Genomic DNA, 70,291 nt, shown 5'->3' with positions numbered 1-70,291 from the left:
CCCATGAGTGGAATGCAGTAAGGAAAACCGTCTCAACTGACTAATCACTTAAGATAAAGAAGCTTCTTCCTTCCTTGTGCTCCTGAGCCTGAACCCTCACCTGGACCCCGGTGCCGCTTTTCCATCCAGATATAACAGTTGCTCTGGGCTACTCCAGTCTGTGAGTCCAAGAAAGGAAGGCGCACACTGCGCTCAGCACAGAGGCGGGCATTATAATTGTGGCACTGCTCCATGGCATCTTTGTAGTACTGCTCCCCAAGGCTGCAGGAGAGACAAACATCAGGTGTGTGTATGTTGGGGCAGGGTGGAGCACAGGGTGCTGAGCTACCCCTTTCCCTTGCCATCTGCTTCTTTGGAAGGCTCAAGGGACCGGGAGACTGTGGCTTTGGTCTTATTTGCCTCCATTTCTGCCTCATGGGACACTGTGCTCCTTTACTAAGTCATTATGAGAAATGGAACTTTATAAATAAATTACCTTCAGGAACATGATCTCTCATGTGTCTACTCAAACTTAAGCCTAACCCACAAAGAGGGAGAGAGAAACTAATGTTCATTCTGTGCCTCTTGAGTCCAGCCCTGTGCTAGTCAAGATGCTGTTTCTCTTAACCCTCATGACTCTAAGAAGCAGAGGTTAGTTTTATCACAAATAAGTAAGAGTTCAAGTTCTGGGGGTGGGGATGGGGGGGGCTTTCTAAAATATACTTAATAAACTAGAGCACATCTTTACACAATGAAATTGTTTAGCCATTAAAAAAAGAAGGAAGCTCTTCATGTGCAGACATAAAACAATTTCCAAGGTGACTAGGGGAAAAAAAGGAAGGTACAAGGCTGAGAAGTGTATTAGGATGCTACCATTTATGTAACAAGAGGCGAAAAGAAACTGTAGGCCTCTAGAAAGGAAAACGGGGCGAATGGGGGGAATTTTTCCTATATGCTATTTTATGTCTTTTGAATTTTAAACTAGGTACAGGTTTCTCCCACTATCTGACATATTTACTTACCTGACATATTTACTTTATGTCACTTCGCTTTTACAAAAGACCTACATTAGTATCTGTTTTCACTAACCAAAAAGATCCAGAGAGGATTTTCACTTTTATTTTTTTAAAGGTTTTTATTTATTTATTCATGAGAAACAGAGGGAGAGAGAGGCAGAGACACAGGCAGAGGGAGAAGCAGGCTCCACGCAGGGAGCCTGATGCTGGACTTGATCCCGGGTCTCCAGGATCATGCCCTGGGCTGAAGGTGGTGCTAAACACCTGAGCCACTGGGGCTGCCCGATTGTCACTTTTAAGAAGCGGTAATTGTTTCTTTGCTTTATGCCATGTTGGCTTATAAACAGCTTCATATGAACACTACTTGTTTGGAAGTGGGGGGAAACTTGTATTTAGCCAACTAATTAATTCTTTTTTTTTTCTAATTAATTCTATATGCTAAATTAAAAAATTTTTTTTTCTATATGTTAATTTTATTTATTTATTTTTTCTATATGTTAATTTTAAAGTCAATGGAAAACATCTGAAAATACCTGAACTTCCTTGAAGCCTACTTTTTCACTGAGTACTATCACAGTGATGTAAACCCTGTTTGCTCAGAGAGGCCCATCCTAGGCCCTTTTCCATTCTCACACTATCAAATTATTATTATTTTTTAAGATTTTTATTTATTTATTTGACACACACACACACACCCACAAGAGAACACAAGCAGGGCAAGTGGCAGGGAGCAGGGAGCCCGACTCAGGGCTCCAACCCAGGACCCTGGGATCATGATCTGGGCTAAAGGCAGATGCTTAACCAACTGAGCCACCCAAGTGCCCCTCACACCATCAAATTACAAAGGAAAGAACCTTCTTATACTCAAAAGACTCACTTTGAAATCTAAATCAAGGGCAAACCTTTAAGTGCTTCAAAAAGCTGGAAAACTACAGTGTCAGGAGTTAACCTGGTTCTACGAAGCATGTATATAGAAGCAATCTCATCCTCAGGGTTTAACAAGCATGTTAATATTGGAACTTTAACTACAGTGATTCGTATTTACATATACAATCAATCTTAAATAAACTTAGGGCAGAGGTGGTTTCTTACCCATGGTTTCCCCAGCACCCATGAAGGTGTCTGGGACATCTTGACTTGGGAGTAAAAAGACCTTGCATGGCCGCAAGTCACACAAATGTGGACATTTAGCCCACATGCAGCTCAAGTTCCTCTGCTAGACTAGATAAGCTCTAACATATTCTACATGAGGGAGACCCCTAGCATGAGAAGCTGGGCAGAGTGAGTCTCTGTTGCTTATGTCCGCAATTCAAGATACACCGACAAACCATGCTCTGGAATCCGAGGGGGGCTTCCCAGAGCAGTCACAATATAGTACTTAGGCACAGCTTAATATGTTCCCAAGCAACTGAAAAAGACACACATCACACACAAGGCGATGACAACACAAGACGGCCTGGCTTGATTCAATGAGCAGTAATGCCTATAATTTGAGGTAAGCATGAATTTTGTGTTGGAGAGTGAAGAGAAGGGAACAGGCTCACATTAGCTGGCCTTTAGGAGGCAGCCATGTCCTCACCACACAGAGGAAAATTGGATAAACAGGCCGAGTGCAGCAGCTCCTTTGTTTCTGCTGATGGGAATGGATACTGACACTGGAAGTCAAATGGAAGGACGGAGAGACAGGCTGAGGGCTGCAAAGTCACAGCACGGAGGCCAGAATTGGTTTTTTTGGGGAACAATGAGAGATGGTCTATCAAAGCACTTGTGAGTTAAGTGGGATTTCAGAAGGTGGTGCAAACTGTCTTGTGAGTAAGAGAACTGGGAATGAAACGCCTAAGTTGGGGGGAAGAGAGAATCTGATGAGGAGAAACTAAGAGAGAGTGAGAGAATTTATAAATAAGAAAATTCTCTCAGAACAAGATGCAAGCCACAGAAGATGAGCTAGTAGTGCTGACCTCAATGTATAACCTCAGCTGTTCAAAAAACAAGCACACCACGATCAAGAGAAGCTCCAGAAAAGTATCTCTCTCCTGGGTGAGAATAGTACAGGAAGACTGGAAACCCCTTCTCAAAGGGCAAGTTTTGTAAGGAAATGTATTAATTGCAGTCTCTAGTCCTCTGCAGCTAGAACTGAGGAGAAAGTTGGTTTCTCGTTACTAGTACTCAGGAACTAGTGGCTGGTGCCCCTCACAATCTCTGTAGTTCCTTTAATAGAAATAAGTCATGCTCTGTTGAAATGGGCAACTCCTCCCTTCTAGTACTACATGAAAGGGTTGACAACTCTATTCCCCTGAAGAAAGTCTTTCAACATAAAGTCCCATTACCCATGAACTCTCAAAACCTAGGCAAGTCTTACATTCCCCCAGTACAGTAAATTTCCAAGGTAGGAGCTCTGATTCTTTTCTGGGAAGCATGAAACCTGTGTAAAACCTCCCTTTACAATGGGATTGGGGTGGAGGGTAATCAACAAAGAGAAACGCAGGGAAACAAAGAACAGGAGTCAGGAAGGATAACTATATAAATGGTAGATAAACAGCGACATTTCTAAATTGAGGGAAATGTCAGCCTGAAGAAAGAGCTGGGGGAAACTGGAGTGGGCAGATCAGAAGAAAGATAATAGTGTTGGGAGGAGGGGTAGCTGAAAAGAGGCCGCAGGATGGAGCTGAAAGCAAGTTTAAAAAAAAACCCACAAGAGAAGAAGGCACTTAGCTTAATGGAAGTGGGAATGCATTCTCAAAGAAAAGGCTCCAGGCGGGGAGGGGTGGGGGTGGGGGGATGTGGGCAAAGCAACGGTACTCTTTATAAAGACTCTTGGGAAGAGTGGGGGCTCAGCCTACCACAAAGGCAGCTGAGAAGCTGTGAGTCCCTCAGAATAGTTCCAAATCTTTACCTTGTCATCCAGTCAAAATCCACAAGCCCTGCCTGGACAACTAGTCACCTCTCAATTTTCCTACCTCTGCACCAAGCCCAATTTACCCATTAAAAAGAGTTTGCTCTATTCGTCCACCAGGTATGAACCCATTTCAATCTTCTTCAGGGAGGAGGCTGGGTTAAATCAAGTCCCAAAGCATTTTTAACTCACGGCCAACAGACCACACTCCATTTTCCCAACAACCATTAACTTTAACTTTGCTCGAAACCTGCCCAGCACCAGGGGACTGCACAGCGCGCAGCACGCCGACCTAGATGCCCCTCTAGGCTGCAGTGGCGTCCTGGACCGCTTCCGTCCACTTCCCGTTTTTCGGTGGCAGGACTGGCCGGCGCAAAGGCCCTCAAGTTCTTTCCTTGCTGCATCCGCACCTCAACAAATTCTTCCCAATGATGTTTTTGGTCTCGGGTATCAGATACCCAAGACCCCCACCCCCCACCCCCGAACGTCACAGGGCTGTTAAAACAGCCCCGCCATGCTTAACCACGCAAGGGCTGCTGAGCCTGTTGCTCCAGGAACTGCTGCGGGCAGCGGGCCGGGAAGGGTGGGCGCCGGGCTTCGCGGGGACGCGGGTGGGTCCCGGGTCCGCCCTCGGCCCGGCCCCTCGGTACCGAGGCGTCTGGTCTCGGGAGCGCACTCAGACCGTGTTTCTCGTATGCAACGTGGGCGCCATACTCAGGACACCGCGAGCCCGAAGGACCGCTCAGCCCGCACAGCCCCGCAGGGAGGCTGCCCGTAAGGGGCTCCCTCCCGTGTGCCCCCCTCAGGGCCTCCACAAGTTTCCAAAGAAGCGCAACGTCTTCTTGTGAGTCTCCTGTTGCCCTCCCGACTAGGAGTCGCAACAAGGCTTTCTCGGGCACGTCCTTCCCTCCGCCTAGTCCCCTGCCGCACCGCACCCTACTCCCAGGCCCATTACAAGACCTCCTGGCCTAGGAGAGAAAGAAACCACTACTCACAGCTTCACTACATTTTCTACCACAGCCGCCATCTTCCCTGTTCCTCTCCCTCAGGCCGGGAGGCCCGGAGCCCTCAGCGCGCAGGCGCCGGGACCGCACCGGGGAACCGGTTTCCTCGTTCCTCTGCGCAGGCGCCGCCCGAGCACGCGCGCCCGAGAGCAGCTTCGTGACTGTCCACAGGGGCGGGGGAGCCGAGGGAGCCCAATGCGCAGGCGCGACGGGAACGGGGGCGGGGAGCGCGCGCGCCCCGAGGCTCTTGCCGGAGCCTGGGGTCTTCCACCGTGAGGACGGGGCCGGGGAGGGAGCGTCTGGGGTGGTACAGAAAGGAGAGGATTGATGAAATGATGACATGAAGCTGGTGAAAACTGGAGGCCCAGAGTTAGGCTAGATGGAGCATATGCGTACTGCTGCCTCACCGACCTTTAACCTTGTGGTTAACCCTTTGTCCTCACTCACGGGCGCGGGGAGGGGGTGTTGGTGGATAACAGAAGACGAGTGGTGCACCATCCGCTCCAGTCGTGTGCCCGTTCAGGGAGAGGAAAATTAACGTCCCGAACTGAGCAGTTATTGGCAAAAATTACCTCCCCTTCCTTCCACAAAACCCTGCCACCAACTTCAGTGATACCCACCTCCCTTGCTTCCTACTTCTGTCCCTCCAATTAGGCTCCAAGAACTTCCCTCCTGCAATTATCCCTGTACCATTCATTTCTCCTTCACCGTTGAATCGCAAATTCGTGTACAAACATGGCTTAACATCTTTAATTTTTTTTTTTTTTTATGATAGTCACACAGAGAGAGAGAGAGAGAGAGAGGCAGAAGGAGAAGCAGGCTCCATGCACCGAGAGCCCGACGTGGGACTCGATCGCGCCCTGGGCCAAAGGCAAGCGCTAAACCGCTGCGCCACCCAGGGATCCCGGCTTAACATCTTTAAAAATCAGAGCCCTGGGCAGCCCCGGTGGCTCAGCGGTTTAGGTGGCTCCAGTGGTTTAGCGCTGCCTTCAGCCCAGGGCCTGATCCTGGAGACCCAGGGTTGATGCACCCTGCATGGAGCCTGCTTCTCCTGCCTGTGTCTCTGCCTCTCTCTCCCTCCCTCTCTCTGTGTGTGTCTCTCATGAATAAATAAATAATACAACAAAAATTAAAAATTTAAAAAATAAAATCAGAGCCCTTCCTGCAGCCCATGGTGACCTTGGATTATCGTCCCATTTTTTTCCATCCTTTCAAGGCAAAGTTTCTGTTTATACTCCGTATCTCTGCTGACTTATTTCCAAGGCCCCTTCTGCCCAGTTTAATGGTGATTTTGTTCCTACTGGTTCGTTGAAACACAGACACCATGACACCACTGACCATTCCCTCCTTTTTCCTTTTTAAAGATTTATTTATTTAAGAAAGAGAGCCTGTGCAAGGAGGGGGTGAGAAGAAGAGGGAGAGGGATAGCTGAGCAAGAAGCCCGATGGGGGTGGTGGTGCTTGATCCCATGACTCTGAGATCATGACCTAAGCCAAAATCAAGAGTCCAGCGTTCAACCCTCATTCCCCCCACATTCCCTCCTTTTTCAAGCTCTTTTCAGGGTCTCTGAGACCAGCATTCTCCTAGATGTGCTCTAAGCACACTGAAGTTCCTTTACCTCTTTTGTTAAGTCTGTGCTTTGTTCCACTTGTAAATGTCACAGTCCTCAGGCCATGGTCTTCCGTCTTTGCCATATACCTCATTCCATAAATTCCGAGATGCGTATATTTCTTGCCCCCATCCCCTATTTTAATATTTCAGAACCAGGTGACATCTTACCATCACTGTGCCTTAAAATAATTTTTGGCAGATGAGAGTTGCAGGGTGTTTGTCACTGCCTACCCTGCACTCAACTTGCAGAATAGGTGCCAGCAGCTTGGGAAAAAAAAAACAGAAACAATACTGGTCCACTCTTTTACCCCTAGGAACTAAATGATTGTGGGAACAAAGAGTATCAGAGGTGACTCCAAAGCAGGAGTGAAAAGTACAGTATATGTTGTGGCTTGAATGTTTGTGCTCCCCTTCTTCATATGTTGAAGTGCTAACCCCCAACATGATGGTATTTGGGAGGTGAGCTGTTTGAAAGTGATCAGGTTTATTTTTTTTTTAATTATTATTTATTTATGATAGTCACAGAGAGAGAGAGAGAGAGAGAGAGAGGCAGAGACAGAAGCAGGCTCCATGCACCGGCAGCCCGATGTGGGATTCGATCCAGGGTCTCCAGGATTGCACCCTGGGCCAAAGGCAGGCACCAAACCGCTGCGCCACCCAGGGATCCCCGGAAGTGATCAGGTTTAGATGAAGTCATGAAGGTGGGGACCTCATGATGCAATTAGTGCCCTTATAAGAAGAGGAAGACAGAGATCTCTCTCCCTGTTAAAGGCCACGTAACGTCACAGCAAGAAGTCAGATGTCTACAAGCCAGGAATCGGGTTCTCACCGGCCACCAAATCTGCTGGCACCTTGATCTTGGATTTCCCAGCCTCCAGAATGGTGAGAAATAAATGTCTGTTGTTTAAGCCACCCAGTCTATAATATTTTGTTATAGTAGCCCAAGCTGACTAAGACAGTTTTATCACTAACGCTGAACACACAGAGATACTATGACCCAGCAACTTCACTTGTGGATATATACACCAAAAAGCATGTGCAAGTATGTACACCACAGTATTAATTGTAGTAGCTTGAAGCCTGAAAGAAAAAAAAACAACAACAATGCCCATAACAGTAGAATGAATTAAACAAGATGGAAAGAACAAATTATTTTTCTACAACAACATGAGCGAATCTCAAAAACTTAATATTGAGTGAAAGAAGCCAGTTTCAAAAGAAAACATGGCGTATGATTCCGCTTATAAAAACTTACACAGACACTCTAATCTCTGGGGTGAAAACTCAAGAGTACTTCTCTTCAGAGGATAGTGACAAGAAGCACCATGAGGTGGCTACTGAAAGGTGCTAGTTGGGGAGGAGGGCGGGAGGTGGGGGTGAATGGGTGACAGGCAGTGAGGGGGGCACTTGATGGGATGAGCACTGGGTGTTATTCTGTATGTTGGCAAATTGAACACCAATAAAAAATAAATTTATTATTTAAAAAAATGAAAGGTGCTAGTTATGCTCTTTTTCATCTGGTAGTGGGTACAATAGATTTGTTCACTTTGTAAAATTTTATTGAACCACACAAAATCTGGGCACTTCACAGCATGTATATTTCAATAAGAAATTTAAAATGAGGGCAGCCCTGGTGGCGCAGCGGTTTGGCGCCGCCTGCAGCCCAGGGTGTGATCCTGGAGACCGGGGATCGAGTCCCACATCGGGCTTCCTGCATGGAGCCTGCTTCTCCCTCTGCCTGTGTCTCTGCCTCTCTCTCTCTCTCTCTGAATGAATAAATAAATAGATCTTTAAAAAAAAAAAAGAAAAAGAAAAAAAAAGAAATTTAAAATGAAAAACATTAGAAATAATATGTAGGCCATTTCCGTATAACCAGAAAGGGAGTTTAAGGGCCCAGAACCAATGTCTTTCAGTTCTTTTAGTATTCTTTTAAGACATGCCACATCACTGAACAACAGATGCTCTGAACCAGTGACCTGCATATACAGTGTTTCTCTTACAGGGAGGAACAAAGGAATGGAAGTGGGATGCAGTCTCTCCCAGTCTCAACTAATGACTTGCAAAATGTTTCCTATTCCTGCGCCTCTGGGTTCAGCCTGAGCCAAGGGAGGAATGCTTCCACCAGGGGGCACAACAATGATTCCTTTGAATTAGGAACTAAGACTGCCAATTGGCTATTTTTTTGTTCAGCTTGCCACTGAGCAAAAAAGTAAAAAGGAAGTACTACTATTGGCTGGGGTGATTGATTCTTATTGTCAAGGTGAAATAGGATTTTTACTAACCAGTGGGGGCACGGAGAAATATAAATGAAACTCGGCATCTCCCTAAAATTACATTTGGGTAGTTAATGAGAGACAAGCTCCTAGTTAGGTATTTAATTCCAATCTTACCAACTGAACAAACTATAAAACAGGAAATGAAAAAAAAAAAAGAACTTTTAAAGGTATTGAAAAGCTAATGATGTGAAGAATAACTGGACTGATATTTAGGAAACTAAAACCCAAAGAGGTGAGCTCAGAATTCGAAGCAATTTTTGTCCTGGGGACATTTACTAATCTGGAGGATATAACTGAGGTGAAACTGAGGTGTTGGTTGGTGGTTTTTGGTGGGGAGGGTTAAAAATCAAAATCCAAAGCCTGCCGAAGGGAGGAAGATGGACACCCCTCCACAGACGGACAACTTTAAGATGGGATCCCAACTTGTATGGACTTGCAGCCCAGAATTATATCTGGGTGGTTCAGAGAAGCTTAAGCCTTGAATTTGGATTAAAATAGACCCATCCTTATCCTGCCGCAGGTCACCTCGAAGAAACATGCATATTGGTATGGAGTAATAGGTTTTATGAAGGAATGCACTGTTTATCCTGGTCCTCAAATTATTTTTTTAGCTTTTTCAGATATGACATCCAGCCTGTAATCAAAGATACCCAGGCAAACAGAGAGGATAAACCTGGCACAAGAAACAATACAAAAAATATAAGACAGAAATTGACCCAAAGATTGAACATACTGGAATTATCTTATATTGACCATAAAATAACATTGCTTACTATGTTTAGAGGAGTTAAAAATGAGCAGAAAAACATCTTTTGGGGACAAGTACTTATTAAGAAGTGCCACAAAAGAATTTTAAAAGAACAACATGGAACTTCTCAAACTGAACAATAAGATAACCAAAATTAAGAACACAGTGAATGAATCCTTTAAGCAGATTTCTCATAGCTGAAGAAGGAACATAGAAACTAGAAGCTAGGTAGGCAGAAATTGTCCTTAATACTGCATAGAAAAACAAAAGAACAAAAAATACAGAAGTAGAGCAGAAACAGATATATTGGGAGATCTACTGTATATTTAAAATTTTTTATTTTATTAAGTAGGCTCCATACTCAGTGTGGAGCCCAACACAGGTCTTGAATTCATGACCCTGAGATCAAGACCCGAGTTGAAACTAACAGCCAGATGCTTAACCAACTAAGCCACTCAGGTGCCCCCTAAAACACATTAATTGTAATTGGAATGCCAGAGGGTAATTGTAATTGGAATGTCAGAGGGTAAGGAGAGAGAAAGGAGCAGGAGCAACGTTGAAAAAGAAAATGATAATTTTCCAAAAATGTGAAAGATGTGAATCTATAGATTGAAGAAGCCAAATAAAACTAAAGCAAGCTAAATAAAGACTTCATGGGAATAAAGGCTAGAGTATTTGGGATGAAGGGTAACAGTGTCCACAACTTATTTTCAAAAGGTTAGGAAAAAAGTTTTTATAGGCAAAGAGATAAGGCAAACGAGGCCAAATGGTAAAAATGAGCAAATCTAGATGAAGGTATGTGGATGTACATTGTGCTAGTCTTTCAGTATTTCTGTAGGTTTGACATGTTTCAAAGTGTTTTGGGGAAAAAGTCAATTCTATACAGAGAGATCCACCGAGGACTCGGGTTCTTTAAAAATAGAAGTTTAACTCTTGATCTCAGGGTTATGGATTCAATCCCTATGTTGGGGGTAGAGTTACTTAAAAAATTTTTTTTAAATAGGGACGCCTGGTGGCTCAGTCGGTTAAGTGTCTGCCTTTGGCTCAGGTCATGATCCCAGGGTTCTGGGATTGAGCCCTGCATTTCCTGGGATAGAGCCCCACATTGGGCTCCCTGCTCAGCAGAGAAACTGCTTCTCCCTCTCCTTCTGCCTGTTCTCTCTGCTTGTACTCTCTCTCGGTCAAATAAAATCTTTTTTTAAAAAATCCCTAAAAAAAAAAAAAAAAAGTAAAAGAAAATCTTTGAAGGCAAAGGGAATACAAACTGGATAGTGAAGGAAGGGAAGTTATTCATACCAGCTACAGTTCCATTGTAGAAAAAGTCTGTAGCTTTTTTTTTTTTTTAAGATTTTATTTATTTATTCATGAGAGACAGAGAGAGAGAGAGAGGGGCAGAGACACAGGCAGAGAGAGAAGCAGGCTCCATGCAGGGACCCCGATGTGGGGACTCTGTCCCGGGACTCTAGGATCACACCCTGAGCCGAAGGCAGACGTTCAACCACTGAGCCACCCAGGCGTCCCAAAGTTTGTAGCTTCTACAGATACTTCTCTTCTTGCTGTGTCAAGTATATTTTTACATATTTTAATTTTCCCATTCTTCTCTCCTTTCCACTTTCAAATATAGGATGTATTGGAGGTAACTAACTTTACAGCATGGTTCATAGTTTGCAAAACATTGTGATGGGTTGGTAAAAAAAAAAAAAATTCAAAAAAACCCCCCAAACAAACAAAACACCTGGGAATCCTGGACTTGTAAGTGGATATGATCGTTGACAAGATTTTGAGTTGTCTTCCTTTGGAAGAAGAGTGAATATATACATATATGTGTGTGAATATATTTTTGACAGAAAGAGTAGATGCATTATACTAGGGAGGCTTATATTATCTTATGTTTATAGTAAGTACTGCATGGATGTTGGGCATTTAAAACAGTAGACTATAGGGGCATCAGTCATTTTTTTGGCCACCCCACAGCTTCTGTTCCTATTTTTGGGGATTCCTTTTTGTGGGTGGTGTTTGTAGGGCATGGTGCCCGGGTAGTACTGTACAAACTGAAGGGGAAAGATCCTTCTGTTCATCCATGGCTACTTTGGTGCAAGCAAGTATTCCTAGTTTTTTAATTTTAAAAAAGATTTTATTTGTTTATTCATGAGAAACACAGAGAGAGGCAGATACATAGGCAGAGGGAGAAGCAGGCTCCCTGCAGGTCGCCTGATGCAGAACTCCACCCCAGGACCCTGGGATCACGACCTGAGCCAAAGGCAGATGCTCAACCACTGAGCCACCCAGGTGTCTCACAAGTATTCCTAATTTAGTTCATCTGACGCTTCAGGTCCCCTGCCTAGGCCCCTTTTTCCAGCTTGACACAGCAGCCCTGAGTGGTTTCCCAGGGCCCTTGGGTCCCTGATGCAGGGTGGGTGAGGAACGGTTCCAGGGGAACCAAGACAGGCATGGCTACCCTGACCTCAGCTCAGGTCCAGGGTGAAGGTGTGGTCTTCCAGCTGGGTAGAGCTCTAAGGAGGGTTTCCTTTTTTCTTGTCTCCCCTTTCCAAGGCAGAAGGGACAAGCCTTTTAAGCACAGAGAGGGAGCCTGCAGGCAAGGAGCTGCTGGGCTTTGGCTCCTCTTGTTTTGCCCTCACACTTTCCCAGGGGCTAAGGTGGAACCCCTGTTGGAGGAGGGGGTTGCAGTCAGGTAGAGGCACAGGCCTGGGTTAAAATCCCACTACTGGGACACCTGGGTAGCTCAGCAGTTGAGCGTCTGCCTTCAGCTCAGGGTGTGATCCCGGGTCCAGGGATGGAGTCAGGGATCGAGTCTTGCATGGGACTCCCTGTGAGGAGTCTGCTTTTCCCTCTGTCTATGTCTCTGCCTCTCTCTGTGTGTCTCTCATAGATAAATAAAATCTTTAAAAAAATAAAATAAAATCCCACTACTGATAGTGAAACCCCTAATATCTAAGTGATGGCAAAATTTTCAGATTAAAAAGACAAAGTTTGGTGGGGATATAACATGATGAAGCTTCTATGGAAAATGGTATGGTGGTTCCTCAAGAAATTAAATATAGAATGACACAGTATGTCATACCATAGTATGATCCAGCAATTCCACTTCTGCGTATATATTCAAAAGAATTAAAAGCAAGGACTCAAACAGATATTTGTACACTCATGTTCATAGCAGCTTTGTTCACAATAGCCTCAAGGTAGAAGCAACCAGGTGTCTATTGATGGATGAGTAGATAAACAGAAGGTGGTAAAGGTAGATAATAGAATATTATTCAGCCTTTAAAAGAAGGAATTTCCAACACACATTGCAGGGTGGATGAACCTTGAAGACGTCAGGCTAAATGAAATAAGCCAGTCACCAAAGGACAGATACTATGTGACTCCACTTATATCAGGTCTCCAGAGTAGTCGGGTTCATAGAGACAGGAGGTAGATGGTGGTTGCCAGGGGCTGGGGGGAAGGAAAGGTGAAATTAGTGTTTCATGGGTATGGAGTTTCACTTTGGGAAGATAAAAAAAGTTCTGGAATGGTTGGTGGTGATGGTTGCAAAATATGTACTTTATGGCACTGAATCATACACTTAAAACATGGTTAAAATGATAAATTTCATATTATATATATTTTAACACACACATTCATAGCTCTGTGGCCAACAAAATGCCTCCTGGTCAAATTCAAATTCCCCACTATGACATCCGACAGAGGCTGGAGGCAGGAAAGACTGGGGGCAAGGTGGGAGGCTTGGATTCGCAGGGTCAGAAGGATGGAGAAGAATTAGCAGAGAATGGAAGAAGGGGAGACCAAGACTTGAACTTGCCTCTGGCCCCCCTCCGTGGTCTGTACCAATCAGACACAACCCCCACCTTAACACTGTCTCGTCCTCTGTCCCTGTCCCGTCCAGGCCTCCACATCCTGCAATGGCTTCCTCCTTTCTGACCTATGGTCCATCATCCATTGGCCTGGGTGGTGATCCTTCTAGAACCTGGATCTGACCACATGCTTCTCCTGCTAAAATCCTTCTAGCTCCCCATTTTCTCCTTAGCTTTGCAAGCAAAGCTATTCCCACCAGACGCCAACCTGCTTTTCCAGCTTCACACTCCTGCCTTTCCCAAGCCCTTCATGTCCACAGCCACTTTTGAATACCTTCCATGTGGCAATTCGTAAACGTTGTCCCTAATTTTTCCCACAACCCTGCAAGGTAGGTACCATTGACTCTGTTTTAGAGATGGAAAAACGGAGTTTCATACAGATTAGATCACTCCGAGATCTATGCTCTTTTCACCACATGGAGGCTCCTCTGTCATTCATTCTGGTGCCTCAGGGCCTTTGCTTATGCACAAGCATATCTTAGCCTTCAGGCTTGGCTCAGAGTCACACCTGACCATCCTAATGAGCCCTGATACCAGCTACACCTCCACCCCAGGAATTCCTGATCTCATTATCTTTATGGTGTTCAACAAAATTGGAAATCATCTTACTTGCTTACAAATTGAACATCTTTTCCTACTAGAATATAAGCTACAGGAGAGCAGGGATTGAGTCTGCCTGATATCCCCAGCACCTGGAACATCCTTGAGTGCCCTGTAAATGCTCACTAAGTAGTGCTGATGAGAGCTGTTGGATCCCTCTCAGCCCCGAGCTGGGGTCCTCCCTCCTGTGTGCTCCTAGTCCTCTGAAGCTGGAGAAGCTGCTGGTCCCTTGCACTAGGCCTTGGGGTTATTCTTTCATGCTCGGGTCTCCCCCAATAGACCCCAGCAGCCTGGGGACGGCACCTGACTTACACCAGCTCTCAGCCACCTCTTGTAAACCAGAAGCAATGTTGTAATTGCCCCAGTTGCCATTTGGGTTGTTCCTGCTCCATTTTCACTATGGGCTTGGAATCAGGTAGAAGATTTCAAAGGGCACGAAGACTTCTGAGGTTGGGGTCTTTCCCAGGGTGAGCCCAGGTCATAGAGATGGGTCTGTTTTCAGGAGGGAACCTAGGTTAAGGGTGTGGGGTGTGCTACCAGCAGCAGCAGCAGCAAGTTTTATTGCCACCAGAATTCCTGACATGTGAGAGGGTGGGGCAGAGGGACATTCGGTCACTGATGCCATGTTCCTAGTCCAGAACAAGGAGCCAAAGGTCTGGCTAGCTGTGCCCTGCTTCCCCTGCCTCCAAACTCCCATGGGGCTGAGGCAGAAGTCAGGTAGGAAGAGGAGTCCACCTTGACAGCACCTTCATCCAAGGGATGTGAGGGCAGGAGGAGGAGCAGTTGGCATTGGGGGTCCAGCTGGCCCAAGATGCTCAGAGCACTTTGGGCTGACTTCTGCAGGTGTCCTCAGGGGGTTTTAGGGGAAAGCAGTAAGGCACACGGCCCCGGGGGAGAGGCTGGGAGGCAGGGAAACAAAGGCTCAAAGAAAGAAATCACTGGCCAGAGACCACACAGTGGGACTTCGGGATCCCAACATCTAGGCCAGGGCTGCAGCCACCCTCTGCCTTCTAACATTCACTCCATCCTGATGTTCTGGCCTGGCCAGCCTTGGTCCTACGTGGGGATCTGCATGTGGCCCAGGTCCTGGTCCATGATCTGGAGGACGTCGTCCAGGATAGAAGGCCCCAGATCCACGTGCAGGGAGAGCAGGGAGCTGGCATGGGACAGGAAGGGCTCATCGGCCCCCAACTCAGGGGTCAGCCCATTGTGCACAGAGCCAGCCTCTGGAATCCTCCAGATGTCCACACTCCCTGCCTCCTGTGGGGAAGGCTGCGGGGAAGGTTGTGGGATCTCCAGGTGCAGGCGCGGGGGTTTGGGTGGGGCCTGGGTGGTGGGCAGGGTGAGGGCCTGGGGCCCTCCAATGACAGGGAGGGAGATGGCATTCTTGAGCAGAGGGGATGGCCCGTCGGGCAGCTCACGCCCACACAGCGTGCCAGTGCGGGTGAACTGGAAGGGGAGGTCCAAGGAGCCATCCTCCTCAGGTCCCTCGACCACCGTCCCCGGCAGGAGGTGGAACTTGCCCTGCAGGAAGGAGATGTCGCCGAACATGTCACTGCCACCGCCACTGCCAATGTGAATGGTGTGTCGGAAGTCCCCCAGCGGCGGGCTGATCATGTCTGAAGACAGCAGGTCCCGCAGCTTCTCCTTCTTGCCCTTGCGGCTGCCGCGCTTCAGATAGATGGGCACCTTGGTGGACATGGTGACCTTGGTGCCCCGGCCTGGCTGCTGGGGCTGGGGACAGTGCACCCGTGGGGACAGAAGCCTCCTGCTGCCTCCTCTTACCACCTCAGCCAGAGACACCCTGAGCGTGGTTTCCTGACACAGAAACCTACCAAAGGACTAAGACTATGGTGTGGAATGTGATCGAAGTTGGCCCAAGGAATGAGAAAAAGAAAGATTAATAGTCAATGAAGTCAGAAGGTTGAGACAAAAAAAATCACTTTCTCCCAAAAGGGTTGAAATGGATCTGGAAAGTCAGCAGCAGAAAGGTGGAGCTCTCGTATACAGTGATGCTCTCAGGTCTTGTTCTCGTAGGTGTCTTCCTGGGGGCTGAAGAGCTGAAACACCAAAGGTATTAAAGTCAGAGACAGAAGGACAAAAGGCAGAAGCATCCGTGTCATCTCCGGGCCCCCTGCATCAGCCGCCCCAGGGGAGTCCAAGTGGGGTCACTCTCCCTCGATGAGCCATGCTGGAGGAAGCAGGTGTTTGCTTACAGGCTCCCTGCACCTTACAGCCTGATTGCTAGAATCGAGCCCCTCTCCTGACCAGTGGCGAACCTGAGTCCTGGGAGCCTGAGTCTCTTGCCCTGGGGCTTCCGGCTCTGCTCATCACCATTGTCTGGGTACTCACCACCTACTGCACATTGACTGTGCCCCAAGACATAGCAAGTGCCAAGTTTGTGGGGTTCTCACAGACTTATCCCAATCCCCGGCTTGACCAAGGAGAGAGATCTCGTAACCTCTGTCTCTCCTACCTGTCTGTGCCAGGCCTGGACACATGGTATGTGTTCAGCAAACAGGACTGAATGACAGATCCCTTCTGTTTGACCCAATCTCAGTCCCATCCGGAAGTGAGGTCACCTCACAGCTCCTCTTTTATCATCCAGGTTTGCAGTTCCTTGCTCTGGGACTGAGTCTAACCATAGTTACCATCCCTCTGCCCTGCCCTGCACCTGAGGGGAAGATGGAGTGGAGGGTACACATATTTTGGGGGACTCTGCTCTGTGCCTGGTATTTTGCTGAGTTCTTTGCAAACGCGTCTCATTTCATCATTGCAACCACCCTCCTCTCATCCCCATTTAAAAATTGGAGCCAGAAAACATTTTGGAGGGATTTGCACAAGGCATTGCTGAGGGATAGAGCAAAATGCAAAAGAGTAGTATGGAAGACGCCATTTCTGAGGTGCCTGGGTGGCTCAGTTGGTTAAGCATCCGACTCTTGGTTTTGGCTCAGGTCACAATCTCGGGGTCAATGGATTTAGCCCCAAAACAGGTTCTGCACTCGGTGGCGAGTCTGCTTGAGATTCTCTCTCTCCCTCTGCCTCTACCCTACTTGAGCACTCGCATTCTCTAAAATAAAATAAATAGGGGATCCCTGGGTGGCTCGGTGGTTTGGCACCTGCCTTCAGCCCAGGGCAGAATCCTAGAGTCCCGGGATCGGGTCCCACATCGGGCTCCCTGCATGGAGCCTGCTTCTCCCTCTGCCTGTGTCTCTGTCTCTTTCTCTCTCTGTGTGTCTCTCATGAATAAATGAATAAAATCCTTTAAATAAATAAATAAATAAAATCTTAAAAAAAGATTCCATTTCTTTTTTTTAAAAAGATTTTATTTATTTATTCATAGAGATACAGAGAGAGAGAGAGAGAGACAGAGACAGAAGGAGAAGCAGGCTCCATGCAGAGAGCCTGACGTGAGACTTGATCCTGGGTCTCCAGGATCACGCCCTGGACCAAAGGTGGCGCTAAACCGCTAAGCCACCCAGATTGCCCAAAGATTCCATTTCTGATAGCAGTGACCAACTCCCCTCCTCTCTGTCCCTTTCTGTGAATGCACGTGTACCTACAGATACAGGTACAAATAGGATAATATCCTATATAAAAAGAGAAGAGGGGGCACCGGGGTGGCTCAGTGATTGAACATCTGCCTTTGGCTCAGGTTGTGATCCCAGGGTCCTGAAATAGAGTCCCACATTGGGCTCCCCACAGGGAGCCTGCTTCTCCCTCTGCCTAATTCTCTGCTTCTCTGTGTCTCTCATAAATAAATAAATAAATAAATAAATAAATAAATAAATAAATAATCTATCTTTAGGGAAGAGAGAGAAGAATCTGGAAGACCAGCACTGGGTTATATGGGCTGTGTAGACTGGGGTGGGGGACAGGGAAGGAGGGGTGGGGTCAGTGCCAAGGGAGGAAAAGTGTCCTCGATAAAAATTATCTGTGATATTTGCTGGGAAAGCAAGCTGAGGTAACCAAAGGATACATTATAAAGTAAAACATTTCTCTTGGAAAAAAAAAATTCCCTGCGATATTTAGTACTGTTATTCTAAAATGATGTATGTAACTGTGAAAAGGATGGTTGCCAAAATGTTGGTGATGGGTCTTTCATCTTTCAGGTGGCAGATTTCAGATGACTTTGCCTTTCTTCTTCATACTTTTATAAGCTCAGTTCTTAATAATAAGCATGTATTATTTATTTAGGTGCACATAGTATTTACGTAATCAGAAAGAATAAAGCTATTTTTATTGTGGAGAAAATAAGAGCACTCTAGTGGGGTGTCATAGTGGCTTAATAGAAAAAGGAAGGGTTGCAAGCCCTTGTTGGCGTTCCCACGGTGGGGGATTGGCCCCTGTACATGGATCCGAGAACCCAGATGGAGGATCAGAGCACAAAAAGCAAAGAAAGAAACGTGTCCAAGGTCATCCAGAGGGTAGCCAGATGAGCACCCCTCCTCCACGGCCCCCTCCCCAGGCGGCCAGGAGCTGAGCAGGTGGGAAATAGGCCAGAGAGGGGTGGAGAAACAGCTGGGAGGCCTGGCCGGTCCAATTCTCTACCCTGGGCAAGGAGAAGGGAGAATGAGGGGGCTGGTAGGAGGGAGCAGGAAGGAGGATGCAGGAGAGGCAGAGTCCCAACTCCCAGCCCAGGCCCTCACTCAGGAAACCCCACCCCAGGACCGGACACCCCAGGTCAGCCACACTGAGCCACAGAGACCGGACATCTTGCCCCTCCCTGAGCACCTGCCGCTTAACAGGAAACAAAGGAATGAGTCTCCAATGGCAGAATTCCAGCTAAGCTTGAAAGGATCTGGAGGGAGAGTGGGGGAGGCAGTGGGTACCTCGAGGTCCTGGGATCTTATCCCTCACTCATTGAACAGACATTTACCTGTGCCTACCATGCCAGACCAGGGGGCATGCCCATACACATCCTACCTGTCTCCTTGGTAGGCGAGCAGTCCTGGGGCAGCTTTTCCTTCCTTTCCACTCATAAGGAGTGGGGCAGACTGGTGGGATTTGTCATCCCCCCTCCAATTATACAGGGCGCCAAGACAGCCTGAGTGTTTCCACAACAAATCAGGCGTCCCTGACAGCTGTCTCACTCTGAGCCAGATGTACCCGCCCAATTCCAGATGTGGGGAGAACTGGCGCTGGGGGGGGGGGGGGAGGGTTGGGCCAGCGTCAGCCACCCAGGGGAGAGCTGGGAATTGCAATCATCAAGCCCCAAGTATTCTGATTTGGCAAGTGTGAGACCCCAGGCTCCAGCTGCCCTTGCATAGTTCCCATTTTAAAGCTCCCAGGCACAGCACGGTGGGTGTCACCACTGCCTTTTACAGAGGCAGAAGCTGAACCTCACAGACCTGAATGTTGATGAGGTCACCCAGCTGGTAAGAGGACAAGTGAGTATCAGCACGCACCAGGTCCCTGTGGCTCAGTCCCTGTGGCTCGGACCCAACTTCTGAAAACAGGAGCAGGACAGGTTCCCAGCTAGGCTGGGGTCACTTGGTCCCCAACTTGCAAGGATCCAGAGATATGAGAATGAGCTCTCCACCAGGACAAGGCTGTGGGGGGCCTCAGAGGGGCAGCTTCCCCCAGCAGTGGGAGGAGCAGACGGGAGCTTGCTCTGGGCAGGAGCCCTGGGCCTCCTTCAGAGAAAATGACTTCCGGGAGGCACAGCCCCTTCTGTCGCTTGAGGAGTACTAGGCCACTCTCCACTAATGATGTTCAAAGAGCAGCCCCCTGATGTTGAAATCAGCAGCCGGACCTTGAATCCATGTCCATCTGGGACTCCCTCTGTGACCCTCAGCTTTTTGGTCCTCACTTTCCCCATCTATAAAATGGGCTGACAAAGCCATCAACAGAGGGCTACTAGAAGACGCTGCCGCCACAGTGCAAGTGAGAGCAGATGTACAACAGACAGGGTCACTGTCAGTCCTGTCAATTCATTCCGCAAATAGCCGTAGGGCCTTCCTCGAGCATTTTGATTATCCAAGGACAGTGCTCCAAGCGACCGCCTTCTGCCTGCCTGCGCTGGGGGCGGAGGGCGCAGGCTCGCTTGCTGGCCGCGGAGTCTCCCGGGGTCCCTGCGCGGGGCGGCGCTCGGCTCCGCGGCCGCTAGGTGGCGCGCGCTCTGTCGCCCCGCTTCTCAGAGGAGTCCCGGCGCGCATTAGGGTCTCCAGCGCGCTTGGGGTTCCAGACAGGGGCCCTCCAAGGGGCCGCACGTTCACGTACCAGAGACTGATTGTCCGAGGGATCTTCTTGTCTCGGAGCGTTCTGGTCTCACAACCAGACAGTAGGGGGGAGAGGGGATGCTGGGGACCTTGCCAGGGTCTCCAAGCTCTGGGAGGAGCCTCCCCCGTGCTTTCCGGCCTGGGCGATGTCCGAGTGTCCGCTCGGCGCAGGGCCAGAGCTCGGGCGTGCAGGCCCCCACCCCTGGCTCCCGCGGGTCCGGTTCCCCAGCCGCAGCTCGGGTTCCCGCGCCGACCCCTCCCCGCCCTCTGCCCGAGCGCCCAGCCCGGATCCGTTTCAGGACACTCGCGGCCCCGGCTAAAGATAGGAGGACACCTCATCATAGACTAAAAATACGACCCCCAGCCCGGGCGGGGACGCAGGGCGGCGGGAGGGCGCTCCGCGTCCAGGCTGTGGGGAGGGGGCGAAGGCGCAGAGTGAAGGGCGGGCCCACGAGTTCGGGTGCGGGAGGAGCAGCGCCTCGCAGGCGGAGGAGGCGCGGGCGTGGCCGCCTGGACCGAGGCGCGGGCGGGAAACACCGTGTAGCCCGAGGCTCCGGGGAAAGGACCTGTGCGGTAGTGACACAGGAGCAGGGACCCCACGGGGGTAGCCTCTCGGGGGGCCCCTGGGAGTCGCAGACGGGCTGCAGAGTCCCGGGCCGACCTTACCTTGAGGCGCGCAGGCGGTGAACCCGCGGGCTACGACAGCTCGAGAGCTGGACGGAGCGGCTCTGGGACACGATCCCGGCTGTGAACTCACGGAGAGGTCCCCGGCCCCCGAAGCCCCGCCCCCGACCCGCGGAGCCAATGCCCGGGCCGCCCCAGCCGGGCCCCGCCCACACCCCGCCCTCTGCGGGCCCCGCCCGTGCTCCCCCGCCCGTGGCGCGGCGCCGGCGAGCAGCAGGCGCTCGGGAGCGCGGGTTCCAGCGCGGGCTCGGCGGCTGCGGGCGGGGAGGTGTGGGGCCGGGGCTGACTCCGCGGACTCCCGCTGCGCCTGCCGGGGGCCCAAACTCTCGGCGTTCGGAGGGCTAAGGGGGCGGCAGCCGGAAGACCGAATTACAGGTCTTCAGGATTCACCGAGTGCCTCTGGACCCTTCCCTTCCTGGGGGCTGGGCCCGGGGAGGGGCCGGCGCAAGTGTATTCAGTGGGGGCTAAGGGAATGAATGAGGCCTTGGAGGCCCCCGGGTTAAAATATTACACACTTGGTGAGAGCTTTAAGGAGTTTACTGCCCTTTTGAAGAGAGGGCACGGAGGGTGTGTGGGCAGTGACCTGGGTACGCCGGTGTGCCATCAGTCTACGTGGCTTCCGGGGCGAGGGTGGAATCCATACTTAGACTCCTTCCAACTGTTTCATTCATTCATTCATTCATTCATTCATTCATTCACTCACTCACTCACTCACTCAGTACTATAAATATTTATTGAAGAGCAGGCCCTTTGCAGGGCGCTGGAGACAGGTGGAAGGAAACTGCCCTTCCTCCATTCAGTGATTCAACAGAGACTTGCGCATCTACTAGGTGACAGGTGCTATTCTTGTCGCTGGGGATTCAGCGCCCTAGGAAAGATGGAAAACTGAAGCTCAGGGCCCTGATGGTGATCTGCTTGGCCTGAAAGTTCAAGATCTGTGGTCTTTGGGCCTTCCTCCTGTTTCAGGCTTCTCACCCAGCCACTGTCCCCTCTGTGCTGCCCTGCCTTCTGTTGCACAGCCCTGGGAGGAGACTACAGCTCTGTGCCAAGCCTTGAGGACTGCCTCTGCGCCATGGACGTGGGTTCTGGGCTGGCTCTGCTGTCCTCTTGCTCTGTGGCCACAGGCAAAGGACAGTCTCTGAGCCTCTCTGCCTGTAAAAAGAGAGTTATATGAATCCCAAACAAAATAAGAAAGTGTGTGTTTTGTGGATGGGAACACAGGCCCCACAGATGACACTTTCATGCATACATGCTAACAGTCTCTTTGGGGGACAGCAGGTGGGCCACATGAAACTGGGAACCAGTTCCAGAACTCTTTGGAGAGGCTGAGGGGGTGGGCAATGGGGAGCACTGGGGGATTAGCAGAGAACAGCCGATTTGGCTCCCTCAGCCTGGCCCTAGCCCCTGCTACCTCCTTCAGGGACTAGTTAGAAACCTCTCTAGCATGGCTGCTAGGCCAGGACTCCTAAGCAAGGTTCAGAGCATAGGGATCACCGTCTGTGCTCTGGGGACTGTTTAAATCTGCCTGGACATGACAAGCTTCCACCTAAGTGCTATCTCCCCATGGTGCTCAGTATACTCCTGCCATCAGCCAGAGCTCAGGGCCCACCCGCACGAAGCCTACATCCAAGGCATGATTTGGGCCTGGTGGTGGGTTCTGTGCTTTACAAGCACTCAGGTGAGCAGTTCATTCTCTCCATGCGCAGATGAGTTTATGTCACTAGGCTGTGGCTGGAGGAATCCCTAAGGAGCCTGCTGACAGCTCCTCTCCTCAAGGTTTTGCTGAATAGGCAGGATTTTTGCATACACACCCAGCTGCTGTGGAAGCCCTGCAATTAATGCACATTTATGAAACAGGATTTCATTTGCTAAAATTGACTTTTTTACACAACTTCTCTGGCTGTGTGTAAGGGCCTGAGTGTGGGTAGGGAGGATGGGATCCTGGGCCAGGGGATAACCAGGGTGTCCTGCATTTCTGATGCAACAGATATTCTGGACAAGTGTCCTGACCCGGCCCCTCCTGCATGCACCCCATGTTCAGGGTCTGATACCTCAGCCACAGCCTGGACTGTTCTCACTGGAAGGGCTCCTGGACACCCTGGTGATTGTGGGGGCAGGACCCTGAAGGGTGTTTGGGAGGGATTAGCTGCAGGGAAGGCTAGGATGGAGAAATGCCTGGAATGGGCTATTCAACTTTCTTTTCCGCTGGGAGCTCTCCCTGGCCCTGGGATGGGTCTTGCTGGCTTCTCCCACACCGTCCCCCACCCCCCGCCCCCACCAACAGAGCTCTGTAATCACCACACAGTGACTGACTCAGCCCTTCCTTCCCTCCCAGCCCCTTCTTCCTGGAAATCATTCACGTCAGCATCCCCAGCAGTCATGGAGAGAGTCAGAAGCCCCCTCCTCCAAGGTTGGCTGGGGAGGATGGACAGCCGGCAGGGAAGGACCCCAGGATGACACAAGCTCTCTGCAGCCTCACTTACCTGGCAATGTAGGGCCCTGGGAGGCAGGTGGGACCATAGTGACCAGGAGTCTAGGGGCAGGTCTAGGAGCAGAGGGTCACAAAGGAAGTGTAGTAAGAATCTTGGGGGGACTTCCAGGGGCCAGTAAAAAGAGATAAAGTATCTGGAAGAGGCTTTAGCACCCCCACCATGCAGGGCCACGGGGCAGCAGGGAACTGGGCAGGAGCCTCCTCCACCCCAGCCTGAGCTCAGCCGCTGGCCCATGACCTCAGCCAACCCCAGGCCTGGGTTGGATTTTTCCTTGATTGTTTCTTGTTTCCTTCCTCCCCTGGGCTCCTGCCAACTACATCCCTACCCTTGTCGCTCTTCACCCTCCTTTAGCAAACTCTGATCTACCAGGGGCTGGGATTCCAGATGAGAGTCCTCTTGGAGCTGCCCCCCAGTTTCTGCCTCTGTCTTGAACCCCTCCTGGGGAGTTGGGTGTCAGGACCTTGTGGGGGAACTTTCCTTTGGGTCAGGATTTTGGCCCCAGGCCTAGGGCCATGGCAGTTTCCAGAGTGGTGACAGCTCTGTCCTAGGAGGGACCAGCCCAGGCATTTTCCCCAGAGGCCTCTGGGAGCATCCAAGCTACATTGCTGTTCTTTGGCCTGGGGAACACAGAGTCAGCAGAGGCAGTCTTCAACACTCCCCACCTCCTCCAGACACCTTATCACTGTTGATTTTGAAAATTCATATTTGAAAAAAGAAGAAAATTCATATTTGATTCTACTTGCCTATGGTTGGGCTGGACTAGAGAAGACATAGGTGGCCAAGGCTGGTCCCCAGCCAGCAGGGAACAGATAACCTCAAATAAAACAAATAACCAATTCTAAAATTGCACATTCTGTGCCATAAAGGAGGTCATCCAGAGTAGAGGCTGGCTCTGATTCACTTCTATCTATCCCAGGCCAGCATGGATGAAGCTCCGTCAGTGTCTGTGGATTGAAAGAACTCAAAAGAACAGAAATGAGAAGGATTTGTTTTGCTAGAGGCGAAGAAGCAGATGGGAGTGCTAAGAAAACTTCAAGGTGGAGGTGATATATGAGCAGGTATTAACAGATAAGTAGGAGTTCACCAGGGAAGGAAAGGGAAGGCTTTTCCAGGGGAAGCAGGCAGAGGCAAAGGCAAGGGTCAGGAGGAGTACAGGTAGATGCGAGGTGTGATCACAAAACAAGAGTTATCCAGTTATACCATGGCATAGGAGAGGGGGAGAGTCCAAGAGGATAGTGGGTGAGCTCTGTTTTCCTTGCCCAGCATCCATCCCTCTTATTCTGGTGACCATCACTCAATGTTCCAGAGCCTCCAGTGTGACAAACCCCATCCTCAAGGCAAAATCTCCCTCTCACCTCTGTTCCCTAGGCACCCGTTCTCCTCGGGGACAACCAGCTTCATCAGCTTCTTATAAACACTTCTAGAGATACTCTTTGCCTGTGCAAGCAGAGCCCCTCTCATTATTTATTTATTTATTTATTTATTTATTTATTTATTATTTATTTATTTTTTATTTATATTTTTTAAAGATTTTATTTATTCATTCATGAGAATACACAGAGAGGAGAGAGAGAGGCAGAGACATAGGCAGAGGGAGAAGCAGGCTCCATGTAGGAAGCCCGAAGCGGGACTCAATCCCGGGTCTCCAGGATCAGGCCCTGGGCCCAAGGCAGCGCTAAACTGCTGAGCCATCCGGGATGCCCTAGTTTTTAGTTTTTCAGATTTTTAAATTTATTCATGAAAGACACAGAGAGAAACAGAGGTAGAGACACAGGCAGAGGGAGGAGCAGGCTCCATGCAGGGAGCCCAATGTGGGACTCGATCCCGGGCCTCCAGGATCATGCCCTGGGCCGAAGGCAGGCAGTAAACTGCTGAGCCATCCAATGATTGATTGATTGATTGATTGATTGATTGATTTAACTCAAATAGCAATATATAGGCAAGGAGAGCCCCCCAAGTACTGCAGGTCCTGGTGGCTTTGGGGAGAGGACAGTCTCTGCTGTCAGGCAGGGGAGGTGACTCTGCAGGGAGTCTGAGAAACCACAGCTCATAAGCTTCTGCTCTTCTCATTGTTCTGCACCTTATTTTTTTCCGGTTAACATTATATGTTTGACTACCCCATATCAGCACACAGAAAATGTCCCCAGTTTCACTTTGAGGCTGCTGTCTAGTATTCCAGGGTGTCAGAGTATACCTAGTTGGTTTCAGCCAGTGAACCTCTCGGTTTTTCCCAGCCCTCTCCTGTGACAAGCAGGGCTGCAGTGAGTCACCTTCTACGGATGTCCATTCACACACATGTGAGCACAGCTGCAGAATACTTGCTACGTGCCTAAGGGTAAAAGGGCACTTGCAGTTGTCATTTGGTCAGCTCTGTCTATTGGTCCTTCTAGGGGATATGCTGGGTACCAGGCCCCTGTGCACACTGCAGGGCCCCTTCCTCCTCAGCCTCACCAGTGCCTGGTTCTCAAGCTCTATGATCTCTGCCAGCCTGCAAGGGAAAAATTAAACCAAGCCAAAAAAACCTCAGTGGAGTTTTAGGTTGTGATTTTCTTACGCTAAGTGAGTTTGGCCATCTTTGCACTGGCTTCAGGGCCATTCCTAGTTTCTTCTCTGTGGACTGGCTGCATAGTTTTGCTTAGGAAGGTGGCTTCAGAGGGGGGATCTGGAGGGAGGCCTGATCGGAGGCAGGGGCCACTCCAGAGACAGTTGGTTCAGGAAAGAGGCAGAACTTGGCTCTGAGCTGTGGCGTAAAAGCCAGAGTTGGAGGTAATAAAATAGAAAGATTGGAATTGGGATGTCTGGGTGGCTCAGCTGTTTGGTGCCTGCCTTTGGCCCAGGGCGTGGTCCTGGAGTCCTGGAATTGAGTCCCACGTGGGGCTCCCTGCATGGAGCCTGCTTTTCTCTCTGCCTATGTCTCTGCCTCTCTCTGTATCTCTCATGAATAAATAACTAAAATCTTAAAAAAAAAAACCAAAAAGATTGGAATTTGGTGACAGACCAGCCACAGGACCCATGCAGTGAGGAGAAGGAAAGGTCGAGCCCAATCCAGGGTGATGACTCAGGGTGGAGTGGGTGAGAGAGGGAAAGGAGGTCAGTGGGGCCACCAAGGGAGGTGGAGGATTCTAAGGGTGAAGATGATATGCCACCTGCCCATTCTGCACCCACATACCCTTGTTTACACACATCCTGGCCCATGATCCTTGAGCAGGGCTTCCCCTGCCCCCTCTCCCTCTGTAGCAGGGGCAGCCGCCTTGCGCATGCCCGGTCCCTGGCCTCATCTGACCACCTCCCTAGCGCATCCTGCTGGGCTGCTGCATCTCTCCCCGAGGGAAGACTTCCGCACCCCCAGTTCATGTCAAGTCCCCTTGATACCTTTGGAGAAACTCTGGACTACCCTCTGTGCCACTGGCAACAGATTCATGTCCACCCCCCACCAGATGGTAGCCACCAGGGTCTCCCCCAGAGTGTGTGAAATGTAGCAGGTAACTGATGAGCTGAGCTAACTACTAGATCAGCGAATAAATGGCATGATGTTTGGGACAACCAGAAGGGGGCAGAGAGGAGACAGGGTTTGGGAAGTAAGAGCCTAGAGGCAAGGGCTTCTCTGTCTGTGCTCTGCCCACCTTGGTTTTCTCCACAGCATTTGCCTGCATCTCTGCCTGGTGTTTGCTTGTTTGCAGTTTCTGCACTGGACGGGAGCTCTGGGTGGAACAGACATTGTGTGTTCGGTTTACCTCTGTGTCCCGAAGCCATCCTGATGCCATCTTGACACAGAGTGGGCCTGCAGCTAGTGTTTGCAAACAGGAGCAGGTGTGGGAACTGATGGGCTCAGCTCCAGGTCCACACACCAGGGGCAGAGGCACTCCTGCTTCCTTCTCTCTAGGCACCTGTCTGGGAAGGTGGAAGGGAAGGCGTTCCTTCTGCAGGTATCTCCCGTGGGCCTATTGCCCACGATGCATTGCACAGGGATGGGACAGGCTCCCTGCTCTCAGGAAGCAGGCATCCTGATGGATTCATGGGGAGGGGGTTACCCATGGGATGGGACATGGAGAGCAGAGGAGTGGAGGGGCCAGATTGCTGTATGTGTATGTAATACACAATTAATTCTCCGAGTTCTCCTGCCCTTGACTCCTAGCCCTTCCACATCCATCCCCAGAAGCAAACCACTCTTATAGAAGTGTCCTAAGGGACAGAGCATTTGAAGAGAACAGAGTCTCGAGGGGAATGCAAGCCTTGGGAAGGACCTGTCGGGATCAGGAATGGCTATGCCTTCTAGATTCTGGCCTGGTTCTTCTCCTGCTCCTGGAGGGAGCAGTGGGGCCTGCTGACTCAACTTTTGAGGTCTTTCTTAGTATAGATGCTTTAGAGCCTGCAAAGATCTGGGAGTGATGGAGTGGGCAGAGGAGACGGGCTTGGCTGGGCCCTCAGGCAGCAGCGTGCAGGGAGCAGAGGGTCAGCAGGGTCACAGGGCAGCAGCTGTCCCAGAGACCTTCGAGGCACCCCTTGGCCCAGGCAGCTGCTGGCTCAGCTGTCAGGCAGGTTGTGGAGGGCAGGGTGGCAGGGAGCCTGGGACCCCAGGAGGGTGGGTCGAGTGGGGGGAATCTGGAACTGGCTGTGGGCCCAGGTAGAAGCAGACCGGAGGGAGCAAACAAACCTGGCTGCTCAGGGATAGGGAACCAGAATGATGGAGGCCAGGGTGACAAAGGGACCCAAAAGCCCGAGTGCAGCTGATGGAGCCCTGCCTCCATGACAGCCACCTCAGTGACCTCCAGACTGGGAGGCCAGCAGTGTCAGCTCCACTTCCAGCTCCCCGCTCCTCAGCCAGACCCTCAGTATCTCCTAGTCCTCTAGTTTTTGAGTGCGGTGAGCTTTAGGCGGGCAACTCCCAGATCAATCAGTCCAGTCCCACCCCTCACCAGAGTGCTGCTCCTGTCACCCAATAGCTCAGCCCAGTAGCCATTTGGGTGTCCACCTTAGTCCCAACCTGCCCCTAGTAGTCCCAGGCACCCCCCCCAAACAACCCTCCTTGAACTCCCCCAACTCTGCTGGGCTCCCGGGCACCTGGACTGCTACCTCCAACTCCTTTTGAGTGTGTCTTTGCTGTGTGCCAAGTTGGTCAGCATGGCAGGGCAGAGAGACAAAGCACTTGGAACTTAAATCCCAGCTCCATCACTTTTTTTTTTAAACTATTTTATTTATTTATTCATGATAGACAGAGAGAGACAGAGACAGAGACACAGGCAGAGGCAGGCGCAGGCTCCATGCAGGGAGTCTGACATGGGACTCGATCCTGGGACTCCAGGATCACTCCCTGGGCCAAAGGCAGGTGCTTAAACCGCTGAGCCACCCAGGCTGCCCTCCAACCTCTTAGCACCTGCCAGCAGGGTTTGTTGGGAGAGTTTGACATAATCTCTAAGTGCACACAGAACATCCTCAGAAATGTTAACTCCCTCACCTTCCCATCTGAACTGTGTTTTTCTCCGTTTGTCCTCTGGCAGTCATCCTAGTCCTTCTGTCCTGGATCAGGCCCTCATTGTTTTGGTTGCAAATGACAGAAAATTCAATTCCCACTAGTTTAAGAAAAAGCGGGGGTGGTATTTGTGGCTTAGATTTTGGGGGGTGGGGGCTAGCTTCATCAGAGCTCAGACAACGTGGCCTGGTGCTAACCTCTCCCTAACTCCTGGCAATGTGTCCTCTGGGTTAGTCCCTGTTCAGGATGGGTTTCCCTCATTGTGGCAAGATGGCTGCAGCAGCTCCACCTTTTGGCTGTGTCTTTTCTACCATTTCTGCAGAAGTCCTGGAGTTATTGTTTGGACTGTCTTTGGTCATGCTTATCCTTGGCCATTCACCGAGGCCAGGGAGGTGCAACGTGCTGCTTGGTTTAGACAAAGGAGGAATGTGGAGGAGGGGTGGTTGTCCACAGGGAAACTGGGGTCCTGTTTCCATGGGAACGGAGAGTGGGTACCAGGTGGCTCTGTCTTCCCATAGCTCTTAGAGTGTCTTTGGCCTCCAGCCTCTCTTAGCTCCACACTGTCCTCTGTGGCACTGCCAGGCCTTCCTAAGATGCAGGTTCCATACTGTCCTTCCATTCTACTTAGAAGCCTTCCAAAGTTCCCTGGGGTGAATCAAGTCCAAACTCCTCTCCAAGGCATTCCTTACTTCACCATCTGGCTCCAAAGCTCCATCCCAGGCAGAGCTTCATTTTGTCCCTCTCTGCCCCTCCCCTTCCTCCTCTTGTCCTCCTCCTTCCTTGCATTCCCTTCCCCCATAAACCTAAAGCCCCTTCCCTCCCATGCCAGGGTTTGTAATGAGAGCACTGAAGACGGATGTTCCGACCCTGGAGCATCATTAACAACAGCCAGAAAGGGGAAACAGCCCCAGTGTCCATTACCCAATGGGTGAGAAAAGAAAACACTATCTGTATGATGGAATATCACTCAAATGAGGGAAGAAAGAGGGCAGCCGGGGGGGCTGAGTGGTTTAGTGCCGCCTTTGGCCCAGGGCGTGATCCTGGAGACCGGGGATCGAGTCCCACGTCGGGCTCCCTGCATGGAGCCTGCTTCTCTTTCTGCCTGTGTCTCCACCTCTCTCTCTTTCTCTGTGTCTCTCATGAATAAATAAATAAAATCTTAAAAAAGCAAAAAACAAAAAAAACGAGGGAAGAAAGAAACGAACTCCTGACACCTGTGACAACGTGGATGACCCTTGAAAACATGATGCTCAGAGAAGCCAGACGCGAGCATTATGAATTGTGATTCCACTTGTGTGATGTGCCCAGAACAGACAAGTCTGTGGAGGTGGAAAGTAGGTCTCTTTTCCAGAGGATGGGGGTGACCAGGGGTGCAGAGTGCCTGCTAATGGGAGTATGGCTTTTCAGAGGTGATGGAAAGCCTCTGGAATTCAATAGTAATGATGTTTATATGACCTTGTGAATGTGCTAAAACCCACTGAATGGTACATGGTAAGATGGTAAAGTTGATGCTGGTCACATATCTCACTAATTTTTAAAATGTTTTTTAAAAAAACCCTCCCCCCTCCTCCCAGCCAGTCAAGGCCCTTCACATCTCATTAGTTAGAAGGCTCAAGTGTGGAGGAAGACGCCCTGTGTGGCCAACCAGGACTGGCTCTCGGGGGGCTCAGCCAGGGGAAAGGAAATATGTACCAAACAGAAATGAAAAATCAGCCCAGAAGGCTACTCCCAGCAACAGGGGAAGCTGCAAGACGGGCTGAGCCAGGCTGGGTGACCCCAGGTCAAGGGAAAGGAAACGCCAAGCCCAAAGTCATTGCAGAGGCAGAGCAGGATGGAGGCTCCAAGGAGCAGAGTCATGGCCCTGCCCCAGCCCTCCTCTGGGTGCCTCTGCCCCTCCAATCCCCCAGCTTCCTTCTTAGATCCCACTGGGGTCCCCCTTGGCAGCTCTCCCCTGACCTTCCTGGAGACAGAGCCTGAATCCTACAGGATGGCCATGCAAGAGTAAAGGGAGGGCAGCCTCAGGCTACCAGCACCTGTGAGTGAGGAAGAGGCAGTGGCCCTCCTCGGGCACGAGGTCTGGGACATGGAGCCAGGAAACTTGGTGAGAGCACAGGGATTTTGCTCACCATCTGCTCCACTCTTAGGCTTGTGTCTCAAGGGGACAGGCACAGCCAGGACCAGGTGACATGCCACCAAACAGAAGGGGGTTCCAAGGTAGGAGGGTCCCAGGAGCCCTGGCCCAGCCCCAGCTCCTAGGCTTTCTGCCCCCTTCCCACCGACACCCCTCCCAGAGCCTGACACCAGAGGTCGTGTGCCTGGCACAGGCAGGGGCAAGAGCCCTACTTGAGCAAGAGGGACAATGATTCAGGAAATTAGTGACCCAGCTAGAAAGGGACCTAGGGGCAGCCAGTTTGGCAGTCCTGGGTACTGACTTCCAGACAAGAGGGAAAGAGACAGTTTGGTGGTGGAGAGGCACTCCCCAACCAGAGCTGTCTGCAATCTGGGGTTTGCATCCTGCTTTCTGTTTTGAGTTTTAAATGCCTGCTCTGGCCCTCCAGGACCATTCCAACGGTCACACAACTTGTATCCAGGCAACGGGCATGCGCTTCCATTCATGCTGAGCTCCAGCTTTCTCCCCCAGAGGCTGGAGGCTGCACCCCACCTCCCTCTGCCCCACAAATGCCTCCCCACCCCATGCAGGACTTTCCTCACCCTCTGCCAGCTGCCCCACCCCACGGGGCCTCTGGATCTTGCTGTCTGTAATAAGGGGGACAGGGGGCTTTGTATCTTACCCAGTGGGGACCAAGGTGTGATGAGTCTCCACAAAGCCTCCTCAGCAGCATCATGAACGTAATTGGCAAGAGCCATGGGTCCCTAAGAGCCACGCATGGGCTCATGTGATAAGGGCTCAGAGCCTGGCTTATCGTGGCCAAGGGCCTGTTGGCTCATCTTCCCAAGCAAGGGTTTTCCAAGGTGGGGGGAAGGAGGGCAGGGTTTTGCCAACACCGAGGTTGGTGGAAACGTAAATGATATTTTTTTTAAGATTTTATTAATTAATTAATTAAGATTAATTAAGATTTTATTTATTTATTCATGAGAGACAAGGAGAGAGAGACAAGGAGAGAGAGGCAGAGACACAGGCAGAGGGCTCCATGCAGGGAGCCCGACGTAGGACTCGATCCCAGGTCTCCAGGACCATGCCCTGGGCTGTAGGCAGGCACCAAACCACTGAGCCACCCAGGCGTCCCCGTAAATGCTATTCTTGAACTGGGGGACAACTGTTGGAAGTTGTGGAAGAGGGGCCCAGCTTCCCAAAATGCTACAGAGACCCATGTAGCCCTTGGCCCCGTGGCTGGGTGCTTCCCATGCAGGGGATCTTGAGGAGGGAAAGTCAGCTCCCCAAGCTGGGGCTTGTCTCTGGTCCTTGTGTTCAGAGGAGGCGCCTATAAAATGAATGAGACAAAACCGCAGCTGCCTTGTTTTCAAAGGGAGACCAGTTTCACCCAAACCCGGTTGGATCTGCTGTGGATTCCACCTCACTGTCTGAGGTGGGAGGCAAAGGTTGAACACTGTTCAGTCATCTATTTATCTCTGACTCAGGATGTGGGCATCATATCTGCCATCCCCTTGCACACTTCTCTCAGTTCAGGAGTCCAGCTCTTCGGGCTTGGCTTCAGCACGAGAGGCAGGAGAGCCGCCAGCTTTGGGCAGAAACCCGGGCCATGTTTAGCCAGTGACAGGCTCTCCTCAAATGCCAGCACACAGGAGATGTCCAGGGACCTTAAAGGGCCCCGCCTGGCCAAGGGCTCTGGGCCGTGGGCGAGCACTGTGTGCTGAGCAGCTTGGCAGGGTAGGTACCCAGGAATCCTGCTTTGGCAGGGCTCCATGAGGCCGCCCCCTCCAGATGCAGAGGTCAGGCTGAGACCACAACACGCATGCAAGGGCTGCGCCGGGAAGGGTGAGGCGTGCAGCCAGCTGCTCACTCTGCAACCTGGCTCCGTGGCCTGGCCCAGCACCATCTCCTCGGCAGAGGCCACAGGGGCCTTGGGAGGGTCAGGGTGGTGACCGGACAGAAACCCAGGGTGACAGATGCTCTGCCTTCTCTGGGCACAGGTCAAGGAGGCACTGTTCTTTGTTTACTGCCAGGAAAGAGCAAGAGCCGAAGAATGAAACTCCGAAGTCACCCTCAGAATTGACTTTTATTTCTCCAAAAGTCATTTCTGTGTCTGATTCATGTAGAAAATCACAAAGTCGTCTTGTCTTTTCTGAGCAGGCTGCATCCACAGCCAGTTCACTCTGGACTGTGGGTCCAGGAAGAAACAACAGCTTTCTGCCAGAGCAGCTTGACTAAGAGTCAAGGCCCAGCTGCACGAGGCCTTGCCCGCTGGGTCCACGCCCCACAGCTTCTCCTCTCCAGCTGGCTGTCCTCTCTCCTCTACCTCTCGATGGCTGGGATCCCAGATGTCTGTGAGCACGGGCATCAGATCCTGACCACCTGGGCAGCAGTGCACGGACTCTGCCTCCTTTCCCCGCCCACGGCCTGCTGCCTCCTGAGGAAGAGCCGACCGAAGGTGCCCCCAACCTGCCCTTTGGTGAGGCGCCCGGGATTCACACAGACACAGCCAAGGACGTCCTGGGGAAAGCAAAGGGGCTGATGTGAGAGAGCAGGACTCATCTAACCATCAGATCCCAGAGAGAGGTTTAGAAAGTGTAAAGGAAGGCAACTAAACACATCTCGAGCCTACAAGGTGAATTTACTATTGGAAAATGCTGAATTCCTTCTGAGCCCCTGAAGCAGAATACAGAGGGGTAACAACCAGCTTCCAGACTTGAAGACAAACCTGATCTGGTTACTGTGTTCCAACATGGGAACAAATTTTTACCCCTTGAGGTTGAACTGTCTCTGGTTTGGCAAGAGGGCTACTGGTTGAGTGGATCTATTATGAGGGATCCAACTTGGGTGGCAAAGATAGGAATGACCCAAGAGCTTCTTCAAAGTTCTGATGGCTGAGGGACGCCTGGGTGGCTCAGTGGTTGAGCATTTGCCTTTGGCTCAGGTCATGATCCTGGGGTCCTGGGATCATGTCCCATATCAGGCTCTCCACAGGGAGGCTGCTTCTCCCTCTATGTCTCCACCTCTCTCTCTTTCATGAATAACTAACTAAAAATCTTTTTTTTTTTTTTTTAAGGTTTTATTTATTCACAAGGACACAGAGAGAGTGAGAAAGAGAGAGGGACAGAGGGAGAAGCAAGCTCCATGCAGGGAGCCCGATGTGGGACTCGATCCTGGAACTAACTCCAGGATCACGCCCTGGAGATCACGCCGAAGGCAGGCTCTAAACTGTTGAGCCACCCAGGTATCCCCCAGTAACTAAAAATCTTAAAAAAAAAAGTTCTCATGGCTGAGCCTCCCCTGGAGATCACACCCAAATTCAGGCAAGGGGCAGCGGAGGCAGGCAAGTGCATGTGTGTAATGTTCCCAGGTCACCCTGACACAGCCCCACGTGACAACCACCATTTGAGGGGCTTCCTACCCACCCATGGGACTCCCAGGTTAGCTGACTGAGCACCAGGGTGGGTACAAGGGAACAGGGGGTGGCTTTAACTTAAATGTGTTATTAACAGATTAGTTCTCTCTCTCTCTCTCTTTTTTATTTATTCATGACAGACAAGGGGGAGAGAGAGAGAGAGAGAGAGAGAGAGAGAGAGAGAGAGGCAGAGACATAGGCAGAGGGAGAAGCAGGCTCCATGCAGGGAGCCTGATGTGGGATTTAATCCCGGGACTCCAGGATCACGCCCTGGGCCAAAGGCAAACGCGCAACTGCTGAGCCACCCAGACATCCCTAACAGATTAGTTTTCGAGTCCTTTTCCACCTCTCCCAGAGAGAGGGCACTGTCCCTAGCATGAAGAGTGGGGACCAATGGTCTAGAAGGGAAAGTCAGACTTGGTCCTGGTGTTTCTGGGAAAAAGCAGACTTCAAACCTACCTTCACGAAGTATTTCAGCTCTGATGGAATAATGAGGATGTCTGGGGTGATGGGCAACTGTGCATAGATGTAGAAATTCTCATAGTCAATGGCCATGTCTTCCTGAGGAGGGTAGAGTGGGTAGTAGCTAGAGATGGGAGAAAAATAGTCAGCAGTGGCTGATCTGGGGCCCTCTATTCCCACATGGCTTCCCTCTAGGTCACTGGTTCCCGAGCTTTCACAGACCATCTCTCCTGTTCCTCCCTGTATTTAGGGAAGACAAGGCAGGCTTATCATCATGAGGATGGGGTTCCCTGGTAGTGGCCCAAGGAAGGTACTTCTAATCAAATCTATCAGAGCACCAGACCCTACAGCACACTTGTCCTGGCTAGTTATTCCCATGAGTGAACTTACCTCCTCTGGGTCAGGATGTGCTTAAGGATTCGGCTGAGTCTGTCTGAAGTTCCAGAAGCACTGGGGCAGGAAGAGAAGCAAGAAATGGAATGCAGAGCCTTGTTCCTCAACTCCTATTTCTCTTTGGGGAGGACTTAATAAAACAGGGAGATACTATGTGGCCAGCACACAGGGATGGAGGGTACCTCTGGGGAAATTTAAAGACCCATCCACAAGTGCTCAGTCTATTCCCACCTGAGAAGGGGAGCAGGCTCTCAGGCTGCGAGGGGAAAGAGCGGGCATCCCTCATGATCCCTCAGGCTTTTGGCCAAAGCTGTATTGTGCAAGAATGTGTATGGAGTGCACCAACGTGCAGTGAGCGTATATAGTCAGGGTGACCCTTGCACCTCAAACCTCAGCCAACAAGCACACACCCATCTCGCCTAACACACACAATGCTTCACACGATGGAGGAACTGCTAAACCTACATCAGTAGGCAAGGCTCGGTCTGATTCTCTGCAGACCCACATCCCCTGAGTAGCTCTGCAGTTCATCCTCCATGAGCAGGGACACTCACTACTGTTTAGGCCCTGAATGTGGGAGGTAAGGAAAAGGAGATGAACTTTTGTGATTATAAATGAAGCACAAAGCTGGATGGCCATGGTTCTCTGGGGTCCAACAATCAACAGGCAAGTGCTAGCAGCAACAAAAGCATCCACTTGCCCCCTCCAGGAACAGAGAAACTTGAATAGCCACAGGGTCTGCCACAAAGGGCTGCTCTAAGGATTTCCCTAGTACAGACTGCCAAGCAGCCCCTTGAGTCTCTTGGTTGAAGAAAGGCCCAGGGTCCTGAGAGCCAGCGTCCCGCCTGCTAGACTGGAACCGTGTCCCACCTACTAATCTCTTCGGCTCCCATGTGGAACAGCAGATCTGTGGATGTCAGGCCAAAGATCACTCCGTTTATGGAGAGGTTGCAGGGCTCAGACACGAAGTGCACTCGCTAAAATGAGAGGGAATGAGACAAATGTTCTTTTCTTTCTTTTTTTTTTAGAGATTTTACTTATTTATTCATGAAAGACACACAGAGGGGGGCAGAGACACAGGCAGAGAGAGAAGTAGGCTTCCTGTGGAGAGCCCGATGCAGGACTCGATCCCAGGACCCCGGGATCACAACCTGAGCCAAAGACAGATGCTCAATCACTGAGCCACCCAGGCATCCTGAGACAAATATTTGTGCACAAAAGCTAGAAACTTCTTCCTCGGGGGAGGGTATATGTCTCCTGGGGGTGGGGAGAGCATTGAAATGGGGGCCAAACTGATGCACAGTACATCACAGATACATCTGTCTGTTAAAAAAAAGAAGTTGAGGGATGCCTGGGTGGCTCAGCAGTTGAGTGTCTGTTGAAGCTCAGGGTGTGATCCCAGAGTTCTGATACTGAGTCCCACACTGGGCCCCCTGCATGGAGCCTGCTTCTCCCTCTGCCTATGTCTCTGCCTCTCTCTCTCTGTCATAAATAAATAAATAAAATCTTTAGAAAAAATAAAAATTAAAAAAGGAAGAAAAGAAGCTGAGGATTCAGGCCCTGCCCCAAAAAGGCATCTCTGCCCTCCACTGAGGGGCCAGAGGGGGTCATTGATTCTGGCTGCATGCTGGTCAGGGAGGGGATGCTGGTACCTTTCTGTCTTCTCGAGCCAGGTCGGAGTAGCTGAAAGGTGGCTGTGGATACACGGGCTCACAGTGCACATCCCTCACGGATGGGACAAAGACGAGATGGGAGCCAGAGCTGCTTTGTTGAGAAACCATCAGAAGAGGGAGAAAATGAAAGCAGCTGAGTTAGAACAGCTGGACAACAGACTGGAAATGTCAGAGCTCGAGACAAGAGCCTCCATCCAGGGAAGAGTTTCTGAACTCAATTCTAGGAGGAGATGTACTGTTCCCATGGGATGCTGTGAGCAAAAGACAATTTGTCTTGGTTTCCACACACCTACCTCAACAGGGCTCAGGTCACCCAGGACATGCCTTCTCCTGGCTCTGGGTGGGGTTCCACTGGGGAGAGGATGGGGCCATTTGGTAGGAAAGGGGGAGAAGAAATTGGGATATAGGAAATCTAGAAAGATGAGGTTTTGCCTAAAGAATCAAGAACCCTGCAGCCAGAACTGAAACCTATGTTCTGATTCTACACGCTATGCATGCAGACGTGGCTTAGCATTAATTAGTCTCCCTGATGGGGGCTCTTTCCCAGGAAGACACCAGGCAGGCTGACCTGACCCACACACTGCCTTCATGCTTAGGGATCACACTGCACCTTCCTACCAGAATACCGGGTCCCAATTACAACAACGGACAGAGGCCCCTTTAGAGGATGGGGGAAGAGAGCAACTGGGGTCTCTCCGAGCCCCTTACCTCTCGCACAGGGAGACAATGGCCCCTGTTTTTTTCGGCAGGCTATCTTGCAAAAGCAACAGGAGTATTTAACAGCAACAGTAAAAGTATAGATTTCCTTTGATGGAGGCAGGAGAATCTCTGGGGTACAACATATTAGTGAAGAAAAACCCGTAACTCTGGGACCTGTTTGTCCTCCTCAGCCACACCAAAGAGGAAAGGAAGAAAGATCCCATTTCCTTGATTCCCTCAGCTGTGCTTGGCAGAGGGGCTTATTATAAACAAGTGCAAAGTATCACTTTGAGGGCGTGTTTAAAACCCACCAACAACGATCACTGCCAGCTCCCTGTCTTGCTTAAAATGTATGGCCTTCCCAGACCCAAGTACAGCTCCACAGCTGCCTTTCCTACAGGATAAATGTACTGGTGATTTGATCACATTGGTCACTTGTCTGTGATATCTGCTCAGCGTGGGAACTGAGACTTTTGCAACAGGAAACCAAGGTCTTGAGACCATGGGTACTTTGCACATTAGTTGCAGTCCCTTTGACACGGAAAAGTACACTTATTACCCAAACAAAGCTGGGGCTGAGCTGCATGGGACTAGCTGCACTCCAGACCCCGCAGGCTCAGTCTGTGATGGACACAAAAGCCAGAGGTTCAGTCAGCCTCTGTTGGCGGGGGAGCTGCTGTTTCAGCGAAGGTGCCAGAAGAGCAATGGTTAAGGAGGAAACAGCCCTCCTGCTCATGGTTATGAAGTGGCTGCAGGGGGAGGGATCTGAAAGAAAATTTTAACTATGCTGAGCATTGCACAAGCTCGTGCCTCCCAGTGGGAGGGTCCTTGCAGCCACAGCCGCTCCCTCTGGACTCTGCAGCTTGGCTCTCTGTGGAGGGGGTGCTTCCTCTACAGTTCTGGCTTTGGCTGATAAATCAATTTTGTGCTCTGCATTTCTGGTCTCTTGGGAATAAAAAATAAGTTTCCCCAGCACGGATACTTATATACTGTTTTGGGCAGGGTGGGGCAGCTCCCCCTGCCCAGAGGGACAGACTGACTATAGATGAAAGTGCCTGGCAGCGCTGGGCACTCACCCCACAGTAACAATCCCTGGTTTGTTGTTTGTTTGTCCCACTGCTGTCACCACCACACGGAGCGAGGAATCAAAAACAGAACCCAATGTCGCACTGAGAACACCCGGCTCGCTGGGGGCCTGCTGGGGCTCTGCTATGCAGTCCCTGCCCATCCCCAGGGGACCCAGCAGAACAGGGACACAGCCCTGCTCCTGGCAGTTGGTGGGGTGGGTGGATCTCTGAGGAGCACTATGTGCTCTCCAGGTCTGATGAACTCAGCAGTGTCACAACAAATGTGGGGAGCAAAAGGGGAGCATCTGTACTACCTTCATTTGAGGGAGGGAGTGGGGAAGGGACAGACCCAGACACAACAGACTCAAGTCCCCTGGCTTCCAGCAAGTTAGGGGGTATTGCTCCCCAGTCCCCCAGGCCTGCCAGACTGGCCCTGCTGCCCATACAAGAAGGTAGTATTACGACTAACCTAATCGGTTCTGGGATCAGTTCTCACGGCCAATGGGTGGAAGATTATACATCTTGTTTTAAAAACCACCTTTGTGACAGATTTGTTCTTAAAAGCTTAGCCTCGGAATGTTTATCTTCTGTGAGCTCAGCTACTGGCAGGCAAGTCCCTGGAGGAGGAGATCTATAACCTCTACCAATTCCTTTCAAACCCTGGCCCTGGAGGAAGAGAGACAGGAAGTGAGGAGGTTAGCTTCCTGAAGAACTTCCTACTTGTAGTTCTAGACCCTTCCTGGAATAGAGCCTTTTCTCTCAAATTAGAATTGGAAATCTCTCTTGGCAGTTCCTGCTTGTCGGTCTATGGTGAAGATTCAAGGTCCTCCCCATTGCCCACCCCCCAGGCTCTACCATGGCCTGCTCTGGCCCCGGCAGTGCCCCATGAAACGTGGGGCAGCTCTGACTCCGGGGAACTTGGGCTACACCCCAAAACAATCACTCATGCAGCAAGATGTTTGGGGCCCCTAGGGATTTCGTTGGGTAACTCATCAAACACTTCTCAGAATCAGCTGGGAAGATTCCCAGGGAATAGGAATTTCTACAAAAGAGAGTAAGAAAAGGAAGGAAGTAAAGAGCAAGCCAGGGAAGAGCGAAAGTCCAAGCAGCCTTTTCCTGTCAAGTGTGTTTATCTTTGTGTTTTACAAAGATGCCTCTTAACCCGGCGTCAACACACTTGGGAGTCAAGAGGTGGATCTGATCCCTGTGGTTCAAAAGGATGAAGGGACAGAAGCTACTGTTAGTTTCCGACAGTTTAGCTTCTCACTGGGAAGCCCTGGAGAAACTGGGCAGCCTAAGATTCTGTCCAACATTCTGAATTCTGACCTTCGCGTCCCTTCAATAATTGTCCGTAGACACTGCTTGAAAATATCTTCAAATGGACTTGTGAGCAGGCAGTTCTGCAAGAGAAGGAAGGAGACCAATTCAGAGGCCAGACAGGCTTTATTCACTTGCCACTGTGCTGAGTGACCCCAGTGGCCAGCTGTTGAGCGAGGAGCTGGAGAACACATGAAGATGAAAGACCCATGGTCTCTGTCCTCAAGGAGCAGTCTCTTTGGGGGCAGGAAAGGGGATGGGGGGAGTGATTCATCTTCTAGAATGTAAGTTGAGAGAAAGACTATAAGGAAGAGTGTTCGGAAATCCTTTCTATGGAAGGTTACAATATCCTGAGACAGAGGATAGGAGGTGCCAGCTTTTGGACAGGGAGATGTCCCGGGAAGGACCTTTTTTATTTTCTCCACCAAAGGACAGCAAGACATGGGTCATGGAGCCAAGGGTAGCAGCTCAGTGAGCCACAGCCACCTGCATCTGTGTGAGCATGCTTGGGCCTTAGCACTAAGTGTCACAGGGGTACACCAGACTTACAGACTACTTCTTTCCCCCAGCTTCCAAACGGCCTTGTATCCTGGTGACATGAAGCCTTCAAATTCAGTATCTTTATAAAAACACCCTGCTACAATGTTTTTCTGATTAGCCACAGGGATTAATTTAGGTCTGTTACAAATGCAACACAAACCTCCAAATATGGAAATAGTGAGGGCTCAACTGGATACAAGTATCCGGCACTTCCCCTTCCCAGTCCCCATCACTCACCTCAACCTGTTCATGCTTGGCATCCAGGAAAGGTCCAAACTGCAAATAAGCCCGAGGGAGAAACAAAGGTATCAGAACCACACATGTCCATGAGTGCCTTCATACACCCTCTCCCTGTGGTTCTCTGCCTAGGGTCTATCTGTAGAGCTTGGGACAGGGAACAGATGGGGTGGGGCTGCCCGGCCAATATCATAGGCAAAGGCTGTGACCCTGGGTGGAGGGAGGCTGCCAGGGCCCCATAACCAGTTATACTGCCTCCTGCAACACTGGGCCTTTCTTTCCTTTTTTTAAAATACCTTTTTATTTGAGACAGAGCACATACGAGGAGGGGAGGAACAGAGTGGAGGGAAGAGAGAATCTAAAGCAGCCTCCTCACTCAGTACACAGCCCGACTTGGGACTTGATCCCACGACCCTGAGATCATGACCTGAGCTGAAACCAAGAGTCGGATGCTTAACCGACTGAGCCACCCAGGCACCCCTGGCCTTTTTCTAAGGTCTCCTTTCCAATTTTCCTGCTGGTGGCTATTCCCAGTGAAGCTGTCCCCGGAGGGCTTCCTACCAGGATACAGACATCCGGCTGATCGCGGTTGATAATGGCGATCAGATCGAGCAGAGGGTCGTACGTGATGCTGTCAGATGTGGTATATGGCCCACAGGCCACCAGGACCACGTTTTGCTCAAAATCTAAGACAGAAGGGATATAAAGTATTGATTAGAAGACAATCGGATGGTGGGAGAAAGGACAATTAGGGAAAAATACTCCAGGATCCAGTTAGTTGAGAGGCTCCTTATGTGTACAACTCTGGGAATCCACGACTTCATCCCTATCCTCAAAGAATAGGAAGTATGCAAATAACTAGAGCAGGACAGGCAGTTTGCTAGCAGTGCACGTGAGTGATGGGAAGCAGCAGCAATCAGGAGAGACCTGATCAGGGTGAGATTTGCTTATGCACTCCCTTTATTATTTTATTTTTTTTATTGTGGTAAAATACAAATAACATAAAATTCATCATTGTAATCATTTTTAAGTGTACATTTCAGTGGCATTAAATCCAGAATGCTGTCCAACTGTCACTGTCATCCATTCAGAGAACTCTTGTCAAACAAACTCTTGTCCCATTAAACACAAACTTCCCATCCCCTCGTCCAGCCCCTTGCTGCCACCATTCTATTCTGTCTCTAGGATTTTGGCTCCTCTATCTCATGTAAGTGGAACTATACACTATCTTTTTTGTGACTGGTTTACTTCACTTTGCTTATGCTTGTGAGTAGAATCTTCCAGAAGCAAGGGCAGGGCAGGGTCCTGGTGAGTGTGTGGTTTGAGTGTGCTTGGCAGGAGGAGACATCGGGTGGTCCACTGTGGCTGGAGAATGTGGTCCCATGAGGACTCCAGAAAGACGGGCAGAGTGTGAGGCATGGCATGGGATTCCTGCGTGAGGGGCACAGAGATGTGATGTGTGGCCACCTGGCTTGCACTGCCCTTTTCCTGACATTGGCTTTCCTTTGGGAGAGCCAGCCCTTTCCTCCATAAGGCAGTCCGGGGCAGGGGTGTGTGTGCTATACTGTTGTCCCCTAGCCAAGAGGCAGGCGTGTAAACAATTTAGTTATCCACTCTCCTCCCTGGTTCTGGAATCTCAAAGTGAACTATTCAAGAACAGAAAAAAGGGTGGAGCTGACCTATTCAAGCCGGAGGTAACCGGATGAGATAGTTGGGGAATTCTTGCTAGCTGGACACTAGAGTTGTGAGGTCATTATCTGCTTCTAAGTCTGCATTTCTAGCTCCCTGTCTGTCCTAGCTGTGAGCTAGCTGGATTTCCCCTAACAGATTCTCTTTCTTAAGTCAGTCTGAACCAGTTTCTTTATTTTTTTTTAAAGTTTTTTTTTAAATTTTTTAAAAAATTTATTTATGAGAGAGAGAGAGAGAGAGAGAGAGAGAGAGAGAGGCAGAGACACAGGCAGAGGGAGAAGCAGGCTCCATGCACCGGGAGCCCGATGTGGGATTCGATCCCGGGTCTCCAGGATCGTGCCCTGGGCCAAAGGCAGGCGCCAAACCGCTGCACCACCCAGGGATCCCTGAACCAGTTTCTGTAACTTATGCTAACAAAAACCAAACTCTGACTTCTTAACATGTAGTTGTATTAGTTTCCTAGGACTGCTGTGACAAATCATCACAACCTTAGTGGCTTAAAACAACACATATTTATGATGTTCTGGAGGTCAGAAGTCCTAAAATCAAGGTTTTGGCAAGGCTGCATTCCTTCTAGAGGCTCCAGTTAAGAATCTGTTTCCTTGCCTTTCCCAGCATCTAGAAGCCACCTGCATTTCTCAACTCATGACCCCTCCCCACCATCTCCACAGCCAGCAGCCTACTATTTCTATCTTTGACGTGGATCATTCTGCCCTCCCCCTTATAAAGACCCTTGTGATTACGAGCCCACGTGGACAATCTAGGATGATCCCCATCTCAAGGTTCTTAACTGAAGCATACCTGCGAAGCCCATTTTGCTATATAAAGCAACAGAGTCACACGCTCCCAGGAATAGGCTATTACTTGTCTACCAGAGCAGGAATACCAGGAAGTGAAATCAAGAGTCCATTTCATGCACTGCTGGGGCAGGGGACAAAGTTCAATTTGGTTCTGAGAAGCCCAGAGGAGATGTAAACCCTGGAGTAAAGCAAGTGCCAGCAGAAGAGGGTCCACATCTTATTCTGTGTCTCCATGAATGCCTAGCTCAGTACCTCGGTCAAAAACGTTTGCTAATAACTTACTCAACTGCTTCCCCTGGCACACAACTGCGGCTCTGGGCATCTCAGCCACATCAATTTTGTTCTATCACCTGAAGTGGACTGAATGCCATCACACTCCTCTCTTTGCCAGAAACACAGATCTTCTGATGCAATGTGCAATGTCATAAACCTAAATTTCATTCCCAATTCTAGGTCACCTCCAAGAATGACCTCACACAGTTACTGTGCAAGAAGTGTTGACATACCCTAGTGTCGGCCATCTCATCGTGAGTCCTCAACAATCTTCTGCTTTGCTTTCAAAAACACTTTGTATTATTTTGAAGCAGTCTGTTAAAAAATTTTTTTTGTCCTTTCCCATCTACATTAGTAACCAAATAACTCTAAGCTTCCTTGGAAACTTAACTTTTTAAAATTAAGATTTTATTCATTTGAGAGAGTAGCATGTGAGCGCGGGGGCAGGGGAAGTGGCAGTGCCAGAGGGAGAGGGAGAAACAGACTCCTCACTGAGCAGTGACCGCTCCCCCCCAAGATCATGACCCAAGCTGAAGTCAGATGCTTAAGCAACTGGGTCACCCAGGTGCCCCAGCAATTTGTCTGATTTTTTAATAAACTTTTTATTTTGGAATAACTTTAGAAATGTAGGAAAGTTGCAAAGATAATACCAAGTTATGCCAGTATCCTGCTTGACTAGGATGCATTTGTCAAAATGAATCCAGGGGTACCTGGGTGGCTCCATTGGTTAAGTGTCTGACTCTTGATTTCAATTCAGGTCATGATCTCAGGGTGATGAGATCAAGCCCTATGTCAGGTGTCCCCTCCCCTCCATGTGAGCATGTGCCCCCCCTAATATAAATAAATCTTTAAAAAACAAAACAAAATGAAGAAATTAATGCTGGCTCATTACTCTTAACTCTTGACTATTTGGAGGTCACTAGCTTTTCCACTAATGTCCCTTTTCTAGGATCCTGTCCAGGATACCACAGTGCATTGAAAGACACTTTTTAAAACTGTTCCTGGGATGCCTGCGGCTCAGTGGTTGAGCATCTGCCTTCTCCCTGGGTCCTGGGATCAAGTCCCACATTGGGCTCCCCACAGGGAGCCTGCTTCTACCTCTGCCTATGTTTCTACCTCTCTTTCTGTGTCTCTCATGAATAAATAGAACTTAAAAAAATAAAATAAAAAAAAAATAAAAATTATTCATATTTTTCCTTTTATAAAGGAAAAACTTCTAGACACAGATGGCATGCCTTGTGTAGCCAGAACTCGGGTGGCAACACTCACCAGGCTTGGACCCTGGCCTTCCATGAAGGGCCTGTGAAGCCACCCATTTGATGTCCACTCCCACCCCCTCCCCCGGCTCCACTGAGGTGCTCCCAGGCAGCTCTTGCAGCTTTCTCAGGGCCCAAGGAGCCTGGACCCTTATCTAACACACTTACTGATAGCAAAACAATGTTTAAACCCAAACTTACCTCCATCCTCCTCAGTGGGCTGATAAAATGGAAGCGGCAAGCCCTTGAAAACAGGAGAAAAGTTACACTGAGTTTTAACTCCAGGCACAGCCTTCAGTTAAAAAAAAGGGAGGTGCCTGAACTGGAGGTGGGGGGAGATAGCATCTGCAGGTGGGGAGGATGGTGGGGAAGGGCTGAGATACGGAAGGAAGTCTCAGCCTTTCTCCCTGGAACTAAAACCTCACAGAACCCATGGTGCCTGCCATTTTTCTATGTGGTTCAGAGTAGCAAAGAAACCCAAGTGATGGGAGGTCATGGCTAAACTCATGACACCCAGCAAAAGGTGGGAGGACACAGGTACCCGAAGTATCAGTATCACTAGGCAAGGACCAGAAAGCAGGGAATCTGCTACTTTTGCTCATGTTATTTGAAAATCTGTGGAAAACTATTGCCTGGGTAAACCTGGGCCCTATCTGGCTACTGCCTGTTTTCATAAATCAAGTTTTACTGGCACACAGCCACACTCATTGGTTTACAGGCTGCTTATGGCTCTTCTGTGCTACAATGGGAGAGCTGGGTCATTGTGACAGAGACCATATGTCTTGTAAAGCCTGAAGTTTTTACTGTAGGGCCCTTTACAGAAATGGTTTGCAAGGGGGCCTAGAGGTAGCTTCCCATTCTACAGAGAATTGAGAAGCAAATAAATAGGCTCTTCTGAGTTTCCAGGACAGACAGAACTGTACACACTGTGCCTGCAGCAAAGCAGGAGGGAGGTGGGGCAACCACTGTGGTACCTCGTAGAGTCTGGTGGCAACAAGTTTTCTACCTGTCGTGTTGATGCCTTCCATAATTACAACCTGAAGGACAAGAAGCAAGCAGAACAAGGAAGATAAAAAGTAGGCAATGAACTATTTTGATGTAGTTAAAAAGTATTAAGTACTGGGGTGCCTGGCTGGCTCAGTGGGTAGAACATGGGACTCTTGATCCTGGGGTCATGAGGTTGAGCCCCACGTGTGGGCTACTTTACTTTATTAAGGGGCACCTGGGTGGCTCTGTTGGTTAAGAGTCTGCCTTTGGTTCAGGTCATGATCTCAGGGTCCTGGGATCAAGTCATATCATTAGGCTCTATGCTCAGCAGGGAGCCTGCTTCTCCCTCTCCCTCTGCCCCTCCCTCAGCTTGTGCGAGCACTCTCTCAAAGAAATAAATTAAATCTTAAAAAAAAGTATATTAAGTACTAAGTCCATCTATGTCATTTTATAATTATAGACTTGGGGGTATTTTCCTAGAAAACAAATTAAGGGAGGGATGTATTAGTAAGAACAATTATGTGCTATATGGATGATCTAATTTTTTGTAACAATCCTATGAGGTAAGAATTATTATTCCCATTTTAGAGATGAAGACACTCTGACTTAAGAGAGGATAAGCAATGTGGCCAGAATGATACACTCCGTGGGGGTGGAGTTAAAGTCTGAACTGGGCAGCAGATCCCGGAGCTGAGGTCAGAGCACTCCAGGCAAGCTGGAATTCCTACTTGGCTGTCTGCCCTTGAGCCTGGGCTCCGGTCACACCTCATGGTACCACAGGATGAAAGTAAGAGGCAGCCAGTGATGAAATGGCTCATCCTACCCCCGCCCACCACACACAGTATAGAGTAAACAGCACACCTCATCTCACCTGTCCGGGAAATAGAGAATATTCTTTGAGCTCAGATAAATCCACTGGAATCTGGGCCCCTGAGGAATGTTCCCGGTCTCCCTCAAGAATCACTGACTTGCTATTCAGCTTCCCATTGGTATCACAGCCAATCTGGCCCAGCAGAATGACAGGCTCCTGCCGAAGGTGTGACATGAGAATGACCGTCTTTGGGATAGAAGCTCAAAATCTGGAGTCGACAGAACGAACAGCATAGCAAACCCCAAGCAGGAAAGGTTTTTTTGGTGGGGCATCGTAATGACATATTGACAAGTACCATCAGGGACTCTCAGGGCATCTGGTCTGCCTGCCCACCAGGTGCTTGAGCCTTTCTAAGTGGTCATCTAAACTTGGGCATCTCTAGTGAAGGGAAACTTGGTCCTTGTAACCCAAGGCAGCCCACTGCATCTCTGGATAGTTTTAACCATCAATAGCTCACGTCTATTGAGCTGAGTACCAAGCACTGTTCTAAAGACTTATGTGTGTTAACTTGTCTAATCTTCATAACAACAGTGAGTTGGATACTACTATTGTACCCATTTTATGAAAGAAAAATCAGCAACAGGTTACATAATTTACTTAAGGTCAGAGACTGGGTGAAGTCTGGGTTTAAAGTTTGGTTCCAGAGCCATATTCTTAACTATACGTCATATTGTCTCTTAACAGGAAGTTTTTTAAATTGAGCTGAAAGTTCTTTCCCTGTGGCTTCCTATATCCTGTTCCCAGTCCTGGGGGCAGACTGAGGAAGTCTAATCTTTTCCCACAAGACTGAACATCCCTGCCTCCCCTCCACCATTTCTTCCCAATTCCTCATAAACTTCCTTACGTGACATGGTTTTGCCTATGGTGAATCTTCTCTGAATGTAAACAATGACAGAGGTAACTTAAGGAATCTTCTAGTCTTCTAGAACACATTTCCCTTTGGATTAGAAAAATGTTTCAGGGAGAAAGCACTGGAACATATGCCAGATTAAACTACAATTAAAGATACTACTGGCAACAGTTGATCTATAAAGGACAGAAACCAAACTGGGGGAGAGACTATGAGTCACTGTTTTTGGAAACCCTACGCTTGCTGTTGTCCTCATATCCTGGTAACCAAACGCTTCTATTTATAGGGCATCTCTAGGGAGTTACCTGTCTCACCTCAGTCTCTACTATGTGCAAGACCCTAATCCAAATGCCAAGAAGGGACGCCTGGGTGGCTCAGTGGTAAAGCGTCTGCCTTTGGCTCAGGGCATGATCTTGGAGTCCCGGGATCGAGTCCCACGTTGGGCTCCCTGCATGGAGCCTGCTTCTCCCTCTGCCTAGGTCTCTGCCTCTCTCTCTCTCATGAATAAATAGAATCTTAAAAAAAATATGCAAAGAAAATGGTCATCTCTGATCACAAAACCAGAGAGCACTTCTAAGTCTTTCTTCAGAAGGATCCATTTTACAAAATTTGACCAAGATAGATATTCTAACTAGAATGCAGACAAGAAATGAAAAACGAAGCAAGGATACCTTTTTTTTTACCATCACTTTAAAAATACAAAATTAATTAGGAAGGACTATGAGAACAATTCTTACCTGAGCTGGGACCAGAACAGGAGTAAAAGCCTCAATCTTGTAATGTTCCTTGAGTTCGCTGCCAAGCTCCTCTATCTTACAGGTCAGAACTGAAAGCCCAGAGGGGAAAAAGTACTATGTTTAGAACATTTCACTTGCCAAGAGGAGAAGATACAGTGCATTGTAAAATACTGCAGTCAGTCATTTTACAGAAGCAGGAGGGTGCCCAGGACCACTTTCTAAAGCCCTAGCCAATCTCCCAATATTTGGTTGTGGGAGCTGGCTTTCCATTTGGCCATGGATCATGGGGCACAATCTCCTAGAGTCAGCACGGATGCCCACAGCCCAGCCTTCCCTTTACTCTGGTCATCAGTGAGGTTTAGGGGGAGTCAAGTCCAATCTAGAGAATCTTCCATTCTTTACAAGGAAGAAACAAAAAATGTCTTTGACTTTATTTGGCTTCTTTTACACAGTTCAAATGGTTGTCACTGGAAAAAGTTATGCGCTTTTTCTTTAGGGAAGCAAAGCGACTTGGTAGAATTACTGAGAGGGTCACCTCATGTCCTTCCACTTCTAGGGGCATCTGGAGGACATCTACCAACTTCTGTATTCAAAGGCAACCTTGGAACTTGTTCTACCAGCCTAGCTGAAGCTTTGTTACTCACTCTAGACCTTTCTAGGTAGTTTTATATTCTCCAGAGTTGCAAAAAGAAAAACAATTACCATCTCGGATATCTGGAAGTTTTTGAAACATTGATTTGTAGCTCCCAGTTAGTGATTCTGGACACCCTAGGACCTTCAGGCTGATGTTGCTGGCCCTTCCTCTTCCAGACCAAGACACTCCCTGTGCTGAGCCAAAGGAGATAACCACTTCTCCTCGGTTATTTCTTGAGCTGTATTTCTGAGAGGGAGTAGCACTGATTGGAAGCAAAACAGATAAGCATTACTGTATTCCTTTTTTTTTTTTTTTTTACTCAGTTCTTTTTTTTTTTTTTTTTAAGACTTTATTTATTTATTCACAGAGAGAGAGAGAGAGAGAGAGAGAGAGAGAGAGGCAGAAGCAAGCTCCATGCAGGGAGCCCGATGTGGGACTCGATCCCGGGACTCCAGGATCACGCCCTGGGCCAAAGGTAGGCTCTAACCCGCTGAGCCACCCAGGGATCCCGCATTACTGTATTCCTATCTAATGAGAGAGGGGAATAAAATAAGGTTACCTTTTGGAAATGGGGATTGGAGGAACGTCAAGCTGGCCTCACATTTTATAAATCTAATCAACTTAATGGGGCTGGACATACCGACCTTTAAGGAATTTCAGGAATGAGTTTAAGTTTAGAGACAGAGACATATTTTAAACGGCTTTCTCCTGGCTTACAACTAAACAAAGCAAAACCAAACCAAACTGAATGGATTAAAAAGTTTCAAGTTCTACTTTCTTTTCTTTCTTATACATTTTTTAAAGATTATTTATTTGAGAGAGAGAGAAAGAGAAAACGCGAGAGGGGGAAGGGCAGAGGGAGAGGGAGGAGCAGGCTCCCCACCAAGTAGGGAGCCTGATGCGGGGAGAGGGGCTCGATCCCAGGATCTCGGGATCATGACCTGAGTTTAAGGCAGATGCTTAACTGACTCAGCCACCCAGGCGCCTCTCTGATGATTTTTTTTTTTTTTTAACCATTTATTAGAATAACATGAGAGCCTGGCTGTGGATAAGCCCAAAGCTGCTGTGGATCTATAATACCTAACAATATAGTTCAAGGTAGACACAATAAAATGAAGTTAAGAACAATTAATCAACTTTCCCCAGTGTCTGTGGAGGTGGAGATGGAATGAATTCAGTTGGCTGGTGAACAAACATTCCCATTCTCTAAGGCTCAACTGACAAGTTCTTGTATTTCCTTGCACTGACTGGTCAATAGGGACCCCACTGGCAGTGAGGGCACCTAATTCTCTGGCTGTGGATGTCGCTTATAGAGAGGTCTCCTCCAAACAGTCTGCACTTTGTGCACTGGGAGTCTGCAGGAACGAGTTTTATGTGGGCAGTACTGCCACTGGTGCCATCACCTCTCCTGTCCACAGAGGCTGCGGAAAATGAGCTCCACTAATGATCTCCATCTCCAGCGCTGCCTCTACCTGAATAATTTAGAAGTTACTTTCATAAATTACAAAACCAGTTTCTGATGTCAGCTTTATTAGCGTGCATTAAAAAGTGCCTAGTCAGCATACTGCCGACTTCTCTGAGCTCCTCCCAAAGCAGCTCCATGGGACAGCTAAGACAGCCGGCCCTTTAGTGAAATGAAGTTTCTGGAATGGCACTGGTTCAGGTGATGAGAACCATCCTCTACCTATCCAGTTTCAAAGACGCCCTCCTATGTCTGGAAAGCTCGCTTCCAAAACCAGTCTGAAAGCTCCCCAAAGTAGCGTGGACCAAGCTAGAGAAACCCGTCCTTCTGAATCCCACGACCACTTGTATGGTATGACTGCTATCCCCTCCTTTCTACAGTGACAAAGCTGGGAAATCTAAAGCTCTGCTTCGTCTAGAAGTGGCCCACAATATAGGCAGTGACTCCTGGTAGCATATCCCTAAATGGTTAACGCTGACAGTTCCTTAGCCTCATCCTGGTGTGGCAGCACCAAACCTTTCTTCTACTCGGCAGGGCCCTCACCCATGGAATTCTCTAACAGAAGACATGTCATTTATGGATTTCAAAAAAACATCACCCGTGATCTTTGTGGATTTATGGGCAGAAGTGGCAGCAGGGGAAAAATGCCAATTAAGTCTTTGTAGATTCACAGTGACTTGCCAACTCTCAGAAACTAGTTGTAACCTGAGAGAGGGACAATAAACAGGTTACATGACATGATGAACACAGGTACGTGCTTTACTTTCTGAAAAATAGATACCGTTGGTGAAGAGGGGGAGGAAGAAGGGAAGAAACCCAACAACACCAAACTACCAGAGGCAGGCAGAAACCTATTTGTCTCTACTGGCAAGACTCCTGAGACTCCCAGACTTGTGAATAGACAGGTTGTTTTCTAGAGAAGATATCAGTTCCTGATCTAGGAAATGAACCCCAGAAAACTGGGTGGAAAATGAGTTTCCTTAACTGCTGCAAGAAATGGGGATTTTCCACACAGGAGAAGGTAGGGAGGGAGGGCAGAGAGCAAGAGGCTCTGGAGGCAGGCACCGCAGAGGCACCTGCATGGAGACTGTCACACTGCAGGGTCAGCCACCTGACCACCACAGAAAGGGGAGGGCAGGCCTGCCGTCTGGCAGCTGGATTCATGCCGATCCATACCTTGGAGAGAAACTTGAAGGCGAGAGGAGTTGATGAGGGCTCCGGGTAGACATGGTCCTTTTTGTTAGGGGTGTTTCTGGGGTGGTGATAGCTCGCTTCTGAGAACCCTAGGAACAAAACAGAAAATAAGAGCCCAGTCACTGCAGACCTGGGTTACTACCTGAGTGTACAGTCCCTGAGGAAGAAAAGCATGGGGCCCAAGGAAAGACTGGGCTGGTTTTCTTCTTTTTTTCCCCCCTCAAAGATTTTATTTATTTATTCATGAGACACAGAAAGAGAGGCAAAGACATAGGCGAGAGAGAAGCAGGCTCCATGCAGGGAGCCTGATGTGGGACTTGATCCTGGAATCCCGGGATCACACCCTGAGCCAAAGGCAGATGCTCAACCACTGAGCCACCCAGGCGTCCCAGCTGGTTCTCTTCTTAAGGCCCCATCTCTAAACATAATCCCTTCAGAAATCTTTAGTGGCTATCACCAAATCCATTGGAGTCCTGTCCTCATTTTGAGGGCAATTATGAAAAAGTATCAACATTTCCCAGAAGGCAATCCGTGCTGTCAAATTGTTCACATGGTCACTTTCTGTCTTTCTCCTTTTGCTTTTGAACAGCTGTGAGTTTTGACCTGGGCAGACATATTTTCCTGAGGAGGGATGGGATCACGTTACTACTCATTTTGGCAAAGTCCACTGCACGTTTTCAAAATTAGAGAAGGGAACGACTCCAGGCAGATGGCACAGCTGAGCTCTTGGTTTGACTATTTAGCAAACACCTCATTGATAGTCACTTCTGTTTTCTGGCTTTTGCTCATTAACAAGAATCCAAAGGTGTGCCCGGGATGGAGGATGAAGCCCACAGCTCAGAGGTCTAGTGCTTCCCATAGTCTAGGATAGCTGGCTGTGGAAGAGCCAAGATAAAATCTTTGCTGGGACCACAACCAGGAGGCCAGCTGGTGTGCAGAGGATTCCCTGCCCTTGGGCTCCCCCTGGCTGCAAACGTAAGTTCTGCCACCACAGCTGCCTGCTGGTGGTAACTGGGAACAGAAGACAAGAGAACGTGCTCCAGACCACCATCAAGTAGCCAGGATGGGTATTAGGTCTTACAAAGACCCTTATGCTATCACTCTCATAACTATTTTTAAATACTCTTTTCTAGTGTTTTTATAGTTTTCCAATTAAAAAAATATAATTTCTAATACTTACAATCTTAGTTTAAGTATAACCCTTTATTTGAATATTACATATACTGTTTTTTTCATGCTGTATTAACCATGAACACTTTCCCACATTGTCACAACCTTTGTCCTTTGTTCTTTTTTTTTAAATTTTTATTTATTTATGATAGTCACAGAGAGAGAGAGAGGGGCAGAGACACAGGCAGAGGGAGAAGCAGACTCCACGCACTGGGAGCCCGACGTGGGATTCAATCCAGGGTCTCCCGGATCGCGCCCTGGGCCAAAGGCAGGCGCCAAACTGCTGCGCTACCCAGGGATCCCAACCTTTGTCCTTTGTAGTGGCTGTAATTAAATTAATACATATAGTAGCTTACATAACTACTTCTCTACCCCCTGGATGTATGGAATGCTTGTAATTTTGGGTGATTATAGATGCCCAATCTTCACGAGGTAAAGATGAGTGAAGAAGGGCAGCCCAAGTGGCTCAGCGGTGTAGCGCCGCCTTCAGCCCGGGGCGTGATCTTGGAGACCCGGGATTGAGTCCCACGTCGGGCTCCCTGCATGGAGCCTGCTTCTCCCTCTGCCTGTGTCTCTGACTCTCTCTCTCTCTCTCTCTCCCTCTGTGTATTCTCATGAATAAATAAATAAAATCTTAAAAAAAAAAAAAAGATGAGTGAAGATGCCCATCTTCATGTGGATAGCCCCTCACATAATTTGGATTCATTCATTCTTTCTTTTTCTTCCTTTTTTTCTTTTTAGATTTTATTTATTCATGAGAGATGCAGAGAGAGAGAGAGAGAGAGAGAGAGAGAGAGGCAGAGACACAGGCAGAAGGAGAAGCAGGCTCCATACTGGGAACCGGATGTGGGACTTGATCCCGGGACTCCAGGATCACGCCCTAGGCCGAAGGCAGGTGCTAAATCGCTGAGCCACCCGGGGATCCCCTGGACTATTTCTTTAGGAGACATTCTGACTAGAGACAATTACTAGGCCAACAGATGGTTAAGATTTTATGGTTTTGACATAGTTTCTCAAACTATTTTTGTAAATGATTCTTGTAATACACAGGGGCTGTCAAATGCTAGGGCCAAGGTTGTGTGGGAGCATTCCAAGAGAAAGAAAGTCTGTCTCCCAGGACATGGCAAGAGGATGGCACTCTGGGAGATGGTGCCATTTCATTGCCCTTGACTGCAGCCCTCGCAGTGAAACCTGATAGTGTCAACAGACCAACTCCAGTTATGCTTCTCAGGGATGCACTCATTCTAACCAATCTCATGAGACTTGCTATTAGCACTACATGCCAGCCTACTCCCTTGTAGTGAGAAGTACAGCGACCGAGGGTCGCTAGTCTCATATCCCAGGGTAAGCACATTCTCATGCCACACAAAAACCCAAATTAAAGCCCAGGTTGCCAGTTTATTAATTTACTAGAAATATAATGCTGGTGGCACAGGAACCTCAAATCCGCAGGCTAGCACATTCCCTCCATGTCAGGCAGGACATGTGGAAAGCCAAATTATCACCAGGGGATTTATGGTGAGCATGGAAGCAAAAGAATAGCTGTCGACTGCACAAGTCAAATATTTAATGATGATAAGGTAAGGCCACCGGAACATTCGCCTCTATGCCACTGGCTCAGTGACCTGTCCTGAAAACCTGACGAGGGTCTGGCAGCCTTGTGCAGCACTGTTTGTGTGTCAAAGGCCAATATTTGGCAATATGACTACTTTGTCAGAGGCCACTGATGTGTGGCCTAATGATGACTGAGCAGTTTCCATGTGATAGATACTGTTCTAAGTATTTTATGTTTCTCTAGGTCAGACTCACATGGTCTCCTCTGAGCTTCAGACACGTATTTCATATTGTTTGCTCCTTTTAAACCGACTCACTTAACTGATTGCCTGGTCACCAAATGTGATCCACAACTGAGCCTCCTAAACTCCTCTGTGGCAGGAATGGGCGCCCTCAGGGTGGTATTTCCATCATCGGAAGGGCATATACTTCCACAGTAAATGAAGTCAATTTATACCTGACCTATGTGTCATTCTACTCAGAGTTAGATTACCATGAGTCTGTCCCCAGGAACATGATCGACACTGGATATACAGACAAATCACAAATTCTGGAGCTGGGAGGTTGTCAATCAGATCTACATGTGGCAGTCCCACTAGGTTCTGTGATTCTGGTTGACACTGGTTAGGGAAAAAGCAACCAGTCTTATTCAGAAGGTCTGTCCTGCAATGATTAAAGTGCCAGGCTCTGGGAAAAGAGCAGCTAGTAGAGCAACACCTGCCCTTAGGGAGCTTTCTTTCCCACAGAGTGGCAGGTTAAACAAAATAGCAAATATATAACATGTTTCATGGTACTAAGTTCCAGAGAAAAATAAAGCAAGAAAAGAAAAGAAAGGAGGGAAAGAGAAAGGGGCTTGCTCCCTTAGACAGGGGACAGATGAGTTGGATGTGTGTCTGATGTGTTTGAAGAGCAGCAAGAAAACCAGAATGAGAAGTGGGAAGTGGACAAGGGAGCAAGGCCAACTCAGACCCTCACATACCCTCAGAAGGTTGTCAGGGAAGATGGGAGAGCCAGTGGAGATGTGTGAGCAAAATCCTGGCCTGACTTGCATTTGAAAGGAGTGGGGAACCATGACTGGCTGTGGTGTGAATTGCTTAGAGGAGGACAAAGCAGAATGAAGCCAGGATAGGAAGCTATCCCACTCGTTCGGAAGGAAAAAGACAGTGCGTTCAGAAGACCTGTCATTACCAGGTCCCAGTGGACAAGGTAAGAGGGCCAGGATCCCAGGAGGGCTGACAGGACTGGTGGATGAGATGAATACAGGGTGTGAGAGAGAGGACACTCAGAGGTCTCTAAGGTTCCTGGCCTTAGCAAACCCAAGAATGGAAGCACTTTTTAGTGAGATATGGGCTCTAGGATAGGGCCAGCTCTAGGGGGAATATCAAGTGTTGACTTTTATTTTTTAAGATTTTATTTATTTATTTGAGAGAAAGACAGAACTAGTGAGAGGGAGCATGAGCAGGGTGGAGAAGGAGAAGCAGGCTCCCCATTGAGCAGGGAGCCTGATGCAGGGCTCCAAACCAGGACTCGGGGATCATGGCCTGAGCCGAAGTCAGACGCTTAATTGACTGAGCCACCCAGGCACCCTCAAGTGTTGATTTTATATCTCTTCAATTTTAAGCTAAGGAAAATTACAGTATGTCCACATAAAATGTTATATGCACCTGTTTTGTGTCAACAACTTCACAGAGCATGTTTTTGGCTTTCTTGCTCTCTATAGGCACCGAGAGCTACTTATCTTCTTTCTCACAATGTAACTTACTTTGAAAAATTAAGGCTCACTCCATGTTTATGAGTTTCTACAATTTGGAGCTTTTTGAGGGCAGAGCCTAGCTGTGCCCATTTCATTCACCACTGTTTACACAGCGCCCACCCAGGCCCCGGCACACAGCAGCTGCTCAGTAAATGAATGAAAGCATTGTGATTTTAGAGATAAGGAAATTATAGCTCAGAGAGATAAAACGACTCACCCAAGGTCACCCAGGTCTTTTGACTCAGGCTTTGGTGTCAATACTATTCCACTTCCCTATCCTACCTCTCATGTTTGGACCCAACACTACAACTGGATTATTCAGCTATAGCACCTCCACCTGATGCAACACTCTGCAACTTTTACAAAGAGTAATTATGGAGAAATTGTATTTATGAACATTTTATGATATGCTCATTGAAAAAAGCAGGATATGGTCACGAAGACTGCCATTATATAAACACAGCTATGCCCGTGATGGGAAAGGAAGGAGTGTTAAGTAGAAACACAGTAGGAACAGTATGGGTGGTTACTTTTTCCCTCAGAACTTCAAATATTGTGATAATATTCTTAGAATAAATAAAAAAGTGCTACTTGGTAGAAAGCAATCTTCAAACATATGCTCACCTTAGAGGGTGTGGCGTAAGAGTTCAAGAGGCTCTCTTCTTCTTCCTCCACTTCGATTCTACAAAGAGTGCTCAAGGAAAACAGATTTCCACCCAAAATCTAAGGTAAGGGTTGATTAAATAAGAAATCTGAATAGTAGGCACTTTTGTTATTTGTTTTTAAATTACACCAATTACAAAATACAGCAGGAAAGGATACAGCTCTTGGATGGAAACAATGTCTCTGGCTCCCGCATGCCCACCATCCTGGGGTGCTCTGGACAATTTTTTGCTCAGACACTGAGGAATAAAAAGATAATGAATATAATATTCCACAGTCAAGTAACAGAGAGGGTATTTTCCATGACCATGATGTAATAACAGGGGTTCAAATTATAATCTAACATATAAAATTCCTCCAAGGAAGAATTAAGTTACGAAGATGCATGACAGATTAAAAACTGAAGAGTTATGCTGTGACTGTCTGTAACCACTTAAATCTACCACCACCACCAATGATTTGTTGAAGCCCTACCACCTGACCTACAGTTTTTATACCTGCTCTCCCTTATTCTTACAGGAACCATAAAACAACATGGGTTATCAGAATGACTAACAGAAGAGGAAACGGAGGCTCAGGACAGATATTAAGTAGTTTGCCCAAGTGCATACTGGGATCAGAGTCCAGATCTGATTCTAAAGCCCACACTCTTTGCATGCTACATTGCCACACCTCCACTCAGGAACAGAAATGGAGAATTGCAATATTAGTTTCCTTAAATTTTGTTCTTACCTCGTGCTCAAAAGAGTTCAGTGTCTCTGAAGTAAGGCCAACTTTCTGCTTGCTGGTGCAGAAGGCTATAAGCTCAGCTACCATTCCCTCCTCGTTCTGTCCATACAGAATGCACAGCTCTACCACTGCGAGAAGGAAAACAGGGCAGGTAAGGAGTCAGTTTATTTCCTGCAGCTTTCTCCATGAGAAGTGAAAACAATCCTCGATTTCTTCAGTCAGTGTTTAGTCGGCACCCACGAGTGCCAGGCACCATTCCAGACATGAGAATGCAGCAGTGAACAGCACAGAAAAGAATCCTTGTCTCCCAAAAGCTTACTACTGGAGACAGAAAAATAAGTCGGTAAAATCTGTGGAATGTTAGATGGTTAAATGGGCTGTGTAGAAAAATAAAGCTGGGAAGGGATAAGGGGGCTGGGGGCAGGGGTTGGTAATTTTCAATACAATTAAGGAAGGTTGCACTGAGAAGGTGGAAGACTGGAAGTGAGCCATGCAGTATTTGGGGAAAGAGCTCTCAAGCAAAGATTCTGAGGCAGAGGCAAGGTCAGCAAGGCTACTATGGCTGGAACGCAATTTTTTTTTTAAATTTTTATTTATGATAGTCACAGAGAGAGAGAGAGAGAGAGGCAGAGACACAGGCAGAGGGAGAAGCAGGCTCCATGCACCGGGAGCCCAACGTGGGATTTGATCCCGGGTCTCCAGGATCGCGCCCTGGGCCAAAGGCAGGCGCTAAACTGCTGCGCCACCGAGGGATCCCTGGCTGGAACGCAATATGGAAGAAGACAGAAGATGAGTTTGAGGGGCACCTGAGTAGCTCAATGGTCGAGCATCTGCCTTTGGCTCAGGTCAAGATCCCAAGGTCCTGGAATCAAGCCCGCGCAGGGAACCTGCTTCTCCCTCTGCCTGTATTTCTGCCTCTCTCTCTGTGTCTCTCATGAATAAATAAAATCTTAAAAAAAAAAAAAAAAAGATGAGTTCAAGGATCAAGGGGGTGTAGATTTTTGGCCACTGAAACTGCCGTGGTTAGTACTCTAAAAACTTAGAAAACACTAGAGGGCTCAGGCGGAACAGTAACACGATCCAGCTTCCACCCAACAGGATCACTCCAGATGCTGTGTTAAGCACAGAACGAAGGTGATGAGGGAAGACCAAGGGACCAATTAAGAGAACCCTGGAGAAATGCAGGTGAGAAATGATGGTGGCTTGGATCAAGGTGGTGGCAGTGGAGGTGGGGAGAAGTGGTTGGATTTCAGATGGGAAGCATCCTGAGGGTAAAGGCAGCGGGATTTGCTGATGTGAAGAACGGGGGTCAAGGATGATGCTGTTTTTGGCCTGAGCACCAAGTATGAGGAGGAAGCATTGTGAGGAGAGGGAGGACACACAGGAGCTTAGCTTTTAGAACACAGAGTTCGAGGGCAGCCCCGGTGGCTCAGCGGTTTAGCACTGCCTTTGGCCCAGGGCATGATCCTGGGGACCCAGGATCAAGTCCTGAGTCGGGGTCCCTGTGTGGAGCCTGCTTCTCCCTTTGCCTGTGTCTCTGCCTTTCTCTCTGTCTCTTGTGAATAAATAGTCTTTAAAAAGGAAAAAAAAAAAAAAAAAAGAACACGGAGTTCGAGATGCCAATTCAATATCCAGCCTGCAGTTTTACAAGGGGTCCAGGTTAAGATATACACCTGGGAATTATTAGCAACACATGGGATGAAAAGCCACGAGACCAGGTGAGAGAACTAAGGAAGTGTGTGTATTTGGGACTCAGGACGAGGCTGAGAAGTGGTGACAAGCAAGACGAGAGGACAACTAGGTGTAGTGTCTGAAAAGCTAGGAGAAAGATGCGTTTCAAAGAAGATATGATAAAAAAAAAAAAGAAGATATGATGAATGGTGTCAAATGATGCTAATCCTGGATGAGGACTGAAAGTTCACCATGAGTTTAGCTAGGTTAAGGTCCTCTCCTTGAGAGGAGCGATTTCAGCGAAGTGCTGGTGCAGAAAAAGCTTACTGAAATGAGCTTAAGGGGGAACAATTTGAAGACAGTAAATACAGGCAATCCTTCTGAACAGGTCTTCTGTAATTGGGGAGGAGAAAACTGGGAGAGTGGGTTCAAGGTTCTTTTTTTTTTAATTTTTATTTATTTATGATAGTCACGCAGAGAGAGAGGCAGAGACACAGGTAGAGGGAGAAGCAGGCTCCATGCACCGGGAGCCCGACGTGGGATTCGATCCCGGGTCTCCAGGATCGCGCCCTGGGCCAAAGGCAGGCACTAAACCGCTGCGCTACCCAGGGATCCCTGAGAGAGTGGGTTCAATAGAGTATTTAATTTTTTTAAAAGATTTTATTTATTTATTTTATTTTTATTTATTTATTTACGATAGTCACACACACACACAGAGAGAGAGAGAGAGAGAGAGAGAGAGAGAGGCAGAGACATAGGCAGAGGGAGAAGCAGGCTCCATGCACCAGGAGCCTGACGTGGGATTCGATCCCGGGTCTCCAGGATCGCGCCCCGGGCCAAAGGCAGGCGTCAAACCACTGCGCCACCCAGGGATCCCTTATTTATTTATTTATTTATTCATGAGAGACACACAGAGAGGCAGAGACATAGGCAGAGGGAGAAGCAGGTTCCCTGTGGAGAGCCTGATGTGGGACTCGATCCCAGGACCCCAGGATCTCGACCTGAGCCAAAGGTAGACGCTCAACCACTGAGGCACCCAGGCATTTTAAACACGGAGCAAAAACCACATTTCTAAACTATTAGGAGAAAAACTCTTATAGCAAAAAAATAGAAAACATGTAAGAGGTTAGAATTACTGGAGTGATGTTCTTTTTTTGTTTGTTTGTTAAGATTTTTAAAATTTATTTATTCATGAGAGATACACACAGAGAGATAGAGAGAGAGAGGCAGAGACACAGGCAGAGGGAGAAGCAGGCTCCATGCAGGGAGTCTGATGCGGGACTCAAACCGGGGTCTCCAGGATCACGCCCTGGGCTGAAGGCAGGTGCTAAACCGCTGTGCCACCCGGGCTGCCCTGGAGTGATGTTCTTAAGGAGGCTTGAGAAGGAATGGGATTTAGGACTTGAGTGGAGGGTTTGGATTTTGCTAGGAATATGGAGAATTTATTCATTGTAATAGGACGGAAGAGGTAGGTGGGAAGAAGTAATGGTGGAAGTTTTCTAATAGTTTCTTGTGGAAGTTTATGGAAGTTTTCTTTCTTTTTTTTTTTTTTTAAGATTTATTTATGAGAGAGAGAGAGGCAGAGACACAGGCAGAGGGAGAAGCAGGCTCCATGCTGGGAGCCGGATGCGGAAATCCAGGTTTGCGCCCTGGGCCAAAGGCAGGCGCCAAACCGCTGAGCCACCCAGGGATCCTTATGGAAGTTTTCTAATTGTTTCTACTTTCTTGGTGAAACAAGAAGTTCATCAGCCTTGAGTGGGATAGAAGGACTTTAAAAGGAGAAGGTGGGGAATAGTCATCCAGAACATGCAGAGGGATTAGTCCAGAGAAATACAGTCTGCAGGGCAATGTTAAAAGTCCCACTGAGGTTAGTGATTACGAATTCAAAGCCTAGAGAGAATTCCAACACCACTGCCAAACTAGTTTTGTGAGATGGAAGCAACGGCATCTTGGGAAAGAATGCCCTGGGCATAAGAACCTGGAGTATTCTGGTATGTTATAATAAGTTAGTGTTTGCATTCTGGTTTTATACATTAAAAAAGAAGTTAAAAGTGTTGATGGTTAAGGCAGGTGCATATTCATCCTAATTCTAAAACTGAGAACTCTACATCTCCCAAGACACTGCTTCAAATATCTCCTGCCCCACAGCGTGACCAGTAAGAGCACTGGAGTTGAGGAAAGGAGACTGGGGTTCACCGGTAGTCTCATTTGTTTCTCCCTCTATAAACAGCTGACAAATTCCCCAAAGCTTTTACCAAAGCTAAAAATCCACCTCAAGGGTTCATATTTGCACAGGCCACCAACAGCTTTGATGAGAAGTGATGGATCAGGAGAAGCTTAAAGTGTAGACTGGAAAGGGAGTAGCCAGGACTAAAAACTGACATTTCAAAACACTCACATCTCTTGTTCTGTTAGGGAGGCTTAAATAATTTCCCAACTCTGCCACCGGGCGTAGTGAACCTGGCACGTCCCAATTCCCCCTTTCTGAAACTGCGTTGATTTAAAGTCGTGCTTCAGTATGAAGCACTCTTATTCTTGAGTTGGGATCCAAGCCGAACACTGCAAACACTTCAAAGTCCCCACATCCCAAATCTCAAAACTTGGTTTAATGCTTCATCTCTCGACCACCAAGAGGTCTGATCTAGGGGAAGGGAAACCTGGAAGCGTTCTCTTTTGGGTTCTAGGAGACTGGGAACACGGGGCGGGACGTGGACCTCGGCTAGGGTCCAGGAAGGGGGCGAGGGACTCACATTTGTCGGTCAAACCAGCCTCGCAATCGACGTCGAAGATCTGCAACTCCTCCAGCAGGCGCTGGGCCGACACGCTCATGGTGACCCAGGAGGGAGGCCGGGGGCCCGGCCCACCGAGCTCGGACCCGAATTCAAGGAACTCACGGCGTGGAGACTGATACGCAGGACCTGGTTCCTCTGATCCTTTCACCCTCGCGGAGGCCGCGACAGAAGAGGACCAACTGGCCCAAGCCCTGCGGCGGTCGGAAGGCCCTAGGCGTCGGTCACGGAGAAACCCTTCTTTTTAATGTGGGAGGAGCCCCAAACGCCCGAAGGATGGAAGCAGAAATCTCGGTAGCTCGCTCTTCTGGGGAGAACGTCCTGTTTCCTGAAAACTTCAGTTGAGCATCTCAAAGACTGCGTAGAACAGAAAGCAACCCGAAAAAACCCGCCAAATGGTTTGCAAGGCGCGCGCATGCGCGAGACGGACTCAGCCCTGCCCCCCCCCCCCCCCCCTCCGGTTCTCAGACGCCGCGCCTCCGGGCGCGTGCGCACAAACTTCAATACGGCGGCTCGCGCGCCCGGCGTCCGGGCCCCGAGGTCTGGCTGCCTTACGGCGGCTGCGCAGTTGTGCCCCGTAGGGCGCGAAAGTTGGGCTCCGGCGCGCGAAGGGCTTGGCTCCCATCACCGAAATCGCGTCTCAGGGCCTGCGGTGGTTGCCTGCATTTCGGGCACCGCCTACCGGACGAAGCTCGGTGCGTGACGAAAGTCCGTCACCCTTTTGCCCTGAGCGTAGGTGCGCAGGCGCTGGGGCAGTTATCAGCGCGCTCCCAGCCGCGGTGATAGGTCTGTTTTCTAAATGTGGGGCATGTTGGTGGAATAGAGGTGGGAAGGTGAGAAATGCCTTAATTTGGGACACGTTAGGTTTGGGTGCCCTTGGGATTTCCCGATAGAGGTTCCCAGTGGGCGACTGGAAACTTGGGAGTGAAGATGATTCACTCAGAGGGAGAGAGTGGAAGCGGAATGAAAGATTGGTGGTGGCCGTCCCCCTCAACTATCTCCTCCAGGCATTTGAGCCGCAGTCTCTATTGGCTCAGCTTGGATCAATAACCGTAGACATCGTACTTCCCTACCGGGGTGGTAGGCCGATAGAATCTTTCTGGAAAAGTTTGGCAAAATATGTATAGGAGGAGCCTTTAAAGATGTTCATTTGCTCCTAACTCAGCATTTCTTTTTCTTTCTTTCTTTTTTTTTTTTTTTTAAGATTTTATTTATTCATGAGAGACAGAGAGAGAGAGAGGCAGAGACACAGGCAGAGGGAGAAGCAGGCTCCATGCAGGGAGCCTGACGTGGGACTCCATCCAAGGACTCCAGGATCACGCCCTGGGCTGAAGGCAGGCGCCAAACCGCTGAGCCACCCAGGGATCCCCAGCATTTCTTATCCTAAGAAAACCAGCCAAAATCCAAAGTTTTATGTACAAAGATGTTTGTGGTATCCTCATTTACAGTATCGAAAATGGAAACCATCCAAACATCCAAAGGTAGGGGATGACTAAGGAAAGTATGGGGTTTTACCAAAGCAGTGATTCTCAGGACTGCACCAGAGGCCAAATACTTCCACGGGACACCTCAGGGAATGAGAGGAGGGGCAGGGGCTAGGGGAGTGGGAGCAACTAACTGTCTTAGCCCCAGTCCAGCAACACGGAGCAGTCAAGGGCTGGGTGGAGAAGGAAAACCCTCACTCTCCCCTAAGGCCTCTTACAGATAGGTACCTAGGGCGGAGGTGTAAAAGTTTTCTATCGTTATGTAATGATTTATCACAAACTTAGTGGCTTAAAACAACATCCACTTATTAGCCTAAGGTTCTGTAGGTCAGAAGTCTGGGCGTGGCATGTCTCGGTGAGGCTAATGTCAGGTTTTGGCCAAACTGGATTTCTTTCTTGGGGCTTCTTTGCCATCCAGAAGAACTCTTTTTAAAAGGCTCATGTTATGAGGTCAAGTCTACCCAGATAACTTCCCTCTCTTAAGGCCAAATGATTTGGGACTATAATTACCTCTACAGAATATCTTTACAGCAGTGCTAGATCAGTGTGAGGAGGGCACTCTCTTTACATGAAAAGATATTGACTCAGTGCAGCCTAAGAAAGAAAAATAAAAAGCGAAAGAGGAAGTCATTGAAAATCTGGAACTATTTTGAAATATGTAAGTCCTTCAATATTATGTACATTTTTATTTCATGATAAAAATAAATGCTAAAAATAATATAGGGAAGAGGAGTTAAGTCATCTGTTCTGGGAGTCATCTAAACTAGGTCTGACACAAGTCTCCTCTCTGTCAGTCCTTTCCTGAATTAGTTGTTGCCTGTTATCCGGAGGTGGGTGATGGGAAACAATTATCAAAAGACTGGCTCTGGTATTTTATAGAAAGCTTTCAAGAGCACATCAGTTCTCTCCCTCTAGAATGTGGGATTATTTGTTGTAGATTGTGCTCAGATAACAGGAAAAATCTCATTCCACATCCTGCTACAAATGCTTAGTGGCCATTTGGATTTCCTCTTCTGCAGCAGGCATGTCTGCATCCTTTGTCCTTTGCCTTTTGTGACCAAGTAGCAGGAGCTCTTTGTATATCAAAGACCAGAGGTTGCAATCTATGGCCCTTGGACAAAACTGGCCAGCTGCCTGTTCTGTAAGACCTTTAGGTTAAAAACATTTTTTACATTTTAAAAATAGTTGAAAGAAATCAAAAGAATATTTCAAGATGTGTGGAAATGACATGAAATGCACATTTCAGTATGCATAAAATTTTACTAGAATGCAGCATGCTTATTTGTTTATGGCCTATGACTGAATTTGTGCTACAGAGACAGACCTGAGGAGTGTGACAGAGGCCCTATGACTCTGAAGCCTCAAATATCTACCATCTGTCATTTACAGAAAACGTTTGCAGACCCTGTCAGAGACAATAACTGCCATCTAGCAAGTGTGTTGCACCCATATTTTTTCCAACTTGTATTTTAACTTTGTACTTTCTTCTAAAGTTTTACAATTTTATTTTATTTTTAATTATAATCTCTACTACACCCAATGTGGGACTCAAACTCACAACCCTGAGATCAAGAGTCATGTGCTTCCTTGACTGAGCCAGCTGGGTGCCCTGCCCCTACCATTTTGATGTCTATCTTCCTTTGTGGCGTTTCCTGCTTTGCTTAATAAAGTCTCCCCAATCTAAGTTTATTTATTCAAATATTCTTCTAATTCCTCTTTTATTAATTGTTACATTTCACCTTTAGATCTCTTGTCCATCTGGAATTAATTTTATTATGATGTGAGGAAAGATTTAGCTTTGTTTTCTTTCAGACAAACAGCCAGTATGTCAGATATACTTAGTAAATGAAACATTCTCCAAGTGAATTGAACTGTGATCTTTTCATGTATTAAGTCCCCATGAATACTTGGATCTGTTTCTGGATTTTTTTTTTTTAAAGATTTTCTTTATTCATGAGAGACACAGGGAGGCGGATACAAGGCAGAGGGAGAAGCACGCTTCCTGGGGGGAGCCTGATGCTGGACTCGATCCCAGTACACCAGGATCACAACCTGAGCCAAAGGCAGATGCTCAACCACTGAGCCACCCAAGTATCTCCCAAAGAGAATTTTAAAGGGCTTGAGGGAAGTGCAGAGATTGGACAAAGGTAATTTGAACTGTCATATGATAATGTTATACAAATGTCATTTGTAGTAAATGAGAAAATATGAGAGTGCTACAATAATCCCCAAGATAAGCATGTTATATCCTGAGAAAGGACTAATTTTACTCCTTCAATTAAATTCACTTTACACTTTAATTAATTTTTTGCGTGGTAAAGACATATAAAATTTGCCATCTTATCCATCTTTAAATGTACAATTCAGTAGTGTCATCTTTTATTTTTGACACTAATGTGGCCGGGAGCCATCGCTCTACGCTTTAGGTATGTTGCCACTAGGTGGCGGCAGAGTGGCACAGTCCGGAATTGTTATTCAAACTCCTTCCCAGATTTCCTGTCCGTTGCTTCGAGAAACTAGGGCTTACTGGATGGGGGGAGGCAAATTAAAAACAACAACAAAGCCATGAACCTTGAACCAGTTAACTACTGTTTATTGAGCTACTGTCGTGTCTGCGGCACCCGATTCCATATATAGGGGAAAGGGAGATGGGTTACAAAGACCATAAACCCTAGGAGCGCCTGATAACCAGAGCATAGTGAGAGCTCCTGGGATGTGCTGTGTGCTGAGGGAGCTGGGCACCATGCTGGGTGCCTCTTCTGTGTCAGCCTTACTCCTCAAAGCAACCTTGTGTGGCATTTTTGTTACCCGCCTGCACTCTCCACATTGTCCTCCCCATCACGCCACTGTGATCTGTTTGAAGTTCAAATACGGTCCTGTCAGCCCCACACCCTGCTTAGAACACTCTCACTGGGTTTCTCAAGCAGCTCAGCCTGACATTCCCACCCCCACCTTTGCTCATCCTTTGTTCTCATTTCCGTGGCCACACAACCACACTGGTCCATTTGCCACCCAGCTTCCAGCACCGCTGTGGCTGCCATCTGGATCTGTCCCCTCTTCGCAGAGCTGGCTCCGTTCTTTCCTGTTCCATCACAGGGCTGTCTTCTCTGACCTCCACCATCTCTCTTTTGTGACCCTAATTACAATTTATTTATTTTTAAAATATTTTGTTTATTTATTTGACAGAGAGCAAGCAAGCATGAGCAGGGGGAGGAGCAGAGGGAGAGGGAGAAGCAGGCTCCCTGCCCCACGGGGCTGGATCCCAGAACCCTAAGATCATGACCTGAGCCAGAGGCAGACACTTAACCCACTGAGCCACTCAGGTGCTCCCTGATTACAACTTTAATTTCACATTTATTTCTGTCATTCTTGGGTAAATATCTCTCCAGGTCATTTTACCATAAGCTCCATGGGGGCAGATGTGTGTTTTTAGATTCTGGTGTCTGACACAAGGCAGGTTCTCAGCCTGCTACTCGACTTCAGAAGAAAGGAAACAGAGCTGGAGGTTGCAGGGATTTGCTTAGGATCACTCAGCCAGCAGACATCCCAACCTAGACTGGGTGCACATTTGTGCTCTGTCCACTCAAGTTGGCTTTGGGCCCTTTGTGACCTTGGGCAGGTTACCTGACCTCTGCCTTGCATTTCCCAGTTTGTCAAATGCATATAAAACCATGCAGGGGGCGCTTGGGTGGCTCAGTCTGTTGAGTGTCTGACTCTTGATTTCCACTCAGGTTGTGATCTCAGGGGTGGTGACATCAATCCTGGCTCAACAGGTAGCTCAGCAGGCATTCTGCTTGAAGATTCCCTCCATCTCTTCCCTCCCCACTGCTTCCTCCCCACTTTTGCACGTTCTCTCTTTCTCTCAAATAAATAATCTTTAAAAAAGAGAGAAAGAAAGAAAACCCATGTGGAATGACTGTTGGATGCTCCGCCCAGGGCAGCTGTGACAATGAAATTAGTTGATACATGCGAAGCATCTAGGTGTTGGAGTGTTGTAGAGACCCACAGAAGAATATAAATGGTCTCATTAATTATATTTTTATTATTTTTTAAAAGATTTTATTTATTCATTTGAGAGAGAGGGAGAGAAAACACAAGTGGGGTAGGGCCAAAGGGGGAGGGAGAAGCAGGTTCCCCATGGAGCAGGGAGCCCTATGTGGGGCTCAATCCCAGGACCCAGGACCTGAGCCGAAGGCAGACCCTCAATGGACTAGGCAACCCAGGTACCCCTCATTAATAATATTTGATTAAGGACTCCTGGGTGGCTCAGCAGTTGAGTGTTTGCCTTTGGCTCAGGATGTGATCCCAGGATCTGGGGATCTAGTCCCCATATGGAGTTCCTGCAGGGAGCCTGCTTCTCCATCTGCCTGTGTGTCTGTCTCTCTCTCTCTGTCTCTCATGAATAAATCAATAAATAAAATCTTTAAAAAAAAAAGTTTAATTACATGTTGAGATGATAATATTTGTAATCTATTAGGTTAAGTATCTTTTATTATAATGTATACTATAATTTTTTGAAACTTCTAAAAAATGTGGCCACTAGAAAATTTAAAATTAGATATGTGACTTGTGTTCTGTTTCTGGTGGACAGTGCCGCTCTAGGTCATAGTTTCAATGTGGAATTAGCTGGGTGGTCTAAATGAGGCTTTGACCCATGGTGTTGGGTGAACTGGAAAGAGTTGCTGATATTTCTGAATCTCACTTTACTCCTGTGTAAGCAGGATAGTAACAGGCTTGTAGTGCACGCTGAATTATAATGCAAGTCAGACCCTTGCACGGTGCCTGATGCCTGGTGTCTGGAATGCCCTTGATAAATGTAAATTATCATTATTGTGATCATGGCAAGGAACAGACAGAATTCTGACGGTGGGAATTGCTGTTGTCCTATACTCATATTTCCTTTCTTATACCCAGACACACCAGCTTTTCAGTTAGGCCAGTGGTTACCCAGAATCAAGACTACATCCCCTAGCTTCCCTGGCAGCCAGGTGTGACCCATCTACCAGGTTCTGGCCAGTAGGATGTGAGTCAAAGAGAAGTGGGTACCCTCTGGGCTATGTCCTTAAGTGAAATAAACCCCAGGCCCTCCACCTCCCAGTGGCTGGAATGGGACATTATGGCAGAGATCTTGGATTGTGAGGACAAAGGCAATGCCCAAAGGATTTCAGAGCTAGCAAGAGAATATTCTTAGGTCTCTGATGCTGTGGAGACACATTCTTCCCAACCTGGATGGCTTATGCCTGGCCTGTAATAGGTAAGAGAAATTACTTTTCTAAAAGCCCCTATTAGGGCACCTGGGTGGCTCAGTTGGTTAAGCATCCAACTCTTGATCTCAGTTCAGGTCTTGATATCCCTTCTTGATCTCAGGATCATGAATTGAAACTCCACACTGGGCTCCATGTTGGGCATGGAGCCTACTTAAAAAAAAAAAAAAAGCCATCGTTATTTTGGCTTTCTGTGTAGTGTACTCTAATACAGCTCTGTGCCCAGAGATTGTCCAAGCTGGCACCTTGGATACCAGGATTCCCATGACTAGCTGAATTCCAGACCCTGAAGGGTATAAATATTCTACTTGTCTTGGTCCAGGTTGGTCCAGAACCAGGCAGGACTGAGCTTATATGTTGAGGTCTCCAGTGTGCTGGAGGGACCAGGCACAGACATTATTGCTTCTCCAAGGGCCTTCACCTCTACTCCCTTGTCCTATTTCCCAAGGAAGGAGCCCTTGGGTATCCGTGTGCAACTTACCCCTTGGAGCTGCCCAGATGTTCAGTATTACTCTGAATGGCTCTGAGCTCATCCGGCCCGAGGATTCCTGGGTGGCCACAAGAACATCGGTATCTTGGTTTAAAAATTAGTCTAGGTCGGGGGGATCCCTGGGTGGCGCAGCGGTTTGGCGCCTGCCTTTGGCCCAGGGCGCGATCCTGGAGACCTGGGATCGAATCCCACATCAGGCTTCCGGTGCATGGAGCCTGCTTCTCCCTCTGCCTGTGTCTCTGCCTCTCTCTCTCTCTCTCTCTGTGACTATCATAAATAAATAAAAATTTAAAAAAAAGAAAAAAAAATAAAAATTAGTCTAGGTGTTTATAAACTAGTCTCACAGAAATGAGTTCAGTGGGGACTAGCGCATCAGAGCCTGGATATCTCTGAGGATGCGAAGGCATGTTGTTTCCAGATGTGCAAAACTGCGGACCAGAATCCAGAGGATGAAGGCAAAGGAAGCCATGGAGAACCAGTGTAGATGGCCAGGCCCTCATCAGTATCACTTCCCAACTTGAATCTCCCCCTTAGTGTTCTCTAAAGGATGCAGTGACAGCTCTGGGCTTAATAACAGGTGGTTATAAAAGTGAGAGAAATCAGCAGATGTGGGTCCAATGGCCACTCCCTCTGATTGTAGAAGACCATGAAGAAGCCCAGAGGAAGGAGCTGTTTCATGTCAAATAATTTAACTATGTAGTTTCAGCAAGAGGTTTAAAAAATATCCATAAATTCTTTGATACTCCTCCCTTCAAAAGGTAAAGCCTGATTCCCCTCCTGTCAAGCATGGCCTGGACTTAGTATCTCATTTTGTGTGACTAGGATGTGGTGGAAAAGACTATGCATGGCATCTGAAATTAGGACATAAAAGCCATTGTGTCTAACCTCTCATATCCCTTGCTCTGGGGAAGCCAGGTGCCATGTGTTAGGGACCCTCAAGCAGCCCTATGGACAGGTCTACATGGCAAAGAATGAGGCCTCCTGATGACAGCTGTGAAGAACGTCTTTGGAAGCAGCTCCTCTGGCCCCAAACCAGCTTCCAGACGACAGAAGCACCAGCCAACCTCCTAACTACAACCTCATGAGGAACCCGGACCCAGAAGCAGATGGCTCAGTGGCTCCTGAATTCCTTGGGAATCAGAATAGCCCTGTGAGGTACCCATATTTTAAATAAAGATTTAAAAAAATA

The 70,291-nt window shown here is 48.5% G+C and overlaps 3 protein-coding genes across 4 annotated transcripts in view; all 3 read right to left on the bottom strand.

Moving 5' to 3' along the window:
- DPF2 (double PHD fingers 2) overlaps positions 1-5,065 on the bottom strand; it is a 14,765-nt gene extending 9,700 nt beyond the window's left edge. Inside the window, exons 1-2 of one of the 2 annotated variants that reach the window (XM_026004451.2) lie at positions 4,884-5,065; positions 101-261 (exon numbers count right to left, since the gene is read on the bottom strand). In XM_026004451.2, coding sequence (XP_025860236.1) covers positions 101-261; positions 4,884-4,915 — 193 coding nt within the window. In that variant the 5' untranslated portion in view covers positions 4,916-5,065. The remainder of the gene's footprint in view (positions 1-100; positions 262-4,883) is intronic. The other variant, XM_026004452.2, reaches the window with a different exon arrangement.
- Positions 5,066-12,679: 7,614 nt separating this feature from the next.
- Positions 12,680-21,015, bottom strand: CDC42EP2 (CDC42 effector protein 2). Its single transcript, XM_026004453.2, has 2 exons — positions 20,887-21,015; positions 12,680-16,059 (listed from the first exon to the last, which is right to left on the bottom strand). The coding sequence occupies exon 2, from the start codon at positions 15,698-15,700 to the stop codon at positions 15,056-15,058; it is 645 nt and encodes a 214-aa protein (XP_025860238.2). The 5' UTR covers positions 15,701-16,059; positions 20,887-21,015; the 3' UTR covers positions 12,680-15,055.
- Positions 21,016-31,937: 10,922 nt separating this feature from the next.
- POLA2 (DNA polymerase alpha 2, accessory subunit) lies at positions 31,938-62,602 on the bottom strand. The gene is made up of 18 exons (XM_026004454.2): positions 61,826-62,602; positions 57,408-57,532; positions 56,835-56,914; positions 56,637-56,694; positions 51,518-51,624; positions 48,948-49,141; positions 48,246-48,334; positions 46,659-46,814; positions 45,775-45,837; positions 45,002-45,044; positions 41,344-41,468; positions 40,783-40,821; positions 40,015-40,088; positions 36,902-37,010; positions 36,120-36,226; positions 35,247-35,306; positions 34,854-34,980; positions 31,938-33,499 (listed from the first exon to the last, which is right to left on the bottom strand). Exons 1-18 carry the CDS (start codon positions 61,902-61,904, stop codon positions 33,347-33,349), a joined length of 1,788 nt encoding a protein of 595 aa, XP_025860239.1. The 5' UTR covers positions 61,905-62,602; the 3' UTR covers positions 31,938-33,346.
- Between the last annotated feature and the right edge of the window lie 7,689 nt (positions 62,603-70,291).

The sequence above is a fragment of the Vulpes vulpes genome, chromosome 5 (assembly GCF_048418805.1).
Source record: "Vulpes vulpes isolate BD-2025 chromosome 5, VulVul3, whole genome shotgun sequence".
Lineage (NCBI taxonomy): Eukaryota > Metazoa > Chordata > Mammalia > Carnivora > Canidae > Vulpes > Vulpes vulpes.
Note: the sequence above shows the minus strand (reverse complement) of the source record. Positions and strands in the feature narration are given on the sequence as shown.

Coding starts and splice junctions, on each gene's coding strand:
- CDC42EP2 (XM_026004453.2), bottom strand. CDS start 15,700: ATGTCCACCAAGGTGCCCATCTATCTGAAGCGCGGCAGCCGCAAGGGC.
- POLA2 (XM_026004454.2), bottom strand. CDS start 61,904: ATGAGCGTGTCGGCCCAGCGCCTGCTGGAGGAGTTGCAGATCTTCGAC. Junction 46,815..48,245: donor CTGTTCTGGTCCCAGCTCAG/GTAAGAATTGTT, acceptor CACCTTCGGCAG/GAGCCTGTCATTCTGCTGGG. Junction 33,500..34,853: donor AGCTGAAATACTTCGTGAAG/GTAGGTTTGAAG, acceptor TGCTTTCCCCAG/GACGTCCTTGGCTGTGTCTG.